Genomic DNA, 72,089 nt, shown 5'->3' with positions numbered 1-72,089 from the left:
TCGTGGGTCGGTGGTTCTTTCCGCGGGTTTTCCAGGTTCTTCCTCCACCATTAATACTGGCTGCCATGTATAGCCTATCGTGTGCTGAAAAATGGCGTTAAACCCTACAACAACAACAACAACAATAACATAAGAAGTGTATAAAAATGGGGGTTCTAGACCAAATTTATCAAATCCATAATAAAATGTGGGTTCTAGACCAAATGCTGGTCATCCTTTCGGTGTTGCTGGTGAGTCCACGCAGGTGGAATTTCCACACAGAGAACTCAAACGGAGACGTAATCTGAATCCAAACTTAAGATTAGACCTCCAGTGTGGTCTACTCGCTAACGCCATTAGAGGGAGTAGTCTGCTTAGCAAAAGCGAAATAGGCTTGCGTAGACCTCGAGTACTCTGAAAAAGCGCTGACGATAAATCCAGTCCTGCTTCCGGTATTGGGCGTCAGTTTGGGTATCACGCCCACTTTATTGTAACTCGGCATGCATCTACGTACAGTTTATTAGTGACGTCAAATCCGTCGAAGGGCGTTGACATCGTGACAATTTTATTGTAATCTATGCTGAGATCTCCCGTCATACATCTACCCGATCTCGCTAGGGCATAGTGACGGCGTTCCCGTGGTGGGCGTTCCCTTCATGGTAAATCCGCCAATGTGATGCTCACGGTCATAATAACAGCAGCAAGTCAAAATTTAGTATTTCCGAGAGATCTTAACTGATCGTCTGCGTGTCATCCGTCATGGTTGGGTAATCGCGTAAGTGCCTGGTTGGACATTGAAATCAGTGTGAATAACGCGATTTCAGGGCTGCCGGTGGAAAAAGCTTCTGTGCCGATTAATTAAGTTTCCAGAAATGGTTCCGCCAGTTTTATCGTACTTGTGAGCCAGGGCCACCTCGAGATCCGCTGCAGACAAAGCCTGCGACGACTCGAGGGACTGCTCAGTGGAAGCAGGTAGACCGTATAGAATCCTTCCTTCCATGTAAATGTTTCCTGTCATCTCTCCTCCATTAAACAACAGTTTTTTCTGTGCCAGGCGAGACACGTGCAGCCATCGCGTGACGTTAGATTCCGGCGGAGGATAATTCACATTGACTAGATTCGTGATGCTGTGCCCGCTCATGTTGAGATCCCCCTGCATGGAGTCATTTGTACAATTGACTTTCTTATCCATCTTCTCCAGGGAGATCTCTGATCCAGAACCGGATCCGACGAACGCACCAATATAAGCGTATGACATCATTAATATCAAATAATGAACATCATTAATTTTGATACCAAGACGAGTGCAAAACGAGCACCAGAACCATTTTTTTGCTGCCGGATTGCCATTAGTTAATCGTGTTTTCCACAGGCCGAATCGGCTGATGAACAAGCTGTTGAACAACAGGCTCAATTACGATCGCGAGGTGATTTACACGTTAAATCCTCGCCAGAACAAATACAGGAACCTATCGGAGTTTAGCGATTCTCTTGAGAAAAATGTTCCCACTCCGCTACCGGTGCCAGTGTTGGCAGCCACTCTATCTTTACCATCGTGGAGCCAGACGAGATACAGCCGGTGGAAGAACTGGGCTCTGACGATTATAAAATTATCGTGTTTGACAATATCAAGATCGACCGCGATAACATAACTAAAATTTGCAAGTATTTATCGCTGTCACTAAACAAGCACTGCAACAGCATTTACCTGACGAAGTCGTACTACGCCGTTCTAAAATGCATCAGACCTAACACGGAATGTTTTGTGTTGTTTTCCGGTTTAGATAACAAGCACATCGACACAAGCGCGCGAGACCATTCAAAGACTCTTATGCCTCCGCTACGTCTGGTTCTAAACATGATTTCATGACGTTTCATCGTGATCCGAAACTATACCAGAGGAATACAGAAAGGGCCTTGACGCATTTTACGATCCAAACTTTCCTGTCCGATGCTCAGAAAACGGGATTTCCAGTTTCAGTGTAGATTTTTTTCTCCGTCGGTATAACAGCATTTCATTTGAGAAAATCAATAACAAACATCATTGCGAACACGTACTCGGAAAATTTATAGATCAGCGAGCAGCGTTATGTCCGAAATTGATTGATGATGAAGGTAAGCAAGGTTTCATCGTGATGGTACTCAGGAACTGCTTAAACCTGTCATAGATGCATAGGCAAACAGCATGAAATTGAGGCTACTAAGCAAATCGCACTCCTCGAAAAACTGACGGATCTCGAAAAGCAGTGAAATGATCGGGACAGAGCCACGTTGACCAAAGTAAGTCAGTCAATTCAAGTTAAAGAAGTAGAGGAGTATCTCAAAACCGGTGATAGGTTACAACGCATATTGAAAGAGAGTAAAAGGATCGAGGCAAACGAATATTTAGCGGAGGAGATTCACAGTCTGCGTAGTTTCCACAACCTGATCAACATACACCGTGATCTTAAGTCGTACAGCAACACTATACTCAAATTTCGCGATGGCATCAATCGCACTCTCAGCGTTCTCGACATTACTACCACATGCAACAAAGTTGCCAAAGAAAAAGTAACTGTACCAGTTACCCCGATTACACGTGAGCCTGATGGTTTTTTCACTCCACCAGCAAAATCCACAGGTAGGCTAATCTCACTCTATGAGAAGGAAAAGACGGATGAGGAGAGGAGACTGGAAAGACAGAAAGAGGAGGAGGCAGAGAGGGAAATGATAATAAAGAAACTGAAAAGACAGATATATAAGAAGGAGGACGAGATTACGATGAAGGGTTTCAGCGTTGATCATCTGAAGATGGTTTTAGCGCGAGTAAATGAGACGTATGCAGCTATATAGGATCGGAAGTATTACTAGGAGCAGCACATACAAAGGCTTCAGGAGATGCAGAATGAGAAGAAGGAATATCAGCAGACTGTAATGGAACTGCTAGACAAAAATGAATAGTCTTTTGTCAGACAAAACCGGATCTTTTATCCACTACTATCTGAACCCATCAGAGATCGTGGAACGGTTAAGATTGCTGATCGGTTCTAAAAAGGAAACCAGGTAATGTCGGTGTGGAAGTAGGTACCGAGATGGTGGAAATTTTAAATCATCTTCTGGACAGTGCTCTGCTCACGAGAGACAAGGACATAATTTTAAACGAGGATATGATTGGTTAACAACTTCGTTGTTTCAAATCCAATTCATCAGCGTCAACAGTAGAAATGCAAAATGGATCGACTGGGTAACAGCTTTGTGTCAGCACACTAAATTACGAAGATGCTTTCGATGATACCACACTGTTATTTGATTCGTGCTCAGAAAGTTCCACTGTGAGATGAAGTCCACGAGGAACAGTGAGTTTTCGTACAGGGCAAATCTGCAGCGACAGACGATCACGATTACCGCGGGTGGGTATAACATTGCTGATATCGCAACGGAAATTTCAAGGCTGATTACGGTCAATGGAATCACCGCTGCAAACATCAAAATAGAGCCAAATTACTCCAAGCTGCGCACTAAAATCACGTTATTGGGTGGTTATCGGGTTAGATTTGATATTCCCAATTCTATCGGTTCTATCATTGGTTTAACGCTGGTATCGTTTTATCAGGAAATGGAGTCTACGAAGGAGATTTACCAGTGAATATCACCGACATGAACAGTTTACTCACCAAATGATCAATTGTCCACGGATAACGTGACTTCTGGAGCGCTTATGCAGATTCGACCTAATCCTTTTACTTATTATTTCATTGTGAACACACACGTACGCGATATCGGAAATCACCATGTGGCTCACGGATCAGTCCATAAATGCCGTAGACAACAACAACGAGAGAATCACATATTACCTGCATGCACGGCGTACAGAGACACAAGACGTCTCCTTCGTAAAATGTCCTCATAGAGACGTAAATCAGTAGCCTGTTAAGGTATAAAACATGAGACAATCACGCAAAGCGGGACGTAAAATTGTTGGTGGATTTTTATCGAAGTTATTTTCATGATTAGCATTGCCTTAACTTCCCTTTAAATCCGCACCTATTGCTCTCATGGCCGCTGAAGCTGGAACTACACGAGTAGCCTATACAGCAGTAACTGCATCAGGTCAAAACATTGCCAGGAAGATCATGCCTTAGACGCCCCTTCCCATACCCACAACTCAGCCAGTACATTCAGCAGTTCCTGATCAGTCAACGCAGTTAACATGCTCTTCAGGAAACTGCAGCCATTTTGAGTTCAAAATTGGAAAAGATTTTACAGGATTTGGAGAGAAAATTTATGATGTAAAGTAACGCCAACGCCTGCTATAGGCAACATGATGTCAGGATATGGATTTAAATGATTATGGAATGGTCGGTGCCTTGCCAGTGTGATAATAATTATCACTGTGCGATTTTTAATCGCCGGTATGATTTTTAATCTCATCACCAGAGTATACGAAACCATGTACTCGAGATTTACACCCGATTACCTCAGGATGAACGATGACATTTGAATCAACGACTCGACGACGCAGTACGGGTATGTCGAGTATCAGTATACTAACATTGCCAATCTCAATGCTATCACTCACTGAAAAACAGAGACGCGCGACGAAGATGTGCATCTGCTTTTGCAAAAGTCTTTCCTTGAAATACGAGGAAATATCCAGACATTAGCACCTGCTGTGGACTATGCTGCCGGTTCCCATATCACGCTGCAGAACAACGGATGCTCGTTGTTTAAGTTAACGCAGTACCAGCTGCACAAACAACCGTGAAGGAAATTAATGGCTTTTAACCACAAGCTAGAACGTTGCTTTATTCAATCATGTTCAGCGATGATTACATGCAATCGTGTGCTTCCAACATGTGGTGGTTTAGGGATATAAACATTGGCGCTGAATATGAGCAGAATTTACAGGCACGGCGAACATGGTTCCGGTGGCTGCTGTCGGTAATGATAAAAATGTCGCCGGAGCTAACCTCAGATCCAACTTTGCCTTTGCACGTAATGGTATGTACAATGTTGGATTTTCCAAACGTCTAGCTCTTGCCAATTTTAGTCGTAAAATTTGCATTTTGCTTCCTCTCAGCAGAATGTTTGGTTTGTGCCAAGATGTACTCACTGTGTTTGGAGGTGTCAAGCATACTCTCATATCAGAAAAATAATAAAATAGAGACAAACAGTCATACGTATAATTAAATTGTTATAAAGGATATACAATATATCAATTTTTTAAAAATTATACAATTTTATATAGTGCATTGGCATTAAGGTCATTAGGATACAAGGTATCTATCTTATGAATCCAGTAAGTTTCTTTCATGAGTCTATTCAAGTCACCATGCACAATAGCTACTGGCATGAAAGAAAAATCGAGTAGAGAGTGATTATTGGTGTTAAAGTATGTTGAAATATGATATGAAAACTGAGGATCTCTATAATTTTTTATATGAAAGCGATGATTATTCATTCTCTTAGAAACTTGTTGAAGTGCTTCTCCAACATATTGCATGCAACATTTCTTTTACAGGTTATCAAATAAATCACATCAGTTGATATCCAGTTAGTGTTATCACGTAGAGAAAATATCTCTTTTGTACTAGCGCTACTGCAGAAATATTTTCTCTTATGTTTACACATTGAGAGCACCGGTGTCTGTTACATTTAGATGACGTAAATAGTCTTTTTCTGTCGGTTTAGTTCTAATTAGAAAATCTTGCAAGTTCTTGGGTCTTCCATAAGCGAGAATGGGTTTATTTTTATAAAATGGTTATATGATGGTTTTATTTGATAAATTTAGGAGAATATAATATTTATTAATTATACGACCTATATTAGGTATTGAAGGATTATATTGTTTAAAGACGTCATTACTCTCGGCGGATCATAATTTGATGCCATTATGTTGTTGAGTTGCACAGGATTTTACGCGTTTTTTTAGTGTTGCTGGGGCTGGACCTCCAGTGGATGGACAGTTTAACATGACGTGGCTCTGGATGCCTAAAATCACACCCTCAGCTGGTAAGATTGTTATGTATATTTAGTTTACATTGTTTGTTAGTTTTTTATATAATTTTGTTTTTATATTTCAGTACATGCTATTGTAATATAACATTGTATTTTGGAATTTACCTTGTCCAAATTGAGTTCATTTCTGCTTGACCTGATTAACTTTTTTTATTTCATTTTGTGTATTAAATAACTAATATATAGCTAAATTATTTTATCTGTGTATGGGATCATTATTAATAAAAATAAATAACTATGTTTACTTGGGTCTAAGTTTTGGAATTTCCTGAGTGTAATCCAGATTATGATTTTTATTTTGTAAACATTAGGATCATTTTAGAAGGTTATTTTCCATTAGATAATGGCTTTTTTAAATAAAAAATGCTAATTGTGAAGTGACGTCAAGTAGAAAATTATCAAATCTTGTAGCTGAGAGGATTATGTTATTCGTGCTTTAAGTCTTAGCACAATCAAGTTGTATTATATGTTGTGACCAGTAATTTTGGGCCGAATGTTATTTCTTCAAATTATTGAATTCAAGTGATTTTTTTTCTCTGGAAATACAAAGGTGCTCTAATAAAATTCTTGGATAGAGACATTGGAAGTTATAGTGAATTCAAGTCTGGAATTATAATACTGTGATTCAACAAAAGACTATTGACACATCAACACTTTATAAGCTACCAGACGCATCATCGCCTTCAGTTTTTGGATTTATTTTGGACTAGCACTGAATTTTATTCAGGACTTTAAAGTATTAGTACATGTGTCTGTAATTCTTATTTTGGGATTTAATTTAAAATACCGTAAGTTCTTTTTTCTCCTTTTCACTCTGTATTCTATGGAAATAAATTAATTAAATTTTACAAGGCTTGTCGTCTTTCACTCTTTTCTGTTACTTATATTAAGAGCATAGACTCATAACAACATGATCGAGTTAGAATCCACTCTAGTTAGATTTACCACCAAAAAAAAATTTACTTTGAGCAAAACAGAATTTACATGCAGCAATTTACCCAGGCGCAGCAGATCATATCGTTGATAGTAGTCACCAGTCCAGGCAGCGAATTGTGGCGTTTCAGTTAGCAACACGAGGTGACAACCAGACTGGTAACAAGCACATTTTCGATAATTTGACCTTATCTCGCATTCACGTGCGAATCAGTTCTAGGCAGTATCCAGAACGAGAACTCGAGTGTAATTTTGTTGTAGTCAAGAGAAATTACTGAAGTGCATATGTGAGGCTGATGGAATCCATGCAAAAATACCGGTATACAGATGCCTGAACTCAGATGTCTCTGGATGATGATATCTTGTCTCCTTTAACAACCTCTTTTTTTGCGCTGAGGCATGCTGTATAAAAGTGGTTTAGACGTTTTATAAAAGCAAGATGCTTGGCACACTAACCCAGGCACGCACCGTTAAGGACTCACGGTACCAATGATATGGTAAAATGGGAACCAGTCTAGAAATGGTTGGCGATAGAGTATATATGGGTTTGGCTGGCCAGGATTGGTTGATAATGAAATGTAGTGTTTAGTAAAAAGAAACTTTTGAGAGCTTTTCCTAGCTGTAAGTTAAAAAATAGAGACAATTTTTATTGATGCAATTTAATTCTATTTTTAGATTTCAGTCTACAAGACTCTTGGCTGAATTCAGCACCTGACAATTTGGTGGGGTGTTGAAAACATGTGGTTGAAACATATCTTCCAGAAAATATCGCAGCTCATATGGTTTTCTCTACACAGAAACTGTCATCAAGTACATTTCTAACTTGATAAAGAAAAGTTTGATTACGAACACACAGACATTTAAAGTTATTGAATTTTCAATATCATGCATAGGTTAACTATAGGAACTGAATTAGTACCATAAATCCCTAAATGGTCGATTCTGCTTGAAAACTTCAAGATGGCCGAAGTGTTATGTATATTTAATTTGTATAGTTTGTTAGTTTTTTGTTTTCTCTCCATGTTTGTATGTTATGTATAATTGTACTTTCAACTTTATTTTGCTCAAAATCAAAGTTCAGTGTTACCTAACCAGCAGCATTAATTTGTTTGTAAACAACAGAAATACATAGCTAACATTTATCCTATGATTGTGACTTAATTAGTCAGATCATTAATTAATGTAAGCATGTTTATTTGGGTCTGCGTCTAGGACATTAGTATTCTGCATGGATAAGCCAGTTGTACCTAATGTTTACCACATTCTTTATTATAATTTTAGCAATAGATTTGATTTTGCTGACAACTTAGAATTTTCTATAAATGAAATTTTGAGCCGCATACTGGTTCCAATTATGTATCTTATAAATTTATATAATCTTGTTTACACTACCCATCCTTGCTGTAACAACTTGATGCAGAAGCAGTCTTATTGTTGTGTTCAATTTTTCATTTGGGTGGAATTATTTGTTCAAATTATTATTCACTGGAACTACAAAGTGCTTAATAATATTCTTGGACAGAGACAATAACTTGGTATTATATTTACTGTGATTGATCAAAAGATTGTTGGTGCATCTCCACGTAACAGGCCACTGCAGGCACATTAAGACATTCATAGTTTAAGCTTTTTAGACACACAAATTATAACTTTACTCATTAGGACTGGTGATAAAACTTTTTGGACCATTTGGGATTTAATTCACAATACTCTAAGTACTTTTTTAAAGTGTCGCTTTGCCTTTTAGGGAAATACATTATTTGTTGCATTTTACGAAACTGTTCAGTTTTCTGTTACTTAAAGACCATAGAGTCGTGATAGAAATGATAGAGAAACACCAAGGCAATAAAGAAATAGCATTAAATCAGTATTTTTTTCTCCATCTGTGTTGTTACCGGCCTATTCGCTGCATTAGCCACAAATATGTCAATTAGAGATGTTTTCGCTTAAAGTGTCGTTGTGCAGTACTGCCATTTTTAGCCATTGTGTATGACTTGAATGGAGTACGGTGTAAGATGGAGTAATTGTGTGCAGAGCATAATAGGAAAATGAAAAATATATGGTCAATAACACAAAACCGAAGCCTCTAGCTAAAAACCGAAAGTTTCTCTAATTGGGTTAGTTTTTGTTTTTGTTACTTCATTTTTGCCTTTCGTGTTTTTCTAAATTTTAATGCGTGTTTTTGTTTACCCGTCGTACACTCATTTTTGGTCGCACCGTCTCTGCTGCTGTAATGTGTGAGTAATTAAATCATTATTATATCAATAATGGAATCTCACACAGCTAGATTAGCTCGAAAGCGACTAGAGGCAATTAAGAAATATATCCCCGCTCGTGATGCTGTCAGACAAAAATTACAAGCGCGTCAGGACTCTCACAATTGCAAAAGGTGCAGAACAATTATTTAAACCAATTGTCGAACCAACAAAGAAAATTGTCACAGCAACTGAGGCGGCTCAAAAAGCACTTGAGACATTACCTGTTGATATTGCTGTCTTCAAGCAGCTCAACCACCACTCCAGCAACCTCCTCAACCACAACCTGAAGGTCAACCACAACCTCTGCCAAGATTCAGAATTAACATTACAGATAAATTCACGCCTGAAGGTATTACCGCTATCAAAGACCCAGACCAAATACTTGATATTGCTGCGTTTGGATATCATAATAGAGATAATGATGTAAAACGCGAATATGTTAAAACTCTAAAATCTGCTGATTGGATTAGGGGTGTATAAGCGAAATCAAGTTGGTTACTTATTCCTTATTCCTTATTCCCGATTCAATAAGGAATAAGTAACCAGTTACTTATTCCCAATTCAAATATTTTCACATACATTTTAATACTTATTCCTTATTCATTCAGTTATTTTTAATTTATTCATTATTTCCAATTCAGTGTGTAATTGGTTACCACTTAGTTAATGCAGATGAAAGCTTTTTAGGGCATGCGGTGGTGTAATTCTAACCTGATTGGAGAGTGCTATATGAACCTAAATATAGACAGATCACGGACTATATGTAGGAATCGTTTAGGATATTGATAGGAATACGTGTTTTGTAATTTGATATAGGATTAATTAGTTGTGTTTGGCATTTGGGTCGTGTCTTGTGTTACATAGCGTTAAGTATTAGTATTCGGTTTCGAAAAGTTTACTAATGACTCAAGTAAAAGGGAAACCACAAAAAACCATACAAGTGTGGACTTGGAGATTTCTCGTGTGTGGTCGTCATGTCCTTAGAGGAGAATTATGTGGAGCATTTACGAGTTTAAGAAGCCTTCAGTTGACTTGGAATATTGTCTTAAGTCCTTGGACTGGGGAACTTAGCATACTTGTAACCGATTTCCAGAAATTGGGGTTATAAAGGGGAGGGGAGGGCAGGTAAAGCACATGACGCAAGAAGATGATATCTTACTTATACAGTTTGGTCGTTAAGTATCATCTTTGAAAAGAGTTGACAAGGACCCTTCTTGAGATATTATCTCTAGAAGATAGTCTTGTAACGAAAGAAGTCCTGATAAATTTCGTTGAGCCGATTTCGAGAAACCAGCTAGATGACGGAGGTCTCGTACGACACATACCGTAAGATTATAACAGACTCTTCTTTGAAATTTTATCTCTAGGGGTAGAGATCCATCCACAAAAAATGTCCTAACGAATTTCATCGAGAGGAAACAGCATAATAAGGGACGCCTTATGGGTATCTGGTATTACCCACCCCCACCCTCGAAAAAACCCAACAAAAACAACAACACGCAAATATTAATATACTGCATCGATAGTTTGTACTAACTGAACACCTGCTGAGAGGATTTTGATTTCAACGTCTCCTGCATATTATCTAACTAGGTACACGTTCTAAAAAAAAAAATTTTATAAAAAAATTCGTCGAGGCGATTTCGAGAAATCTACTGCTAGATGAAAGTCGAGTAAGACATATGCCGTGAGAACATTATATCTTTATACTGTTTTGACATGAACCTTCTTTTATATTTTATCTCTAGGGGATAGAGTCAACTCTCAAAAGAAGTCCTGACGAATTTCGTCGATAGAAAACCGCGATATAAGGTGCGTCCGACGGGTACCAGGTATGAAAAACACGCACAGATTAATAGACTGAATCAATGAGTTTGTACTAACTGAACTTCTGATTAGAGGATTTTGATTTCAACGCCTGTTGAACACTACGAAAGTTGTGATCCGTTCTAACAGTAGGAAAATTAGAAAAAAAAAATTTTCCAGCCTATTTCTAGAATATCGCGGCTAGATAAAGCAATCAGAACTATTCAGATGCTGTAAGATTATATCTTACGTTTCCATTTGAGCCATTACGTCCCCTCTTTATTAGGTTTTTACATGGACCCTTCTTTGATATTTTAATCCTAGGGTATAAAGTCCACTAACCAAGGACGTCCTGACATTTCGTCGGGAGAAAACAGCGAAATAAGGGCGCACCATGGTGTAACAAGATAACCGGGTGGGATTTTCGGATTCACAACAGAACACTTTTGATGATGATATAACTACTAGGTTTAATAATGGATGACTTGCATGAGCAATTAATTATGAATATGTGCGTGTATATATAATCCGAATATTGGATTTAATTAACATAAGAACGCACAGACGATGAAAAATACAAAAAAATTAATTTAGCAAATACAAAGACAAAGGGTGAATGGTTCACAACGATTTGGCAATGAAACGATGGATATAGTTTACTCAGGTAGTAAACGATGTAAACTTTTACTCAAGTAGTAAAATGCATTCACTCCGGTAGCGAAATTATGGTGATAAAAAAGAGGGACAGATATACAACTTATCTTTACAGTCCCGAAAGATACACTGGGTTTTACGAACCCCAAAATTAGCCTACAGCTAACAAATTACATGTACGGAGACACACCCCGTCATCAGTACACTTTATTTCACCTCCACGGCTGCTACAGTTCAGCTTCACAGCTGCTACAGACTCTGGACACTCGGAACACTTCGAAACACTCAAAACACTCCGAACATTAGACCCTCCAAACATTAGACACTCCGGACACCCCGGACATTAGACGCTCCGGACACCCCAGACACAGACACTCTGGTCACAGAGAGAGACACAGACACGCCGGTCACAGACAGAGACACAGATACTCCGGTCACTCCAGACGCAGACACTCTGGTCACTCCAGACACAGACACTCCGGTCACAGAGAGAGACACAGACACTCCGGTCACAGACACAGACACTTCGGTCACAGACGCTCCAGTCACAGAGAGCTGAAAATATATCCAATACCGTATGCTATACATGACACGGGCATAATAACGTAATGACGTTATACACGGTAAGTTATATAGATTACATTATCAGCACAATAATTACAAAATGACAGGTTCAAAAATAAACCTAATCTTGCTCAATAAGAATCCTACTATATTAAACAGTTTTTTGAAAAAATGTAGCTTTTCATTACTAATATAAATCCATTGCTAAGTAGAAAACGAGAATAGAAATATGTGCATTATACTGCGTAAACCAAAGCTACAAAGCAAAGATTAAAAAATAAACGTGGTAATACAGTAGTTATAGCTTATAAACTATAAATTAATAAACTTACACACCTCGACAGCTGAAGATGTGCAAGTTTTTGAAGCAGACTGCCGGCTGACAAGACTATTCCGTATTGCAAAGAAACTTGCGTACGGTGAAGTATTTATACACAAACATAGTCTGTGCATTATATGCATTGGTTCGTCCCATCGAGAGCACTTCGCACGTGTGACATGGGATGAACCGAACTCACTATTTCGAAATACGACACAATATACATAAATCATCCTCGGGTATTGTTGTAACAAAAAACGAAACCCGAGTACATGTATTCAATAAATAAAAGAATTTAATTCCGTGATAATACCTCCCCCTAAAAAAAGTTGTAGCACTTTTAGAAAATTCACGGAATGTGAACATAAACAATTGTTAAAACTTCCAATTTGAATACTGAACAAAAATGATCTGCTAATTACACCTTACTTAAAACATCGGCACCCACATTTTCCGATCCTCGAATCGCCTCGATCTGGAAACTATACGGTTGCAAAGACAGCGCCCAACGCACCAATCTTGCACTGGCGACCTTTGCTTTATTCAAGTATAAGAGCGGCTGATGGTCCGTTTGTAAGGTAAACTTCCTCCCAAAAGGGTACGTATGGAATTTTTCTATCCCCTATACTAAGGCTAGGCACTCCTTCTCAATCACGGAGTAGCTTTGCTCCCTAGGGAGCAATTTCCTACTTGCATAAGCAATGGACAATTTCATCCCCTCTTGCTCCTGTAGTAAAACAGCCCCAAGACCATTATCGGACGCATCAGTCCTCAGCACAAACGTTTTGTTCAATTCTGGCAACTTTAAGATTGGTGCACTTACCAGTTTGTTTTAAAACATTAAATGCTTTTTTCCTGGCACACACCCCGGGGAACTTTATTCGGTTGCCCTTTCCTAGTCAAGTCTGTCAATGGGCTGGCACTAGCCGCAAAATTTGGGGCAATAATTCCTGTAAAACCCAATCAAACCTAGGAAAGATCGTACTTGTTTTTTAGTTTCTGGTCTAGGTGCATCCTTGATTGCTTCTATTTTATCTGGCTGAGGTTTCAACTGACCCAATCCACTCACGATATGTTCCAAACACTCTAGGCTAAAATACTCTATACTACATTTGGTGGGCTTAGCTGTAAGATTTTCAGTGTGAAGTCTATCGAACAGATCCCGTAATACCTTAACATGTTCATCCCATGTATGTGTATAAACAAAGATATCACCTACAAAACTTTCGACGTTTTCCATACCGTTTAACAGTTTACGCATGAGACGAAAGCATGACGCACCGGCGTTGACTAAACCGAAAGGCATAACTTTATATTGATAAAGACCTTTCGAATTCGCGAATGCCGTTAACTCGCGGGCATTACAGCGATTGGTATCTGCCAATATCCCTTGGTAAGGTCTAATTTGGGAATGTATTTATGACCTGCCAAGTTCGAAAATAAACTTTCCATATCTGGCATTGGTTCTGCGTCGAACACGGTGATTTTGTTCTATTGCCGAAAATCAATGCAGAAACGGTTCTTCCCGTCTTTCTTTCTGACTAACACAACAGGGGACGAGTACGGGGAACTGGAAGGTTCGATCACTTCCTTGTTTAACATTTTCCCCACTTCTTCGTTGATGGTCTCCCGCGCATTAAAGAGTATTGGATATCCTTTAATCCTGATCGGCTCAGAGGTATCCAACTTGATCTCGTTTTGAATCAATCCAGTACGGCCCGGTTTGTCCGTAAACACGTCAGGGTATTGGGACAAAACCTCCAATATCTGTGTACGCTAACCCACTGATAAATCCGGGCATACATTGATCTGGTCAATACCTTCTTTCCCTACGTCAATCGGGTATTCAAGGGGCATTTCTGTACTGGAGACGATTCCGATTCGTCACACGACTTATCCTTTATCACCGCTACGCATACTACATTCAAGACCCCTTTATCTATTGGATATCTAGGTCTTTCTAGGTAGAGTTTAAGCATATTTACCTGAACTATCTTGGACTTACCCTCCAATACAATGATATAGTCCATTTCGCCTTTCACCTGTTTGACTTCGTATGTCCCTTTCCATTGGAATAGCAGCTTATTTTTATTCGTTGGGAGAAGCACGAACACTACATCAAACGTTTTACTCCGCTTTCCTCGGTTGTAGTTCTTCGCGTATCTACGACTAGATTTCGCGAGTTTGTCTTGCGTCATTCGACATGTACTCTCTAATCGTTCGCGCAAATCTACTGCGTATTGGTAAGTAGTCTTGACTTCCTCGTCCGCGACTTCGTTTGACCACAGTTCGCGTAAAATGCGCATAGGACCACGAACTGTCCTACCGTACAATAGTTTAAACGCGGAGAAGCCTAAGCTTTCATAAGGAACCTCACGATACGCGAACAGAATTTCATTCAGATACCTATCCCAATCCTTAGGTCTTTCAGCACTCATAATAATAATAATAATGAGGACTTTGTATAGCGCCTAATCTTTACTATGCGCTTTACAACATTAGACAACACCTACAGGATAAAAAACATATATAATGATAAGATTACGAACACAAACACCAAGAAATTAGAAAACATAGAAAAAGAAAAAACATACTGAGTTTATTTAAGGTAGGAAACATTATTAGGTCTTTAAGTTTGTTCCGTCGCAACATTTGCTTCAACGTCCCATTGATTTTCTCGACCAACCCATTGTACATAGGGTGGTAGGGTGTCGTGCGCAACTGTTTAAGGGACAACAACCTTCTAATTTCTGCCATGAGATCTGAGGCGAATTGCGCTCCACAATCCGTAAGAACCTCTTCGGGTACTCAGACCCTGCTTAACATGTCCTTTAGCGCTTCGGATACACGTTCGGTTTCAATCGATGGCAAAGCTATGGCTTCGGGGTATCTGGTAGCGCAATCTACCAGCGTCAAGATGTGTCGGTTTTTCCGATCTGTATGTGCACATATAGGTCCCACAATGTCAACGGCCACTCTTTCAAACGGAGTATCTATCAATGGCATTTGACCTAAACGGTACTCTAGTTACCCTGCCCTTAGAGACAGTTTTCTGGCAAACTTCGCACGAGCGACAGAACCGCATTATTGACACCAAGCCAATAAAATTCTCTTAATACCCTCTCTGTTGTTTTCTTCATGCTTAAATGACCCGTCATACTCGACTCCTGCGCGACCTCGAGTACATGCGACCTGGATTTATGGGGGACCACTAGTTGCAAGAACTTCCTATCAAGTTTAGAGTATTCCCTATACATTAAACCTTTCCGAGTAAGGAATTTAGAGGAAACTCCGTTCTTACACTTCCTCACGGTACCCGATAATGCTTTCTTCGTGTTTGCACGTAAAGACGCATCACATTTATGCTCATTCTGAAATTCTTAGCGGGAGATATCTGTAATGGCTTCCGGTAATTTTAATTTACGTAAAGGTTTGTTATCTTCCTTTACCTGAGCCCTAGATTACAATGCTTGGATGATCGGGAATCGGAAGTCTGACAGGTCGGGAGCCTAGATCCTTGTACATTGCCAATCGTAAGTTCATAGATCGGGTTGGCTATGCACAACGCTTCCACGCTCTCTCTCTCTCTCTCTCTCTCTCTCTCTCTCTCTCTCTCTCTCTCTCATATTGTAACTGCATTTGTTCTTTCTTGTAACTGCATTTGTCTTTCTTTCTCTTTTCCCGTTTGTAATTACGTTTGTTTTTCTCTTTCTTCTTTCTGAAGCTCCAGCTTCCTCAACTCCAATTCCATATTGTACTTTAATTCTAATTCCTTCACTTTTATGTCAGAGCCTGATACAGACTTACTGATCGAAACCAAAGCATTTTCAGCCAAAAAATTAAATTCTGCTAAATGCTGAACCAAAATATTTCTTATTTCTTGTTTCGTTAAGGAAGCCTTTACCTCAGAAATATCGTATTTTCTGGAAAGTTGAATCAATTCATCTTTTTTGAAAAGATCTTATTGTTCCTGGGTAGGATTTTAAAGAAAGATTTCCACTTTTGTTGACGTAGAAAATGTTTGTCAATTCCACTAAGACTTCAAAAACATAGGGAATTCAAATAAAAAAGACAACAAAGTTTTCTAAAATATCTTAGCCAAAATTCAAAATCCCAGAAGAGCCCCCAATTCTTATGTTACATGTTTAGGCTCGAATAAACAGCATCGCAAGAAAGAGTGAAAACAACAAGCTTTGAAAAATTTAACAAATAATTTATTTCTCTGGGAAAATGCTGTAAAAATAAAAGAACTTACGGTTTTAAGAATCAAAGCCAAAAAGCAAACTCCAAGAATAATCTACGAATAAAAGTTTAGAAGTCCTAATAATAAAATGTTCTAACGATTTCAAGTTCGATTCCCGACGAAGAATCCAAGATGGAAGGCGATGACGTATGCTGTATCTTGTTCAATGTTGTTGTCTACAGTTCCTTGAAGAAACACAAGAAATAATCCTCCGGTTTTTGAAATCCCAAAAATATTTTTACGAAATGTCTTATTTCAAGAATTCTGTATGAGCACAACAAATATTTCCAGAGAAACGAATTAATTTTTTAGAATCCAAATAATCTGAAGAAAATTAACATATAATTCAAAAACTGGTTACAACAGAAGGAAACGACTTGACATCAAGCGTTTTTAAGCCCAGACTGTGAGATCGATCTCTAAGCATCACTATTAAATCTAAGTAATGCGCAATTTTGGAAATGTCTAATTGCAAAATAGAGGATCATGTGATCATGTTTATATATAAAATATCACGTAGCCCCTGTATCCTTATTACTTAGAGAATGAAAGTTGTTTATTTAACTAAAAGCTATTTACAAGTTGAGGATCATATATCCAAAACAGCCACGATCTCAACCTTATTATTCCCACAATAAAAATAAACAAAAAATAACTTGTTCCCGTGACTGTTACTGATTTTGAATTAAGGTTGAGAAACAGGTCAGCTTTATGTTTACAAAAATGAAGAGTCAAGGTCAAAATATTTTCTGGAAAAAATACTATTTCCTAGTAAACGAAACTACATTATTTTGACATATAATGACATTAAAAAAAAGATTTTAAAGCTGACAAATAATTAAATAAGATATAAATTAGTCAAATATAAACAACAGTGCTCCAACAGTGGGAAGATGTTAAAGAAAACTAGTCGTGCCGATTCCGAGAAACGTTTGGCTGTTTAACGGATTTGGGTACACTGCCTGCCGCAAGAAAATTATATTTTACGTATACAGTTGGGACATTACGTTCACTCTTCGAAGAGTTTTTAATGGGACCCTTCCTTACGATTTTATCTCTGTTGGATATAGGCGACATAAGAAGGACGTCCTGACGAATTTCGTCAGCAAGAATCAGCAAAATTAGCTTGTTCCTATGGTTATTGGATATGAAAACCCACGCACAATGTGGACAGATTCGTTAAATATTTGTAATATTTAAATCCCTTCTAAAAGGAATTTGATTTCAACGCATCTTCAGCTATATCTAACCCGGAAAAGTTTAAAGAAAATTCGTACAGCCGATTTTGAGATTTTCTCCGCTAGAAAAAGAAGTTTGGTATCACACATGCAGTAAGGATATCATATCTTACATGTAAAGTTTGGATATTACGTACCCTCCTAAAGAATTCTGACATTTACTTTACTCTTCTTTGACATGTTATATATAGGTGGTAGAGGCGATCCACGAAGTAATTTTCGTTTCATTAACGTTTACGTTTACTTTCAAGTGTTAGAGCGCTTTGTTGTACCGTATATATATATATATATATATATATATATATATATATATATATATATACCAACTTATGCTGTAAGAAGATTTTACATTACGTATACAATTGGGAAATTATGTACCCCCATTATAGAGTTTTGACATGGACCCTTCATTGATATTTTATCTCTAGGAAATAGAGTCCACCTATAAAGGAAGTCCTAACGAATTTCGTGGAGACGAAATAGCAAAATAAAGGGCGCCTTAGGGGGTACCGGGTATGAATAACACGCAAATGTGTATAAACTGTATCTATAGTTTGTACTTATGGGACCCTTACTTAGAGGATGTTGATTTCAACGCCTCTTATACTGTTTCGAAATAAGACCCCATTCTAACAGTAGAAAAAGTGTAAAGAAAATTCGTCAAGCAGATTTCGAGAAACTAAAGAAAGGAAGTCGAGCAGATCACATGCCGTAAGATTATATACATGTGGGCCACATTACATCCACTCTTTATACAGTCTTGACATGAACCCTCCATGGATATTTTATCTCTAGGAGATAGAGTCCACCTACGAAGGAAGTCCTGACGAATTTCGTGGAGATGAAACTGCGAATGAAGGGGTGCCTTAGGAGGTACCATCAATGAAAAACACGCAAAATGTGGATCAAACTGAGCTAAAACTTGATCTAATTATAAAATGACTTAGATGACTTTGATTTCATCTAGTTTGGAATCAGTTCCCACAGTAGGAAAAGTTTGTAGAGAATTTGTCGCATACAACACATACCGTTGGAAGATTGTATTCGATGTATACAGTTGAGACATTACGTACCCTATTTAAAATGGAGGAAGTCTACCTACCAAGGAAGTCCTAATAAATTTCGTGAAGAGGATTTAGTGAAATAAGGATCATCTTGCGGGTGCAATTATGAGAAACACGCATGAATTGCATCAATATATGTTTACTAACTGAACTTCTACTTATAAACTATTTATTTCAATGTCTCTTCGGGAATGCCTAGATATATATGTGTTCCAACTGTAGGAAAAGTCTCACGAATATTTATTGAACCGATTTCACGAAATTGTCCGCTAGATCAAGGGGTTGGATACAATGCATGCAGTAAGAAGATTTTTTTTAATAAATGTTTTACATAGACACTTCTTTGACACTTAATCTCTATGGGTCAGCGTCGACCCACGACGAAACTGTTCGAGAGGAATCAGCGAATTAAGGGGCACCCTGTGAGTACCTGGTTTGAAAAACACGCTCAACGTACATCTGACACAGGGATCTTAAACTCTAACCACCCTGATGGCCGCATTAGGGGATTTTTGATGGCCCAAAGGCCGCACCATTTTTGTTATCTCTCATGATACCTTGTGACACCAATCATTTTGCAGGGCACAGGATATGGCCTTGCGGGTCGCGTGTTTGAGAACCATGATCTAATATATCAATAATTTGTAGTAATTTGACTACTTAGGGAATATTGATTTCAACGCCTCTTGGTCAGTATCTAGTTCGGGATCTGTTGCAACAGTAGGGAAACATAAAAATAATTTGTCGAGCCGCTGTCTAGAAATTCTCGGCTAGAGAAATGTGGCCCGTACAGCACATGCTGTTAGAATGTCTTATTTTACGTATCATGTTGGGCCCTTACGTCCCCTCTTTAAGCATCTTTGACATGGGCCCTTGTTTGACACACCTTCTTTGATCTGCTCTACTTCCTTTATTTAGTCGCGAGTTTCTCGAAATCGGCTCGACGAATTTTCTTTAAATTTTTTCTGCTGTTAGAAAAGGGGTCTTATTTCAAAACAGTATAAGCGGCATTGAAATCAAAATTCTCTAAGTAAAGTTTCCATAAGTACAAACTATTGATACCGTTTATTAACATTTGCGTGTTTATCATAGCCGGTAACCCCAAAGACGCCCCTTATTTTGCTGTTTCGTCTGCATGAAATTCGTCAGGACTTTCTTCGTAGGTGGACTCTATATCCTAGAGATAAAATATCCATGGAGGGTCCATGTCAAGACTTATAAAGAGGGGACTAATGGCTAACATGTATATAATCTTACGGCATGTGATCTGCTCTACTTCCTTTATTTAGTCGCGAGTTTCTCAAAATCAGCTCGACGAATTTTCTTTAAATTTTTTCTGCTGTTAGAAAGGGGTCTTACTTCAAAACAGCATATGCGGCATAGAAATCAAAATTCTCTAAGTAAGGTTTCCATGAGTACAAACTATTGATATCGTTTATTAACATCACAGAATGGACCAGGAAAAGTTTTGCGGAGACACAGGCATTGGCACATGATCGAGACAAGTGGAAGGAACTGGCCAGATGTTCAGCAGCACAGTACCTCGACGACCACACTAGGTCATGAGACTGATGATGATGATGATGATGATTTATGGAACTGTAAATAAATAATAAATACCCAGTTGGATGTGAATAAGGAATCAGTAACAAAATGTATGTATAAATAGTTGAATCGGGAATAAGTAACTGGCTACTTATTCCTTATTCAATCGGTAACTGGTTACTTATTCCTTATTCAATAAGGAATAAGTAACCAACTTGACGTCATTGGGTGTATATCGCATCGCTACTGATACTCCACAAATCAGATCTGAGGAAGATGTTACTAGACCGCCCCGGTGACGTAGTGGTTAGAGCGTCCGCCTCGGATGCCGGAGGTCGTGGGTTCGATCCCCGGCCGAGTCATAACAAAGACTTACAAAAATGGTACTAACAGCTGCCTCACTTGGCGCTCAGCATTAAGAGGTTAGTGTTAGGACTGGTCGGCCTGGTGTCAGGATAATATGACTGCGTGGGACATCATGTTACATGTCTGCGGCATGATGCCCCAGTGCTAGACATCACTGTAAACTGCCACACTACAGACGTCGTAGCGATATGACTGAAAAATTGTTAAAGCTACGTTAAAAATCCAAAGTACACACACACACACACACACATGTTAATAATTTTGACATTTTTAACAAGATAGTAGATGGGCATATTAGACAATGAATGCTGGAAAGAAGACAAAACGAAGAAGAAATGAAGTTGCAACTTGAAGAAGCTAAACAATCAAGGAAACAAAGAGAAAATGAAATGAAGTCGAAACTTAAAGAGGTTGAACGAGAAAGGAAACAAAAAGAAGAATAAGATTTGGAATCTGAAAACATTAGACAAAGGAAGGAATTACGTTCACTGAGTAAGAAAAAAAAACAAAATGGAAATCAATCTCAGGAAAATGGGAGAAAGAAGCAGATAAAACAACAAGTGAGGAAGAACAAGAACCTACAGCGGAAGAAATAATTGATGAAGTTTATTATAAGTATTTTGGTCCAAAAACTAGAAGTGGTCTTATTACTCCATGTTCCAATAATGTCCTTGCCGATGTTGAACGACTAGAAATTCTGATTGGCGGAAAACGAGCCGGGAATAATTTCCTAGAAATCATTAATGAAGCAGCTGATATTTGTCACCGATTATTTACAGGCGGTATCCTGGACATTAATATTTATCGGTCTCTTATTGATGAAATTGTCGATGATTACCACAGTGATTGAGGGTATGCAATTAGATCAGTGACAAGAAAATAAGATGATTATACATAATGCTCAACGTGGACCTGTAATTGTCAGGGTGATAAATTCGCGGTTACCAGTATATAAAAATATTACGGAGATGGACTCGGAGATGTTGTTCAGGGTGTATTTAGAAGGATAGCCCCAAAAGCAGTACCGATTGCAAAGCAGCTGGGAATGAAAGCTATGGACGTTGTTCGTGATAAAGGTATTGGTGGTGTTGGTGATGTTACTAGTAAATCATTCTCGGCAATCAAGGACAGACTAGCACGAATAATACGACGAAAAACACGACCAGTAAAATTACCCAGTACCGAAGTGATGCCTGCAAGTGTTAGTAAAATAATAAATCAAGCTGCAAATCAAAAACTAGCAGAGTTGACTGGTGAAGCAGAAAAAAAATATAACTGCTAGTCTGATAGCAGGACGTGGTTTTCGTGTTAGACAATAACAGTTATAATAAAATGTTCAAGCGTTTGCCAGAAACAGCATTTGACATGGATGCGCCAGTTCTCAAGGATGATTCTGTGCGCGATTATCAATATATTATTCTTATGACGCACGGCAACCAAATCAGCGTGGGCGAATCGAGCTGCAAGTTCAGGATACAAGGAGATATTTTTTACCTGCTGAAGCGTTTATTGAAGCAGAAGGTGAAATTCTGAAGACAGCAAATACTGAATATGGAGCTAACGATAGTGTTGGTTTTGTTAATAATGGTATTATAGCGTTGTTCGAAAGCGCTACATACATCATCGATGGAAGAAATATTGAATCAGTTACTAAAGACGTCGATGTAGCAACTATATTGGGTCAAGCACGATATTCAGATGATTATACAAGATCGGCTGGTCCATCAATGACGTTTGCTAAAGACACTTCTTACCACCCTAGCAACATACAGTATAATATAAGACGACCAAGACACATCGCCAACAACAATGCCGCTGATTTGTGGCCGGTGGTTCATTGTGCTAATCCAGAATTCAACTTAGGATTTGCAGCACGTCTATCAACGTTGAAAGATGGAAACAGAAGATTTTCATGGTTTATTTTACTGTCTCACATCTTTGGGTTTTGTAGAGGTGTTAGAAAGGTCATTTTTGGAGCCAAGCATACAGTTGTACTTGTATGAAAGTCTACTGACAACGTTGCATTTTGGTGACCTCCTGCTGCTGTTGGTGCTAGAAAAAGTAATATTAACAAAACATTCGCTGTGGGTGCCAGTAATGACTCCATCACTTGTTGAGGAACAATGGCTGTTCTCTTTTATGAACACAGGTGGTAAATCAACATTATCATGGTTGACAATGACCACAAATAGTGTACAAAGTACTGTTAATGGTTTATGTACATGGCATATTGCATCACAGCAAGGTGTTTCTGCACCATGACATATATGTATTGCTTTTTAAGATGCTGCACCAGTAAATTCACAAACACACAGTATAATGATATTTGACAAACTTGGTGTTACTGAAGTTTCATTAAAGATAAACGGGCATCAAGAACCAGCTGAGGATATAATACTGAACTTTGAGAATAATCATGTTGCACGTGCATATCATCGTTTGATGTCATACTTGGGATGTGATCAAAATGTTGACACTGGTTTGCAAATATCACAACTAGATTTTATAAATTTATATCGGATCTATTACTTTCGCTGGAACATCTGGATTTATTTTGAGAATCTGTCGTTGATTCGACATCGAGCTCGTTTGGCAAGACCAGCTATAGCTAATTACAGAGTAATCGATATTATACTCTCAGACAAAACAATGTTACTTGAAGGTGTTGCTGGATGAATGAGAGTTATTGATGCCCCGTTAGAAAACATGTAATTAAATCGCTTATGATATTTATAATGTCATATCATCATGTTAGTGTCAGTCTGACTCCTGGCCAGAATAAAAAGCTACAATCAGTATCAAAAACGGATTCTGGAACAAAAATAACACTAAAAAAATGATCAGATCAGAGGTGGTCAAATTAAACTTTCACTTACTGAACGTCAACTCAAGCATTTCAGTAACGCCAAACGATCAAATACCGGTGTTAAATATGATCTTTCTGCGGATGCCATTAAAGACGTGGTTAAAACAGGTGGTCTATTTCCACTTCTTGCAGCTATACCAGTTTTACTATCCGCTGGGGCTCCAACTGTTTCAAAAGCAACTGCACTTAGTGCTGTTGAGACTGCTGCTGGGATGGCTTTAAAGAAAGCAACAGGAAAAGGAATAAAGACTTCTAAAAAAGGGAAAGGGTCTAAGGCTGCCAGGAACCCCTCAATGGTAGAAAAAGGGTCTGAGACTTCCAGGAGCACTTCGCTGATTCTTCCCATGTCAAATTTTGATTTAATTGATGCTGCTAACAATTAAATATAAAAAAAAATTCAGAGGTATTTTATGCGTGATCAATTACTAAAACAACCAAACAATATTGAAACAGGCATTATTAATCTCGATAAAAGTTCCGGTCCAGGTACTCATTGGGTGGCATATGCAACTGATCCACGTGGATTTGTTCATTTTGATAAGTATGGATTAGCGCCACCAAAAGAATTTTTAAATTATGTAAGCACAATAAAAACTCCAGTCTGGTATTCAACATTACAAACACAGACAATAACAAATCCGCCAATATGCGGGGGTGAAATAATTTATGTACTCGACGCTCTGTCAAAGTCCCTAATACCACCTCATAAAGTCGTGCACGAATATACAAGCAGACGGTCTAATATTTTAAACAGATCTGAAAGTATAATGGTAGATATTTATGGAAGATCTTTTCAGAGTAAGACTCAGGGCAGACCTCAAGGCGACTTATCTAAATATGCAAGCCTTGACAGGGTCAAGGATGAACTCGCTAATCTTTTGAGTCTTGCAAATATTGACCAAAATGAAGCCGTTGTATTTTACGATAAACAAGGACGATTAAAGACGAAAACTATCCCGCTGACAGATATTATTCTGCGGGTTCCAGATGCAACAGAAGATAACTTAGTGGTGTTTACTAAATACGGTAAAATTAAAAACTCGGAGGAATCAATTATATCAATAATGGGAGAAATTGATGGACGTATCAGAAGAATTGGGGATATTATGTACAGCGATCTCAATATCAGTAAAAATACAATTATTAATGTGAGAGGACCAAAATCGGATGATAATGTGGCAACAACAAAAATTATGTCGGCAGTAAGAACTGCATGGTCAGAACTGAGATCAATGATCATTTATTAACCGCAAGTGATACAATGACTGGTTCTCTCAATATGACTAGTAAAAGAATTACTGGTCTTGGAGAACCAGAATCAAGCGATGACGCTGCAACGAAGAAATATGTCGATGATAGCAACATTCCGACGATGAACTCGTTAATGATAATCGCTGATGGAATGGCCACATTTAGATCTGAATATTCAATCAGGTACAAACGTTTTTAAATTTTTGTAGAAACATAAAAAGAGCCATTAATGAATTTGTTGGAAGTCCACCAGTCATCGACATTAAACTCGTTGACATAAAAACAATTACCGACAGTGTAGTATATACGCTAGCATCTGGATAAACATTATGGTCACCACTTGATAAATCCATTAAACATCGCGCTGAGGTTACCGGGATATACAGATTATCAGTACTTGGTACTACAGCATTTACGATATCCACCACAGTACCATGGCGTTATCCAATCACCGAGTTTTCTGGATGTGTGTTCGTTACATTGGATCAAAAGGATGAGGGAACATTCGTGGTGGAACCAGAAGAAAAAGGAGACCCCGTGTTATATTATTGGCGTCTTGAATTAGTTGCTAAACTGCCACTTACTTAAATTTAATGAGCTCCCCAATCAACGTTCAACATTACAAATACAATCAAGCACGTGAATGGCACACAAAACTAAAGAAATAATGTTGACGAGTATACAGTAAAAGTAAAAAATATCGTTGGAACAGGTGTATTGCTATCAACAATAACAATGACATCACAAGCAGTTGTAACAATTTGTGTTTCAGCTGCAACAACAATTCCTGACCTTCTTAATAGCGTCGCAAAAAAATATGTACATGCACAAACACAAAATTACATGATTATATCATAAAAGTACACACAGCTACGTTAGCATACTCCAAATTATCATCGTTAATATCACCAAGCCTTAGTGATGGAAAAATATCAGATCTAGTGTTTACAGAAATAATAAAAATTCATAGAATATATGTCTGCTTTAGAAAATCGGGATTTATAAAATAATAATAATAATAATAATAATAATAATAATGATAATAATGATAATGATAATAATAATAATGATAATGATAATGTCAACGCCGAACGAGTTACTATAGCAGGTTGTCGTTAATGTAACTTCGTTAAAAACTACGATGATATCAGCAAGCTCAACCAATCCTGAATTTAGCGTTAACTATCCAACTGCAATTCCAGCGAAAGAAATAGCACTAGCACAATTACGAGTATATCTTAGTGTTACCCTTTACCCTCAGTTGCGCGTCAGAGACCCCCACATTTTTAATTTGACCCCCAGTTTTGATACCAAAGTTTGTTTTTTACTCAGTTTTGACACCAAGGAGATTTTTGACTCTCAGTCTTGCACCCCTAGGGGATATACTGATCTTAGTTGTCCAAATATTTGATGAAATTCATTTGGTGGATTACCAGCAAATAATTCTTTGGTATTTTCGTATAAAAATAAACCCGATGGAACTCAAGACTGGCAAGTTGTTGAATTCCCATGGGTAATTATCAAACTGAACAAGCCAACGATGAATTCCAGCGCAGAACTAAATCTATTTTAGGAAGAGAATCTAAAATCGCTATTACGGTTCACGAACCAACATTATCAGCTGCGATAGAAATAAACTCTCTAGACTATGCTGTAGATCTTTATTAATCATCGATTCGAAGTGTTTTAGGATGGCCAGAAATAGGACCAGAATATAAAGGATGACAAGAACCAAAACAAGTTGATTTCCGCACGGATAAGAAAATATTTTTAAAACTACCAGAATATTGAGAGAAATTCCCATAGAAAATTACAGAACTACCAAGAAAATACCCGGGTGATATAATTACTGACGAAAAAAATAATATATTAAATCTGATGGTACAAAACATCCATGGTCTATATTCTTATGATTATTTTATTGAGGATTTTACTGATGTTGTTGGGAAATGGATCGTCAAAGAAGAAGCAATTAAAGAATTTTCCAACCCGATCAAATCCAATCATAAATAATCAATTAATAAACTACAAAATTTATTTTCTAGTATTACACGTTATTACAACGATGATACGCGCCAGCATACTATTGAGTTAATACAACATTTGAACCAGCTTATATTGAAGATGGAATTGCTGTCATCACAAAGAACTCCATGATCAAACGTCTTAACCACACCACAACATTCAATTTCGAAGACACATCGTTTGAACTTGTCCAAACCACACTCACACTCGAGCAAAGGTCAGTCCATTTTTTCTGCCTATACCGCCCTCCTCCTAGTAGAAAAAACAAGCTGACTTAATCTCTCTTTTTGGAACCGTTTCTGAATCTCCTGGAGTATGGAAATTCGACAGGTGGCAACCGGATTATTCTTGGAGATTTCAACTTTCACTTTGACTGTCCCAAACCCATCAAAACTCATAGATTCCATTAATGTTTTCAACCTCAAACAGTCAGTTAACCAACCAACCCATAAACATGATCACATTTTAGACTGGATCATTCATAGACCTGATGATAACATTATACGGTCCTCCCTGGTATCCCATGACCTTGCATCAGATCACCTCTGCATTATATGCCATCTTGACGTATCAGTCCCTAACCCTCCACCTTTATCTGCTACGTAGAGAATCCTAGTATGATAAATAGAACCAAACTAATGCATGACATCCAAGCAAACCTAACAACCTGCTTACCTCCTACAGCAGAACAACTCCATAACTGCCAGCGTTCATTGCCCGAAAAACATGCCCCAGCTACCAAGTGCAGAGTATCAATTCAAAACTTTTCTCCATGGTATAGCAGTGTTAGGGACCAGCTTCGCACTGCTAAAAGAGACCGCCGTACAGCTGAGAGGCTTTGGCTTTCCACCAGACTCACTATTCATAAGCAAATCTATGAAGCCGCTAAGAAAAATGTCACAAATATAGTCCATGCAGCGAAATCAGCCAACTACACTACTAAGATCATGGAAAGTTCCAGCTGCAAAGAGCTCTTCGAGATTACTAACAAGCTAATCTCAAGGAACAAATCTACACCACTTCCAACTACCTTCTCTCCAGTCGACCTTCCAGACATGTTTGCAAATTTCTTCCGTGACAAAGTACAAACCATTAGAGATAAGCCTGACACCACAATTTCAACTGACTCATCGTCACCATACAGTTGGGATACAGAATCTGAGCGGCAACCATTAGCAGCATTTGAACCTGTCTCTATGGATTTCGTATGTACAATCCTGATGAAGAGTGCACCAAAGTCATGTGAACTTGATCCAATTCCAACATCACTGCTGCTCGAGTGCTTAGATCCAGTATTGCCTTCACTAACTTATGTTATTAATACCTCTCTCTCATCCGAGAAATTCCCAGCATTTTTCAAAACTGCCATTGTAAAGCCTCTGCTGAAGAAACCAACACTAGACCATAACGATTTAAAGAACTACCGCCCAGTTTCGAATCTCTCATTCATATCAAAAATCTTAGAAAAGGTTGTTCTATCCCAGCTTGTATCTCATCTAAATTCAAACAGTCTTTTTAGTAATGTACAATCTGCATATCGCCCTTGATACAGTACTGAAACTACTCTTCTAAAAGTAGTTAATGACATTCTCTCTGCGTTGGATAGCGGAAAGAATACAGTCCTCACCCTCCTTGATTTGTCTGCAGCATTTGATACAATGAACCATGATATATTACTTCACCGTCTCCAGCATGTATTTGGCATTCATGATACAGCCTTACTGTGGTTCAAGTCCTACTTGGTCAACAGGACACAAATTGTATCTGCAAATGGAATACACTCCAGCCCAGTTGATCTATGTTGTGGTGTTCCACAGGGGTCTATTCTTGGACCTGTTCTCTTCATTCTGTACACTCAGTCGCTCTCAAGAGTCATAGATCATCATCCAGTGTCTCACCAATTGTATGCTGATGACACCCAAATATACAAATCTAGCCACCCAACTGAAGTTGATGCTACCATCCAAGGTGTAAAGAGGTGCATTTCTGATGTGAAATCATGGATGACTTGTAACAAGCTGCAGATGAATGATGATAAAACTAAGGCCATTCTGATCACAACACAAAGACTTTCTCATTCACATCCTTTACCTCAAACAATAAATATCAGCAACGCCAACATTAAATTCACACAATCAGTACGAAACCAAGGTGTTACTCTGGACAGTACTCTCACATTGCACCAACACGTCATGAACATATACAAGGCTGCATATCTTGAGCTGAGACGCATCAGCTCAATTCGCAAATATAATTCAGTTGATGCCACTAAAACACTTGTGTGTTCATTAGTACTTTCAAGACTGGACTATTGTAACTCAATTATGTCTGGTTCATCTCAATATCTACTCCAGAAACTTCAAAAAGTTCAAAACACAGCTGCTCAGATCATACTTAGAGTACCACGATCAGAGCACACCTCACCGCTGCTCTGTACCCTACACTGGCTATCCATTTGATCCAGAATCAAACACAAAATTTGTTCTCTGTGCTACATTTCACTGTCGGACTCTAGTCCAACATACCTATCTGACCTCACCCATTTGTACACATCAGCAAGATACTTACGCTCCTCTTCTGACAATCGTATTCTCATTAATCCCACTATGAAAACAAAGTCATATGGACAGCGTTCTTTTGCATACCAAGGCCCAGCAACGTGGAATGAATTGCCCACTGAACTTAGACACAAAGACGCAGTGATCACATTCAGGAGGGCTCTCAAAACTCACTTATTTCGACTGCAAGAACAAACTTAAAGACCTAATAATGTTTCCTACCTGAAATATTCTCAGCATGTTTTTTAGTTTTTAATGTTTTTCTAATTTCATGTTGTTTGTTTTTGTAATAATATTATTTTATTTTTTTTTTATCTTATAGGTGTTGTCTAATGTTGTAAAGCGCTTAGAGCTTCTAAAGATTAGGCGCTATACAAACTCCTCATTATTTTTATTATTATTATATATTTTCTGGAAATTACTACGCCGAATATAGTGAGCGGCTAATTATGTAAATATCCAATGTAGTCCGAATGTTTTCTTCAAAACTTGTCTGGTTCCATTAACCCAATTCACTACATTGTTCTTGATAATAATGAATATTATCATTGAGGATAATTGTTAGGGAACCAGATTACTTACTAACTAGAAAAAGACAGAGGATACTCCAATTGAAATTACATTAGCTAAAAATAGGCAACAGTGGGGTTTTCCATTCCGATATCAAAAATAAATATTCAGTCCATCTCATTGCTGATCAAACAAGAGTTCGAAAATTCACCTACAGGTGAAGAAATGTGTCCAAGTCGGAATATTCAGTTTCACAGGTATTTTCGATATTTTCGTCTTTTTTTTGTAGACGCATAGTTCGTGTTTTTTATAGTGCTGTACATAGATGACACCCCCCACCCCTTTGTCAAGTAAGGACAAAAGCGAAGTTGAATGCAGGCATATTGCTTAATGACATAATTTGGTGATTTTGAAAATTGACTGACCATGTTGTACAAGATTGTGAACAACCTAGTGGATATACCAGCGGACAAATACCTTACCCTGGCATATAGCCAAGCTAGGGCAAACCACAGGAAAAAGATCCAATGAAAGTCAGCATCGACAAATTGTTTCAAGTTTAGCTTCTTCCCATGTACAATAGGGACTTGGAACAAATTACCATCAATAATTGCAGAAGCTCCTGACTTAGTACCTCACAAGCAGGAGCTTTCCAAAATCACATTCTAATGAACTAGTCAGCTACAAGTAAGACCTAGTGATTCTCAAGCACAGTAGACCAACAAGTTGGCTTGTATCGTTGCTTACAATTGACCTGATATGAGCCCCTGTGTTCTTAAGGCAATGTCAGTTGGGATTCCTTATCTCATCGCCTCTACGGTAGCCATGTTGGTCTGAGTATGAAGGGACGAAAACGTACACTGACACTCTTTTACTTATTTCTGTCTTTCCTATCATTACTCTTCTGACTCTCCTATCATCTCCATCTTACTTTATCTTTGACCACGCACCACCCATTGCTTAATAGTCAAGTGTGACTGCATCAACGTATTTATAGATTATAGATATAGACTGTTCCCAGTCTTTTCAGGCATGTATTATCAATCAGTCATCATGTAAGAAGAAGACATTTAAGTTGAGAGAACTTGTATCCAATCCAATTGCATATCATATGGCAATGCAGAAAGGTCAGTGGATTATGGGCTAGTTTTACAGGTTTCTTAGAACTATTAGGTCTATACCCCCAGAAGTATATTATCAATATTAAATAAGTTGTCTTGCAAACCATATACAAAAGGAACATCAATTCACCAAAGCAAGAAACTTTATCAAACCAGCCAGTCTATAACCCTGGTATATTTCACCACATACCAAAATTAATTCAGATCTTGCTTAAATATTAATCAGACCACCTCTGTAAAGCTACCAGAAATGTCAAAGTTGGTGGTCCAATCATCTCTAGTTTTAAGATGTGGTGTACATTATTATGACTCTATGGTCTTAAAATAAGTAATTGAAAAAAGTGAGAAGCAACAAGCTTTGTAAAATTTAACAAATAATTTATTTCCCTAGAACACAAAGTGAAAATGTAAAAAGATGAAATGAATTTATGGTATTGCAAATTAAATCCCAAATAGTCCTAGAATTACAGACACAATTGCTAATAAATTTAAAGTTCTGAATAAACTTAAATGAAAATCCAAATTAAATCCAATGCTGAAAGTGTTGATGTGCCTGTGGTGACCTGTATGATGCTGATGTGCCAGCAGTCTCTTGTTAATTCACAATAATACACAGGGTTTTCAATAGACATGTACCCTAGTGTTTTGACACATCAAATTTAAATATTACCCATTTTTAATGCATGGAAATTTTGACTGCATCTTTTTGATGCACGTATATTTGGGCTGGAGCATCAATCTTAGTTATCCTTGATTTGCCACTGGCTTAGTTTCTTACTAGAGTATGCTGTCCATAACAAATTTACTGTAGGAGACACTGATTGACATCTAGTCGACAACAGTTTGGACCTTGACTGCCGATAATATTGTACCAATATATGAACTGGGTGGAGCTAACAGTTCACTGAAGTCAGGCTTAGGTGCAACTGAATTTGGTTGGATTGTTTTGAGATTACATTTGAAGTTAACGATAGAGGAAGATGAAAAAATTATGACATGAATGGACTGCCTTTTGATCAGATATCAGCATTGGCATGTTTGGACATCAAATTATAATCAACTGGTCAGAACTGAAGCATATGGTGTCTTGTGAAGCCGGTTGTTTTATTGACAATTTACTTCATTTGACAGAATGTTTAAAAATTCTGAATCATTTATGACATCACTGGATTTATTTCTGATAAAATATTGGCATTTGTTTGATTGCTCTATAAATTATAATCAGTTAGAAAAAATGGGAATATTTGGCTTCTCTTGATACAAGCTTTCATGATGGGATTGTGTTTTATTGCAATTAATTTGCTTAAATCTGGGAAGCATTTAAAACCTCTCTTTTTAATTAATGGATCATTCAGAAGAAATTGAATGGATATAATACTCAGTGCATACATCTGAACTTTAAGATCACAGTGGCGCAAAGAAGTTTATTTACTTTTCTGTCTCAGTCTCAGAAATAAATAGACAATTAGGTTTCCATTTTTTTTCTCTGACATTACTGGTATGTCAGAAAGAAAGAAAGAAGCAGAGACCTACTTGTTGGTCTAGGAAATGACCTGCCGGTAAAGAATTTTCTGACACTCAGGCTCCAGTCAAACAGAAAGATAGTGTCAGATCTGAGGACAATGAGAAGCAGAGTTAATCTCTCATTTTTTTAGAAAATTTATTGACAAAGTGGAAAAGTAAACTGACATTTCTGTGATGCACATCCTTGATATTTGAATATAACCTTCCTAGTTGTATGGGTATATTTTTGCATATAAAATGATTTGAGCAGTGGATAATAGAATATGTTTAGAAGTTGAAAATATAGTAAAGTATAAAATAATTCTGTCTGTTTTGTATACAAAATATACACACAGTAACACATACTTAGAAACAGAAACACTTAAAAAATCAGATTGTATGTTTCTTACAAAATACTGTACAAGTATTTCTCATTATTCAGCATGAGAAAAGAAATCTTAAACATTTATTTCCACCAAATAAAGAGGAATAAGCTATGGGCTCATGGCTGTCCCAAATAATTGACTCTTGAGATTTCAGTTTTGACTCGAGATTTTCATTTTGACTCTTGAGATTTTGGGGTCATGGGTCAACTGACTCTTCACTTTTGATCAAGTCTCTATTTCTAAGAATGTTATTTTTTGAAGAGCACTCTCACTTTATTTCCAGGGAACAAATAATTTTGATAAATTCTAGCCCAAATGAATTTCTGGACACAACAATAATACAATTGATTCTGCTAAGATCTTAAAGCATGAATGAATAATTTTTCCAATAACAAGATTATAGAGTCCTCTACATGACCTCTGGTCACAAGTAGCATTTTCTAAACAAAAATATTACTTAATGGAAAATAACCTTTTGAATGCTTCTTAATCTTTACAAAATAAAATCTTCATCGTAATAAGAAGGTCTGTTACTAAAATTATAATATTGGATATAGATTATATCAGGTAGGCTAGGTATATTGATATGGGAATTCCAACAACCTAGATCCAGACCCAAATATGTCTACTTCTGTTAATAATGATCCTAATATTAAACCCATCCACATAGAGAATATTTTAGCTATGTATTAGTTGTTTACAGAATAAAAAAATAAATTATTCAGGTCATCAGATCATGTAGAAAATGAACTTTATTTTGGACAAGGTCAAGTCCAACATACAATGTTAAAATATCATATTATAATGGAATTTTTTTCCCTCAAAATAAGAACAAACAATGCCAATTAAATATACATAAAAGCTTTTACTAAGCACAAAATGCAAACATAACTTACACAGTAAGGGTCTTAACAGTCAAGTTTTTTTCTAGAACTGAAAATTTAAGACAGAAACTCCATCCCTTCTCTCACACACCATTTGTAAACTAGAATGTAATCAATTATAATATTGCTCACTTCTACAAAGCCTTCATTAGTCGAAAGAGGCCATTGCAAACATTAATTATCATGCATAAATTAAAATCAAACCAAAGTGATCTTGAGAGAAATATTGGCCTCTTTGCTAACTAAATATTTTTCTTTGATTTTTTTTCCTCTCATTTTTTTAGCTTTTAATTGTCATTATCATTAATAGAACATGAAGGATTCATATTGCTTTTTATTGTTTTTTTAATAATTGATCTTAAAAATCTGCTTCATAAGATATTATCTTTGACACTTAGAAGCTAGAGAATCATAAGACTGAATAATCATTGAGTGACAGCCAATATTACAAGCATTAGTAATAACCTTAAGTAGCAGCTATCATAAAGAAGTCCATTCTTAACTTCTTGAGGATGATATGATATTATACCATGTACAGTTATTAATATATAAAATTTACATATTTATTAAAACTTCCAGCTGCACTGGTCAGAGGGGATCTTTTCTGTTAACTAGGATGTATATAGCATAATAAAAATCTAGGTAGAAATGCATTAAATACAAATACCTAACTTCTTATGTTTGTTGTGAAAACAATATAGGTCACAGTGATCATTGGCTTTAAGAGTGCATTACCAAGTTACAGATGCATAACTTTCCAAGTTATGATTTGGGGCACTATCAGGGTTTAAAATATATGAACAGAGTAGCAAATAAAAGATTGGCAGATGCTGCCTCCAAATTTTTGTCTTTGGCTACTTTGTAAAATATCAGTTACCTTAGACATTGAGAAAAGGAATCAGTTGTAGAAAATAACAAAAGTTTTGGCTAATGCAAACGAAACAATTATAAAGCACATAAAAGGTATTTTTAACATCAGTAATATGTTACCTGTTAATATTGTATAACTTGTCATTCTGGGACAGAATTATCATTGTCCTTAGAGAATTCTGGAAAGAATCTAGAACATAACACAGACCCAGTCTGTTGACCAAGTCAGTTTCACTGAGAATTGTGCATTCAGCTGATGTTGAATTTTCTCATTCATGAAATATTCAGCTGTCTTGTGAGCTTTCCAGACAGTTGTTAGCAATCTCAGCAGTGCCCAGTTACCATTCTATGCTCACCCCACATGGCATGAGGGTGATCTGTAATTTCATGTATGCTTACTAACTTACTACTGTAATTGTTTTGTTCTAGCCCCAGTGTACGTATCTTCTCCATTTATTGCCAGAACATGAGACCTCCTTGTCAGATGTTTTTTCCTACTTAGTGAACATTGGTTTATTGCTTCCCTTGTATGTATACTTGGTCTCACATAAGGGGGTAACACACCAATTATTTATTTAATTCCTTTTCTTGCTTGTTTAATTTTTAGTGTTGCTGTAACATTAGTACATTGTACCTCTCTCATCACTGATTAACACTGCTGTACATTTTTAAATTGCACACGCAAATACTTTTGCCTGCATTTTTCTTTTTCCTATTCATTATTGAGCATACTCTATTGTTGTTTCCAAGGTCACAGGCCATTCCTTCATCTCTTTATTATCCTTCATTGGCAGGTTATGGGGCCATCAGTCAACTTCATTGGCAGAGTTGTGTGGCCATATATGAGTTAGTATTGTGATCTTAAGGTGATCTGGCATCGCAACACTCATTACATAAAATTGAAAGTTCTCGTCTTTTTCATTAGAATTGTAGTCAGAAGGTGGTGTAGCTTAACAGGTCTCACACCTCCAATCAGTAAATGTATACATGCAATATATGGCACATTGTAAATACTCAAACCTTTCGTATTCATTGTATTGTTTATTTCTTTCTTTTCAGACTTTGCAGGAAATGTCTAAACAATGCATCCAAAAATGTGGGCATAAAAATGCCCTAAGCAGGGCTCAAGCTAGTTTTGAATTTTTATGGAGAAGTGACTTCTCCTTTTGAACAGAATAGGGAGAAGTGAGATCATAGTTTATATATATATATATATATATATATATATATATATATATATATATATACATACTGATTGTTCATATTTGAAAGTGTGTTGTGTATGGATAGAGATATTATATAATGTATTTAGGCCATCTGACTTCAAAAGTGCACAGCAGAATTTTTAAAATGTAATTAATTGGAATTGACACTGGTACCAACATTGCCTTGTTGTAATTACAAATAACTATAAATATTTAGTTGACTGCCATTTAAAACAATGTATTTATTTTGAGATTTTTTGTTCTTTCTAAAACTTAACTAAAAAATGGTACTTGAAAACATTTCTGAACCAGTTTGAAACAACCTCTATTACATGTACACAAGAGCACATGTATCTTCCAGCTTTAGTGTTCATCCATTTAAACGACAGTGGTCACTGATGTTATGAATGTGTAGCCTGAACTTTATATCCTTATGTTTTAGGAGATAATTCAAAGTTAAATGTAAGTCTTTTGGACTGTCAGTTTCTAGTCAAGCTCCAAGTATAAAAATTTAATTGCTTGTTTCAATGGCAGTTGATTAAATATTTATACCTATTTTTATTTACAATGATGTAGTCTAGCTACTCATAATTACAATACATTGGTTCTAATGTGATGATATGAAGTCATATGGCCAAAAATACATTATGTAGAATGAGGAACTTACTATTTAATGGCATCAAAACTTGTGACATTAAATTTCATTGTCCCAGATATAAAAAAAGACCTTAACTATTCATAAACAATGAACTGAAGCATTGATATGGTTATGTTTTAACTAGATCTTGCTTTGCAACTGAAATGGCACACAGCTAGGAACAAATATGGCACTACACATGCCATGTGAGTACATGCAACTTTAGAAACGGATTTTATTAATATTACCACTCACACTTTGTAGACAACATTCAATACATAGGATTGCAGACTTATGCTTTTATGTTTGTATACCTACTTGACTTGTAATACTGTTGTTCATTTGTTCATTTGCTTCTCTGCATATGTCTTGTATTTTTTTTTAAATGGGTGTAAGAAAAAAATCCATGGCCTTACATTACATTTAGAATTCAATACTATAGCATTGTTTGATAAATTTTTGATCTAAAAGAAATGTTATTTTTAGGCAAAATCTTGTATCACCTAATATTTAGACTTTTCTTTCTATGGATTTTATATTTTCATTAATCTGAGTGCCCAATGAATTATGAAAACTGGCAGTTTAACGCAGAGGTAACTCCATGACAGAGTAATGTCTGCCATTATTATCTCTTGATATATTCATTTATGGTTTCAGATTGATTTTTGCTTCAAAATACAATCTCAGCAGTTAAAATATATATTTTAATAAGCACTTTCACTGATTCTATTCTTAAACACAGATTGTTGTTTACATATTGGTGTTTCAAGTTTTGAAATACAAGTTGGTATGTTTTCATTGTCAAATGATTACTTGTAGAAGTCAGACAGTTACTAACAAATGATTAATTGCAAGGGAAAGGGTTAATGTTCAGTCCACTATTAAAACACATGCTTGTGAATGTGCCAATGTTTGTTTTCTTGGCACAGTTGATATCAGCTCCTAAGGCTTACCTCAATGAGTTACCTGGGTGAGTAGAGGGAGCATTTAAAAAGCCATGAACTGTTGTTATTCAATTTACATTTAAAAAGTCAAAGGACAAAGTCACTTTCTCTTTCCTAACAAAAGATTGTGATATTTACATTTTTGGTGACATAGTCACCCACTTCTCCAGGTAGTGATACCTCTGCCTGTGGGATTTCCACACCACCTGCTTTTTATGCACAGATTGCAGATGAACAGATGGGTGTCCACTCTGTTGCCTTTGACCTGTTGAGGTATGGGACCTTGCAGAGAGCCATCATATTACAAGGGGAGGAAGAAAACACCTTCATCATCTCAGTCCTCATGATTTCTGTCTGAGTCCCTTGGTACTCTGAAGGGAAAATCTAGCTACTCTTATGGGATCACTCTTCAGAGATGTGTAAGGTCGGAGGACTCATGGGTCCAGGCTTTTTTCCAAGGAAGGAATTACCATGGCAGAGATTGAAGTATCCGCCCCCCCATGATGGGCAAGCAGTGCCATCCCCCAATTATCCACCTTCCTAGCTTTGTGTCCTCATTTTTATGAGGTCATCCCATTTTGGGAGTGACTGTCATAGACGTTAGGAAGGAGAGTGAGACATGCCTCCCCCATGAGGGAGGAGCTATCCCATCCAAGTTTTGTGGCTGTAGAGAGTAATCCACACACACTTCCCCTACCCTCCAGTGTGGGAGAGTAGCAGTACTCTCTCAGTTCTGGTAGCCTGGAGGCAACTGGGAGATCAAGCCTTCCTGGTATGGGAAAGCTTCTATCATGCTCAGTTTTTTCTTAGGGGGGATCCCCTTAAAGATCATAGTCACTTGATCAGTCATTGACCAGTGACTGGCTCCCAAACATGACAGGTGTTTAAAGGAAGAGGTGCACTCACTTCTACATAAGAGTGCAGTAGAGAGGGTATTGAATGTCCAGCCTTTGGTCTTCTGCTCTTGTGTCTTCCTGGTTTGTATAAAAGTAGGAAAGTTTCAGCAAAGCATAGACCATTCCATCTTGAAGACAGTTTCAACAGGAGAACCTTTCATGATGGAGATCTTCCCTCAGTGTCTTGCCATAGGACCCAGCAACTAGACTGACTCCACTGACCTCCAGGATGCATATATTCAAAACCCATTTGTCCTCCTTATAGAAAATACCAGTTCTGCTTGTACAGGGAGGTTAATATCCAATTTCACCCTCTGGCATTCAGCCTAGTCTGCCTGCCCAAAGCATTTACCAGGACAAGAGGTGTAGTCATTGTCCACCAAAGATCACTTGGGATTCCTATCCTACAGTATTTTGATGACTAGATTGTCCACATTGGCCATTTAAAAGTTACTAAGTCATGATCTGTCCCTCTTCTGGTCCTTAGTGACCTGGCTGAACCTATTACCCAACCTTGAGAAATCAGAGCTTGTTCCATCTCAGGATTTCTTATATATGGGGATGAATTTCCTCACGATAAGGGAATCAGTCCATGGCCTACAGGTTAGACTGAGCAGCATTTTGGCTCTGTTGGAAGTGCTTAGAGCCATGAACTGGTTGTCATCTCACATGTTCCTTTCTATTCTGGAGACCTTGAATGCTGCAATGGACCTGATTCTGCTAGGAAGACTTAATTTGTACCCTCTCCATTTTCTCCCCATGATTATCAAGTACATGTAACTGCACAAGGAGCTGCTAACAGTTCTAATTCCTCTATGAACAGACTTGAGTTGCTGGGAAATTTGGGATCTGTTCTGGACTGGAGTTCACAATGCATGCCCTTAAGCTCCACTCCCATCTATCCACAGACACATCAGATTTGGGTCAGGCACCCACTTGAAGAAAGAAGGAATACTTCTTCAGGGTTTATGGTCCCCAGAAGAATCTATCCTCCAACTAAACCATCTAACAATGAGAGTAATATTCCTAGCCCAACAGGCATCTTTAATGTGATGGTCTCCTCCGACAAAATGTCAGTTGTAGCATACCTCAGGCAACAATATGGTACACTTGCCCCTCCTCTTTTCATTGACATTTCAGTGTGCAATATTGGAGAAGATTACTATCCTGGTTCATGACATTATTGACAAGAAGAATGTTATATTTGACAGTCTGTCCAAAAAAGGCAAGGTTGTCATCACAAAGTGGTTGCACCACTTCATAACTGACACATGCTCAAGTGTTAGGACTTCTCAAGTTCAAAATAATGTTTATACCAAAATTACAGTCAATAACATAAATGCAGTGTAATGCAAATGTCCTTGTTAGACAGTTCATGGCTTGCTAACAACAATGGAACATTCTCATTTTCTTCTAGGTGGTTTGGTTTCTCATAAATCAACTCTCCTTACATAACTCAGTTAAATTTGAAACATTTTCACAAAACATGTTATGACTGTCTGTATTATATACTGAGTTATAATATAGTTCTATTTAAGTTGTTAGTGTTAATGGCATTTAATTTGTTCATTCTTTAATTCTGTGGCTGGCCAGTAATAAAAAGTGTACATGTGAGTACTTTCCCCAAAGGTTGATTGTTAAGGTTAAGTCAACAACTATTTCAGTCAGTATGCCATGCTTTTGTTTGAATGGAGATCACAAAAACATCACATGAAACTAGGAGTGCATTTGTCCTGTAGAGATATTGTGCATGCCCTTGTTTGGCTAAATAATTTGAGAAGGTCAGAAGATGATTGTTAAATTATTTCACAGTCTAATAATCTAAATGTTCAAGAATCCTTTTAGTGATTCAGATTTTGTTGATTTGTTGCACACATAGAAACTATATAAGGGAATTAAATACACACCGTTTCATTCTTCAGTTCATATGCCATTTTTGTAAGAGTGATGAGAGGAAATTGTGACTTATTTATAACTGTTCATGGACTGGCAGAGTGAAAACATTTATCCTAAAACACTACCTTGAGGATTATGTGAAATTATTCAAGGGCTTGAACATTTAAATAATTTAGTCAGATTATGTGAAACTTTCAAGGATTTAGTGATATTGTACTACTTTCATGGGATTACTTTGAAGCAAACACATTTGGATTTAGATCTTTGATTCTTTAGTGATGCTAACATGTTAGCACATACACACATTAGAACCTTAATTCAGAATACCTTTGGATAGTTTCCAGAATGATGTGAAATTGATGGCACAATTTAAGATGATGTTCTAGATATTCATAGACTATAAGTTATTTTTATTTATTTCACTTTGTTTGATTTTATATTTTAAGGAAATAAATTTATAATTTGGATTTATAATTTGGAAACTTGAATGCTTGTTGTGTGTTTTTCTTTGTCTTGTTACTTAGTTTAAGCCCCTAGATGTAACAGTTGATAATATAGGATTTTAGGGAGGATTAAAACAGTTAAACAGTTGTTTTATTGTCAGATAATTGACAGAAATCTATAACTCAATCACCAATATCATTTCTCAACCTATTGCCAGGCATCAAAATTAACAATCAAGGTCTTAACCCCTCCTTTTCTTCTTTTGATAGTTTATATTAATAAGCCTCAGCTATATCTGAATTTATGATTATTTTTCATTGGTATAATTTATGTAAGTGTGATGTTGACTCAATATTCCTTATGCTAGTATTTCTCCATGTCTTCTGGATCAGTACTATGAACCGAGCTTGATTTACTTGCAAACTGAGTGTGCAGATTGAATTAGCATAGTGAATTTGCAGATGTCAATATGGTGGAAAAGACAAAAAAACTCTGCCCCTCGAATTTTATTTTAAATGAAACACTGCTTAATAGATGCAAATCAAATTGGTAAGAAAGTGTCTTTGCTTGAAGACCTTTCAGATTTATGCAAATAACATGTTCTGCAATCAAATATGACTTAAGTTATTAAAAACAGAAATGACATAAAACTGGAAAACGTTTACTCAACTTTATCAAAACAGTCTGCAGAATGGAAGTTGATAAAACACAGTTAGTGTAGGAAAAATGACGTTGATGTGCCATCAGATATGGACAAAGATACAAGCACTAGAGAACTGTGAAAGACCTGTTTTCATAACATATGCATTCAACAGTATTGGAAGTTATTTCAACAGATAGCATGTCCTACCGATCTAGGGATCTTTCCTAAATGCTTTGCATATGGGTATTAGAGGATGTCAGTCATGTGAATGATCTGAAGCCCACTTAGGCTTCTGGTTACAATTGTTAAGAGAATCTGTAAGAAGTATTGGGAACACTCGATATCTATATATATATACATATATATATATATATATATATATATATATATATATATATATATATATATATATATATATATATATATATATATATATATATCCATTATTTATTCATTTGTAACTTCTACAGGTAATTAGCACCTAAAAAGACAACCCTCAATTATGTACCTGATTGTGTTTCACTTAGGTAGATTTGGCAGACGTATACAAATCCCATCTATGTGTAACCATGGATATGCATTATCTTTTTCAGGATTTTGTGACAAATTGTGTGGACCATGACAACAATAGAAGCCATGGATACAGAGCAATTCATTTGCTCTGTATTTTTCTTGCCAACAAAGTGCTACCCACGATTCAGCAAACTCCACAAACAGCTGATCAGTATTGGCCAAAGATTTCAAATGACAGTGGAGAAGTTTCATAGGTTGACCCAGACAGAAGGTTATTGTCATTTAATGATCAATACCAATACTTCATGTATGCATTAATTTAAAAAGTTAGACAATTATAACCTCAAATTATCCTTTGTGAATTTGATTTATTTTAGTTCTAAAATTTTTAAGAAAAAACCAGCATTTCTACCACTGACCTATCCATTCACATAAGATGCCTTTCTTGAGGTTAACAGGCAGTTGATTTTAAGACCACAACAGGTAGTTGATTTTAAGACCACAACAGGCAGTTGATTTTAAGACCACAACAGGTAGTTGATTTTAAGACCACAACAGGTAGTTGATTTTAAGACCACAACAGGCAGTTGATTTTAAGACCACAACAGGCAGTTGATTTTAAGACCACAACAGGTAACTAAGGCTGTGACATTTATAGAATTGGTGAAAATGTAAATGAGTATATACATGGCTGCCAGTGACACAGGAACTACCCATTTCAACTAAATTATGTATCCACAGCAATATTTATAGAGGATTTTTCTATTTAACCCTTTACTGCATGGTGATGCCTTTTGAGACCTTCCACGACAAATCTGATTTTAAAATAGCCAGTACTACCAAAATGAAGTCTCTGTAAGCTTAACTATCACTTATATGGCTAAGAGAATGAATTTAGAAAATGAATCTGAATCAAATCATTAGTTTATTAGCAGGATTAAAGCAAATATGCACTAAGCAGTTGTAAAGATTTTTTATAATATACACTGGCATGTGCCATTCTTTGAACTAGTCTAGTTTATTGCTATCAAGGTTTCACCAAGAAAGATGAATATTAGAGCAGACTTTGGTATGAGGGTTTATCCTAAAAATATGTTCCTGCTGTGTGTTCACTGCTTAAGTTTATATCTGTCATATCAGAGCTGTTCCATTTAAACATACATGGTACCCAGGGAAGGCAGTTTTTTAAAAATATATGCTTGGGTACTTTGATTTCACAGAGTTCATATTAAAATGATATGAAAATTCTAAATTGCATCTATGGGTGAGTACACCACTTTAAAAGTGACTTCCCTGGGTCCCATGTATGTTTTAATGGAACAGCCCTCAGCAAAAAGATATGCCAAGAATCATCAATTTCTCAAAAATATGGATTTTCGATATTTAAATATTATTTACACACTAACTGCAATACTTATCAGCACACTGTCACCAAATAAACAAATGAAGTCCTCAAATGTTTGTCTAATTTTAGAAAACAGGAAAAACCATTGGTCACATGGCACTGTAAATTCTGATAACTCCACTAATTGTTAGTACTTGAATATTGTGGTAAAATTTAGTATTTGCCCTAAGAGAAATGTGTTTCATTACTTTTCAATCATTATTTAATGTTACATATTATTTTTTAAATTATTGTAGTTCATAATCTTTTTTAATTGCACAAGAAAGTTGATACACAATAGCGAGTTCCTCATAGAGTGAATCACGCATGTCAGATTTTTAAAAAATCATTAAAAACATTAAATGTACTAAATATTGCACATCAAGACTGAGTTTCTGCTCATCACCGCAACTTCTAAATCCACCCAGGGTTTCAGAGATCTAATAGAACCTGTTTTTAATCAAAAGCAATTTAATTACTGCTCCCAAGAACACATTTATTGTTGATTCTACATTTTTAATTAGAGGGTGGTATGGTGGGTTTAAGGTTTCTGAAAATTTGACAAACTTTTTCAGCATAGAAAATTCACAGAAGGATAAACTAAGCTAACATAATACTTTCTCTTTAATAATGGATAAAGACAAGGGATATATAATTTTATACTGGTCTCCAAATAACCTGCTCAGCAACAAAGGTGTATATATATATATATATATATATATATATATATATATATATATATATATACCTAGTACTGTATATTGAAACTATTATTCAATTTTGAAATGCAAACATTTATTTCAGTAACTGATACAAAGAGTACATGATTAATGTTTTTTCCAATTATACTGACACATCACATCAGTATTAATATAATGTGCTTCCAATCAAACTACAGAAACATATTTCCTATGCTATTATGATATTCTTCACACTGGCTAGAATATTATTAATATCTAATTCAAGCTCATTGCCAAAAGTACTGTATTTTTGCCAAGATAATTTATACCTAAAATATATTTTATTTAGATCTTTTAATCCACATTACTTTAAATCTGCCAATTTATACACCTCTAGGCTCTGTTAATCACTAGTGTTGATGATAGCATTTAAAACTTGGGTTTTACTGTTTTCTGACGTCTTGAGTACACATACATTTACATGGTTTACACAAAAAAATTTGTAGCAAGACAGCAAGCTTGTCTGATATTGCATAAAGAATGGAATGGCATACTTTATGCATATTTAAGTAGCAGATTTCTTTTGTCGAGTTATTACAAATAAATAAAGTAGCATTTAAAAAAGGAACACACTTGCATTTTTAGGATTGTTCATTAAATTTAAGTTTGTGTGTAAACTTAATGCATTCTCCATAAAATCTGCTTGTTTCCATGATGCACAACAATAAATCCATGATTATATACAGTAATTCACACTAACTTAAAGACTGCATAAAAAGGAAAACCTTGTATGCATAAACAGGAAAACCTTGTATCACATTTAAATCTGATTTCTTTGGTTTTTCTTCATAAAATTCTGATCTGAGGATATAAGAGCCTGGTTCATCTTACAAGTTCTTTTGAACACAAGCATTCATATTTGGGAGATATGGTATAAAGTCAGTTTAATAGCTTAATAGTATTGCTGCATTTTGGTTATTGTTACCATAGTAACCAAGCTATTTGGTATAAATTTCATGAAATTTAATGTTAAACCATGTTATTTTTTATCTTTGAAATATGTAAGACCATGTGAGTACATTCTAGAAAAATATAAGCCCTGAATTTACAGCCAAAACTTTGCTGACTTTATTTGTTCAATCTTAACATTTCACTGAAAACAAAACACCTGTTGTGCCTTTATTTGGTGGAATTTGGGCAATCCAAGCTAAATATTAAAAAATCCCACTTTTCGCAATCAATCAATCATATATTAAAATAATTCAAACCATGACTGATTTGGCAAGAAAGTCATAAACTTCATTTAATTGAATGCTAAAACTTTGTGATTTTATAATGATTTTTACACATTCTAGGTTGGATTTGGTTGCCATGGCAACCAACCATTTCATTCCCTGCATGTTGAAGTAAAGTATACCCAATCCATCCAGTGTCCAAAACAAATTTCCCACTATAAAGAAAATTATTATTGTACAATAAGTAAACTCAAAAGGGATGTCAAATTATTGAATGAATGGACAAATCCTGTGCAAATCAGTGTCCAGACTGATGTGCGTTAAAGGGTTAATGCTTGTCTTGAAGTATTATGATTTTCACATCAAATGTGGCATCTCAGTGAAAAGACCAAAGTTGACTAGAATAGGTTAAAGCACACATTACACAATCTTACACTTACCTGATTTACTGAAAATGCTGATCAAAATTTTATTTAGACTGTTTCATTTATCTTTGAAAAACATGTTTTAAGCAAAAACTCTGATAACTGACATTTATATTTTTTTTAGAAGAAAACATTGTTTCACATTTTTAAACCATCGTACAGTTTCTTAGTGATTATAGATGTTGTCTTTAGCTCAATTGACAAAAAAGAGGCAATAATTTTAATGGAAAGGGACAACTGAGACAGTGTTCTATCAGTATCACCAAAACATTTACCAAAATATCTAAATGTGCATATGGTTTACAATGATGCCATTTAATTCAAATGATTAGAAACCCCACCTTCCTCTCTGTATATCCATTAGGCTTACTGAACAGCTGACAGCTATTATATGAATATCATAACTTTCTCAGTTTGTGAATGTTTGATTTGCAATAAGTCATGTACTGCTTATTATGACAGAATTCAGTATGTAAGATGTTTTTGCTGAATATATCTGACAATTAGGTAAAATATCCCTATGATTGTTGTGACAATGTTTTCCACTGCTAAAAACATTTAAATGATGATATAAATAGCCAATACAACCTGACATACTGTGTGGACATGTGCATGGGATGCTTTTATAACATCTATAATCACTAAGAAACTCTATGTATGCTTCTGAATTATTAACTAACATAATGAATACTACCTTAACACTAAGTACTGCATATTTTTATTATCTTCAGTCAACAAGCCTTCTTCAGTTTTCACACCTATCAAATAAGAACCTGAACAAGGAAAAACTTTAGGCATGATGCAGTAATGTGACAGGCATGATGATGGACTTGCCTCTCCCTAGAAAACTGATAACTTACAACTTTAGTAAATATAAGACTACATGCAAGTATTCCTGCATCAGATGCACCTAGTTTGCATCTAGAGCAGCCCTCAAGCCTTATAATGCCTTTGGTATTTTGTAAAGTGTTCAGTTTCATATTAATAGCAGCTATGTAATTTGTATAAACTTGTAATGTCTTTCTGTCCTTTGCATCTATTAAATTTGTTCTTTTATGATCAAACAAATTTGGAGGTAATTTTAAAGTTGCTGTTGTTCAAGTTATATTTGATTGTAAATTAGGATAAATTATACAAAGTTTTAAACTCTTTCCCATTTTACTAAATTCTATTGATGGGCATTTGAGGAGAATTCATCAATGGTTATTATGTTTTTTCTTCACAATGGTTACATTTAAATGCACAGTATTTGTAAAAACTTAAGAGGCCAAAAGGCACTCTGAAATGTTTCAATTTCTGTTCATAGTTATTCAAGAAAAAAATCATTTAAAATTTCTTTAGTATTTATAGTAAAAGCAGGCATATCAGATGGCAGATAATCATCATTTCAATAATTTTGATAACCCTAAATGCCAAGATGGTCTTCTTGAATGAAGTTTAAATTACTGCCATTGGTTTTTAAATCTGACAAATGGCACATAATATACACAGAGTCAGAGGCTATTGACAAACAAAAACCATAATTAATCATTTCATCCTTGCATTATTCTCAATAAACTTACCACCTTTCACTGAATTCAATCCAGTCTCCTAAAATAAATTAAGGAATGACAGTTACATTTGTATCTTGAAGGGCTTAATGCACACTCAGTCTGTTTTTTTCTTTCATAAAAAATGTGCGAGATGTTTGACATGGCAAAATCTACTCCCTAGATGACTTGTGTGTGTTTTATAAACTTGTGTGGATGATTTGGATTCAGTGTGTGTGTGTGAGAGAGAGAGAGAGAGAGATCATGCTGCAGTCTTCTGCATTAATATATGTGACTTCTTTGGAAAGTTCACTATCAATCTCGATGTCTTTAATTGCTGTAATTATTTCATAATGAATCTTTTAGAATTTATTACCATTATAGGAAATGTGTTTTAGGTAAACCAGTATTGCAGGAGTGTCCAAACTTTTTGCAAAGAGGGCCAGATTTGATAAAGTGATGATGCCCAGGGGCCAATAGTTCCTTCTGATGTTTTTTAACCACAAAAGTTATATGCAAATATACACTGTTACAGAACAATAAATAAATAAAAAAAACAAATAAACAATAAATAAAAAAAAACAATTTTCACTGTCACAATTATCTTTATTTTTCAAATGGCAATGTAACTAAATATAAGCCACTCAGACAGACATGAACAACTCTAAAAACACAATTCTGCCTTTCATTCATATCTGGGCCATAAATAATACATTTTATGACCGAAGCTGCGGGCCGTATGAAATCTTACAGTGGGCCGTGATTGGCTCGCGGGCCGGACTTTGGACACCCCTGCAGTATTGTATTACTGTTTAGTAGTTGTTCTTTCATTGTTTCCTTTTTTGACGATTCTATTTTGTATAACTCTACAGAGACAGGAGATCTTCACCACATAAGACAAACTGTGAAGAAAATGGCAAACACCACTGCAGTACAGGTTGCCATCTTTGGAAAATTTCATGACGAAATATCATCCCGAAACTTAGTTACTGCAAATGATAGCAAATATCTTACCCCTGACTGTGTTCCATCAAGGCTTAGAAGAAATGAGTGGATGGCTAATTCTGTGCAGTATAGTGTTGCTGAAGGGAAGCCTGTTGCTCATGTCTACATGGTGTATGTGCATAAAAGTGACAATTTGCAGGCAAGTTTTTAATGTTTTACAGTTAATACCATTCTCTAACTAATTCCTGACAAGAATTCATATTTGTAAAGATTTATATTCTATCTTTCAGTGTAACTTTGTTCAGCTATAAATAGTAACAAATACATTGTGAAAGACAATTTATATCACAAATAAAAATAGCAGACTTAATAAATATTGGGTCTTTCCATATGCAACAGATTTGCCTAATATTTGAGACAAACTGCATTGCCTTTGTTATAATTTGTTTGATACAAGGAAACATCAGAAAATAGTTTTCATTGCTGTGAATAGAAGATACAGATGTTAAAAACTTTGAGGCTTTCACCTTTACAAAAGTTTGGTCTGTTTGAGACAAATTGCATCTTCCTTACTATAATTAGTTTGGAAACTTAGAAAAATCAGATAAAAAATGGAATTTACTGTTTTCATGGAGTACCATTTTTTGTGGACTTCTGGAGTGCAAATTTTGAAAACCTAACAAACCATGATCCTCTTACAGAAACATATGGACCACTTCCCCCATTCACAAATTTAAGTACAAACAGAAATTTCATCATTTGCAAAAACATGAAAACATATCCAGGAAAAAAATTTGAGTACAAACTTTTCGTGCATCTATATTGATTCCAAATAAATAGTTTTCTTTCATTATTAAATAGAAGGAGGCAACTTGTTGCAGTGAATATTATCCTGAAACAGATAGCATTGGATTGAGTTCAGCATATTTCTACAGAGATTATTTGGAAGATTGTTGTTGTTGTTGTTGTAGGGTTTAATGCCATTTTTCAGCACACGATAGGCTATACATGGCGGCCAGTATTAAAGGTGGAGGAAGAACCTGGGAAAAACCCAGAAAGAACTACCAACCCACGAGAAGCTACTGGCAAGCTTTCTCACATACCCACATTGGCTGAATCTGAGACTCGAACCCATGCAGACAGAGGTGAGATGGCAGTGATCCGTAACAGAGAGCGCTTTACACCACTCGGCCACTCGGGGCCCCCTATTTGGAAGAAGTTCATAATTAGTCTTCAGAGTGCATATTATAATATTCATGTTTTACTCATAAAGTTGAAAGACTGAGCATTAAGGAAAACTGCTTTCAAGATGGAATATCTGCATTAATATAGCAAGGTTAAAATATGCTCCTGTACAAGTATTCATCAGTGTCAATATAGCAGTATTCATCAATGTTAACTTAATATACCAGCATTCATTAGTATATTGATGTTCAACAAGATGCCTTTTTTATGATGAGAAAAGATTGCTTGGCAAATATTATTTACATATATAAGTGAATTAACATGTTCAAATTAATTCATAACAAAACAGTGCAACTTAAATGGCATGCCATTTTATACCATTACTAGCAGGATGTTCTTATTGTTACCTTAATCACAAGAATATGAACCTATATTCTAGGATTGATGGAATTTGAGCATTTGATCCCTGTCTTGGGGGCTTTTTTAAACTGAACTAAAGAATAAAGTCAATCATCTTCATCATCATAAGGGCACTATTGAAAGAATGCTTACTTATAGTCTAGTACACATTTAGTGATAAATGTTAGCAGTACTAATGATGGGTAGAAAGAAAGTTAAATGTACAGTAATGATGGGTAGAAAGAAACTTAAATGTACAGTAATGATGGGTAACTTAAATGTACTGTAATGATGGGTAGAAAGAAAGTTAAATGTACAGTAATGATGGGTAGAAAGAAACTTAAATGTACTGTAATGATGGGTAGAAAGAAAGTTAAATGTACAGTAATGATGGGTAGAAAGAAACTTAAATGTACAGTAATGATGGGTAGAAAGAAACTTAAATGTACAGTAATGATGGGTAGAAAGAAACTTAAATGTACAGTAATGATGGGTAACTTAAATGTACTGTAATGATGGGTAGAAAGAAACTTAAATGTACAGTAATGATGGGTAGAAAGAAACTTAAATGTACAGTAATGATGGGTAGAAAGAAACTTAAATGTACTGTAATGATGGGTAGAAAGAAACTTAAATGTACTATAATGATGGGTAGAAAGAAACTTAAATGTACAGTAATGATGGGTAGAAAGAAACTTAAATGTACAGTAATGATGGGTAGAAAGAAAGTTAATTGCACAGTAGTGGTTGGTAGAAAGAAATTTAAATGCACAGTCATGATGGGTAGAAAGAAAGTCAACTATACAGTAATGATTGGTAGAAAGAAGCTTAAATACACAGTAATGAATGATAGAAGGAAAGTTAAATTTACAGTAATGATGGGTAGAAGTAAACTTAAATACACAGTAATGATGGGTAGAAAGAAACTTAAATGTACAGTAATGATGGGTAGAAAGAAAGTTAATTGCACAGTAGTGGTTGGTGGAAAGAAATTTAAATCCACAGTCATGATGGGTAGAAAGAAAGTCAACTATACAGTAATGATTGGTAGAAAGAAGCTTAAATACACAGTAATGAATGATAGAAGGAAGTTAAATTTACAGTAATGATGGGTAGAAGGAAACTTAAATACACAGTAATGATGGGTAGAAAGAAACTTACATACACAGTAATGGGTAGAAAGTTAAATACACAGTAATGATGGGTAGAAAGAACCTTAAATGCACAGTAATGATGAATAGAAAGAAACTTAAATGCACAGTAATGATAGGTAGAAAGTTAAATACACAGTAATCAGGGTTTTCAGTAGACATGTACCCTCAGGTTTTGACGAGTGGAATTTAAAAATAACCCATTTTTGATGCGTGGAAATTTTGACTTGTGCGTCTTTTTGATGCACGTAGATTTCAGCTGGAATATCAGTCTTAATTATCCTTGATTCGCTTCCAGCTTAGTTTCTTACTAAGAGTATGCTGTCCATAACAAATTTACTGTAGGAGTTACTCATTGATAACTGTTCGACAATAGTTTAGACCATAATGGCCAATAATATTGCACCAATGGAAGATATATGAAACTTGGTGGAGCTAACAGTTTACTGAAGTCAGGTTTAGATTCAACTGAATTAGGTTGGATTGTTTTGAGATTATGTTTGAAGTCTATGACAGAGGAAGAGGAAACAATTATGGCATGGATGGGCTGCCTTTTGATCAAATTAATCAACTGGTCAGAATGTGAGCATATCATTATGGTGGCTCACGATGCCAGTTGTCAATGGAAGTGGACCAACTTTAATTGTTTTATTGGCAATTTGCTTCATTTAGCAGGATGTTTAAAAGTCTGGAATCATTTATTACTTCACTGGATTAATTTTTGTTAAAATATTGGCATTTCTTTGATTGCACTTTAAATTGTAATCAGTTAGGCAAAATGGGAATATATGACTTCTCGCTAGGCCAGTCTTCAGTGTAGGATTGTGTTGTTTTGGTGATTAATTAAATGCTTGAACCATCAAAACATTTTAAACCTCTAACGTTTTAATTAATGGATCATTCAGAAAAAAATTGAACAGGCATAACACTCAGTGCTTACATCAGGACTTTAAAATCACCATGGTGCAAAGAAGTATATTTACTTTGATGTCTCTGTCACAGAAACGAGCTGCCAGTGATGAATTTTCTGACCCTGAGACTCCAAAGAAATAGAAAGATAGTGTCAGCTCTGATGAGAAGAAGAGTCAATCTCTGAAATTTGTTAGAAAATTTAAGGACAGTGGAAAAGTAAACTGACATTTCTGTGATGCACATCCTTGATATTTGAATAATATATAACCTTCATAGTTGTATGGGTATATTTTTGCATATAAAATTATTTGAGCAGTGGATAATAGAATATGTTGAAAAGTTGAAAATATAATAAAGTATAAAATTATCCTGTCTGTTTCATATACAAAATATACACACAGTAACATATATTTAGAAAGAGAGATCACTTAAAAAACCAGATTGTATGTTTCTTACAAAACACGGTACAAGTATTTCTCATTATTTAGCACAAGACGAGAAATCTTAACCATCATTTGTTTCCACCAATAATGAAGAATCAAAGCTACGAGCTTATGACTGTCCAAATAAAATTGACTCTCGAGATTTTAGTTTTGACTCTTGAGATTTTCATTTTGACTCTTGAGATTTTGGGGTCAAGGCTCAAATGACTCTTCAGTTTGGAAATCTGTTGAGAACTCTCAGTAATGATGGGTAGAAAGAAACTTAAATACACAGTAATGATGGATAGAAAGAAAAATGCACAGTAATGATGGGTAGAAAGTTAAATACTCAGTAATGGGTTTGAAAGATACTTAAAAACACAGTAATAATGGGTAGAAAGAACTTAAATATACAGTAATGATGGGTAGAAAGAAACTTAAATACTCAGTAATGGGTAGCAAGAAACTTGTGTGCACAGTAATAATGGGTAGAATGAACTTAAATATACAGTAATGATGGGTAGAAAGAAACTTAAATACTAGGTAATGGGTAGCAAGAAAATTGTGTGCACAGTAATAATGGGTAGAATGAACTTAAATATAGTAACAGTAATGATGGATAGAAAGAAACTTAAATGCAGTCATGATGGGTAGAAAGAAACTTAAATACTCAGTAATGGGTAGCAAGAAAGTTAGATGCACAGTAATAATGGGTAGAATGAACTTAAATATACAGTAATGATGGGTAGAAAGAAACTTAAATGCAGTCATGATGGGTAGAAAGAAACTTAAATGCAGTCATGATCGGCAGAAAGAAACTTAAATGCACAGTAATGATGGGTAGTTGGTGGTGTTGTTGTTGTGATGGGGTTTAATGCCATTTTTCAGCTCATGATAGGCCTTACATGGCAGCCAGTATAATGAAGAACAAGGAAAAACCATAGAAAGAACCAGTGACCCTTTCTGTTACTGGGTTTAAGACTATAGGGTCATAACAATAGAAAGAAGCTTAAATTCACAGAAAGGATTGGCAGAAAGAAGCTTAAATACACATCAAAGATGGGTAGAAAGAAGCTTAAATAGACAGTAATGATGGGTTGAAAGAATTTTAAATACACATTAAGGATTGGTAGAAAGAAGCTTAAATACACAGTAAGGATCAGTAAAAAGAAGCTTAAATACAAAGTCATGATGGACAGACAAAAGCTTTCATACACAATAAGGGTGGGTAGAAATGAAGCTTAAATAAACAGTAATGATAAGCAACAATAAACATAAATACACAGAGATGATGTGTAGAAACAAGCTTAAATACAGTGAGGATGGACAGAAAGAAACTTAAATATGAAGTAAAGATGGATAGAAAGAAGTTTAAATTCTAAGTAAGGATGGATAAAAAAAGCTTTTATACATGTACCAAAATCATATTATGAGAGTGTGGGGATTAAAATATTTAATATACTTCCTTTGTAGAAGAGCATGAAGCATTATTTATATTACAGTATCATTACCAAAGCACATTGTAGATTTCTGAAAGTGAAATTAAAAACTGCAAGTATTTAAAATAGAGAGACGAGACCCTTATTCTCTAACCTTTTTAAAAATCAAGCTCAAACTGAAAACCCAAAATTAGATATGATATATGAACTGTGTCTAGGTCAGGGAAAAAGTTAATAGTCTAACCTTCATGCTCAAAAAGTTTCAATAATGCAAGACCATGACTATTTAGATTTTAGAAATTAGGAACTTCACAGGAGAACTCTGCTTAATGCCTCCTTTCTCTCACCTTAGGAGTTGGCCCTGAATATCCAAAAAGATATAGAGTCATTTGGTCTATTGTCCTTCAGTAACTTGCTGTTACTGGTTGGGATGGATCCTTCCATTCAAACAGACGATTCTTCCATAAAAAGCTTTGAGACAGCCTTGACAGATGTCTTCCACCATGAAGAAAAGTTTTGTGCCTTTTTCAAGTCATCTACATTTGAAGATTTTATATCATCTGAGGGAGATGTGCCTAAAATGATTCAGCTTCATCTAGAATGGAAGGTGATTCAGCCCTTGCAGGACATGTTAAAACTTATTGAGTCAAACATACACACATATAGGAAGAAATCTGAGGAAACCTTCAAGGGTCCAGTTGCAATTAAGGAGTCCCTGAAGGATAGATTCTCAGAGACATTCTTAAACAATCAGGGATGTCTTTTGGATGTGCTTCTTAGTAAGTTCTCCAGTCAGCATGGAAGAATGGACCACAATCAGATAGCAGAAGTAATCATGGAAAATCTTGCAAAGGTTCTGCAATGCCTTATGGTTGAGGTCTTGGCAAAAATTTATGGAATCAAAGAATATCATATTCATGAAATGTTACAAGGAATGGTATTTAAAGAAGAGTGCAGAGTCACCATAGATCATTGCATAAGGAAAAACTTGATTTCATCTCTTCCCCAAAGTTGTGCCAATTATGAATGTGCAAACTTGCAAATAGAAAAGGAGAGAACAAAATTTTGTGACCTTTTTTCAAACACTCTTAATGAATCATTTTGGGATGAACTTAAAGAGAATGCAGATGTTGGTTTTCCAAAAATTGCATCCAGAGTTCATGAAGAGTTAGAAAAGAAGGTAATGGCTACCGACAGAAATCTGGCCATACAGCAAAAACTCAAGTTTGAGATAGAGAGCACCCAGAAACAAACTGTTGCCTCAAACTACATATCTCACCACCTGCCTCCAAGATGTAGTCTAGATACAGAACTGAAAGATGAACTGCTGAGGTAAATATTATTAACTTTTGTCTTTGAAAAAATGTTTTCAGTTTTTGGACAGAGGAAGAATGTATACTTTTTACCTCCATTCATTTAAAATAGAGCATCAGTGATATTGTGATGGCCTGTGTATCTGTCCATCTGTCTTTATACCTGCTCTTTAAACTACCAGGCAGAAAGTCATCAAATTTAATATGTAGGCTGCCTTTGTGATAACATCTGTGAGAGGTAGAAGTTTGGGGTACATGGGATGGGTGAAACATCAAATATAACAAAGTGCAATACATTTAGTTGTAACAGGAGGATACATAAATTATGTCATGAGTTTTGGGCTTCAACCCCTGGGTCATATTCTGGAAGAGGGCAGTGTTGGGATTAGGTAGAATATGTAATTATAAGTACAATCTTGTGAAACTGTGCTGCAAAAAATAGTTTATGTTGGCTTGTTTTGAAAACATGCTTTCAGTTAGAAATCAGAATAGGAGACCAGTTGGATTAATTTAAGAGATCTTTTTTCTACAGGTCTTTGACAAGGAGAGCTTATGGGATGGGATGTTGTCTTTTATCTATCTGCATTTGTTGTTTGTCAGCCTATTACCACAAGTTCGTTATCACTACTCGATGTAAACTACTTGGAAGATTGCCATAAAACTTGACACACACATTCATTTCATGGAGTAGTTGGTCCTAAATGAAAATGCTGCTTGGAGATCCAACATGGCCTATTAGATGCCATTTTGAAAATCTTATTATTGCTACTCCATAATCGATGGTTTATATCTTCATTTACTTTCATTGAAAGGCTTTTTATGATTGATTGTTGGTCCAGTATGAAAATGGTGTCAGTCTGATGTACAATATGGCTACTGAAATGGCTATCTTGAAAATATTTTCAATACTCCTCCTGAATGAATGGTGGAATCAACAGGGGTAATTACTAAACATTGTATGATGTTAAGTTAGTCCTAATGGTGCCATTCAGATTTTCAGTAAGCTTTCCTTAATGGTCATCTGGAAAATCTTATTTTTCCTATTTCTCCTGTGTGAATGGGTATATCAGCATGGGGCTTTTCTGAAAGATTTCTTATGATGTACAGTTGGTCATAGCCAAAAATTATCCCAATCTGATTTCTAACATAACTGCCACAATGGCCATCTTTAAAATCTTCTTGGCACAAGATTTCCTTGATGGATGTTTATATCAACATTGTGCTCTTATCATGTCTGGTTGGTATTAAATAGAAACGGTGCCAATCTTAGTAATATGGCCAATGTGGCATCCATCTTGAAAGTCTTGTTATTGTTACTTTTCCAAATGGAAAGTCATATCAACATGGTGTTTCCACCAGAATACTTTTTATGATGCCCTGAAAATGGTGCCAAGCTGACATGCAGTATATCCACCACAGCAGCTAATTGGAAAATTGTGTTATTAGTGAAGAATATCCAAGATGTTTTCAGCAATCAACAGTTCAGATGAAGAAATGGTCTTAGCTTGAATTCTAGGAAATTATTCTCAGCCATTAGAGCGTCAGACCATTAGAGGGACTCTTGTTCTGATTAGATGAGCTTCCTTTAAGTACCATAACACCTTTGCCACTGTTTCAGTAAATGTTTGAAACTTCATACTGGTAATGATTATTTATGAATTCAGTAAAGTTTTATCTGTATTTTACATTTAAAAAAAGTTTGGCATGATAAAGACTTCATTCAGTGCAGCAATTTTGTATGTATAGTTACAATGGAAATTAAGGAATTTGTTTTGTTTCTTTATCAGAACTGAATGTGTTGAGGGAGTGGTGGTGGTTTGTGGAGAGCTTCAGGTCCATGTCACACCTTTTTCATCTATACAGAAGGAGAAAAAAGTTCTAAAGCACATTGATGATGTCATTAAAAAATACAAATATTGGCAAAACTACAGGATTGGTGTCATTGAAAAGAGACCTAAACCATTCTATTCTGTTGGTTCAACCTTACATTGTCCTGCACTTGAAAGACATGGTACCCTTGGCGGTTTTATGGTTGATATGGATGGAAATCTGTATTTTCTTACATGTGCTCATGTTGTTCCTAGCAATACTGATGTTGAGATTAGAGGACAACATACTGGGCCTATAACAATAGGACGATCAGTGTGTGTGCAGATTCCAACAGAGATGCTGCGCATTTCAGTCGACAATGTTGATATCATGGCTGTAAGAGTGAAAGATGACCAAAGGCTCAATTGCTTTCCTTTATTCAAAACAGCTGATGGAGAGTTTGGACCAAGTATTATGGTTCAGCCTTTTGATTGTTCACTCAAAGAACTTCATGATGTTTACAAATGGGGAGCAAATACCAATCTTACACATGGAATTTTACATGAGGGACATTATAACAAAGAACTGTTTGCTGCTTGTAATTTGACTGATCACCAATACATTTATGTTTTGGTTGAGACTCCTCCAGTGGATGATGATAATCGTGGGACCTTTGCATTGCCAGGTGACAGTGGGGCCATCGTTTGTGCTCAAGCAGAAGACAGTTACATACAACCAGTCAGTATGATCCAAGGTGGCAATATGCATGTTAGAACAGGTCCTGTAGTAGATAATTACACCATTGGATTTTATCTGTGGTGTGGTCTTGATAAATTGCTCACGAGGTCTGGTTTAATGTTAGTTACATGTTCAGAATAAGAAGAACAATTCAGGCATGGTCCAAAGTTCTCTGAAGAGAGGCATAGGCATGCTCCGCACTTTTCTAAAGAGAAATTTCCATCAACTTGTGCAGAACAATTTTCCAGACAGACTAATAACCACTTAACTGTCACTTAAAGTTAATATTGTAGCAAGATATGATTTCAACTATTGTCCCACAGTTAATAAAGGTTCTTCCTAAATCCTACTTCCTCAACATCCAGTTACATTAAGCTTCTATAGCTTAGTTCTGAAGGCCAAAAGACGAACCTTCATCCATACATTTTCCAACTGGAAAGAGTGCCACACCAAAAAATGAAAACATGTGGATAATTTTTGTCTGTTACTGATATTTTCTGTTGTGTAATATTTTTGTAAAAGGGGATTGCCATTACAGATATCAGTATTTTGAAGCTTAAAACATTTATTTACACCATGATGAAGTTCATTGGTGTAATGATGTCACATCCTGAATTATCATCTTGATACTGTCATACTTGCATTAATCAAATGGATAACCATTGTCATGGTTTTGTGAAAAATGACATTTCTATAGGTTCCTCAATTCATTGATTTTGGAACAGCTGTATTGTTTCTACCAGAGAATCAGTATTCAGTTGGATTTTATCAGCCACAAAATCCATGAAAATTTGTACCACATGGAAATAAATGAACTCATAGGATTTATTCATTTAAACTCTAACTGGTTGCTGCTTTTTATTTGTAAAAACTTGTCTTCTTGTAAAATATGAAATACTTTTGAAATAATATAAATATTAATTTTTTTCATATTTGCCATTCTGTTATTTTGTAAAATTTAATTTCTCAAATTTATAAGAATAATGAAACCTGTCTTTTTCTGCCATCTATTTAAAATGAACATTTCTTGAGAGGTGATTGCTTAATAAATTCATACAATAATTGATCTCAAATCATCTTAGAAATAGTGTGTACAACAGATGCTTGACAAATATATGTTATCTCTGAGAAGGATTTGATTCTGTATACATGATGGAGTGGTCTAAAGCACTCATCATTACGGATCACTACCATCTCACTTCTGTCATTGTGGGTTTGAGCCTTTGGTTCGGCCAATGTGGTTATGTGAGAAAGCTTGCCAGTAGCTTCTCGTGGGTCAGTGGTTCTTTCCTGGGTTTTCCTGGGTTCTTCCTCCACCATTAAAACTGGCTGCCATATATAGCCTATCTTGTGCTGAAAATGGCGTGAAACCTACAACAACAGTTTGTTTGAAATTATCCTTTGCAGTGTATAATGTGATGCATTTCACTTTTTTGTCTTCATCTTATGTGCCTACAAGTGCCCAATTCGTCTTATGTACCTGCAAGTGCCCAGTTCATCCTTATGTACCTGCAAGTACCCAATACCTGTGTTCAACACATTCATGCCAAATTGCATTTAAATAAAATGCAAATATGATTTGTTATTTTCATTCCTATGAAATTAGCCTTTATTTTGTAATGTTTGAGGTTTGGCACCACATTACACCTCTCCCTCAGTTACTTGCACACAAGAGGCCAAACACAGAGGTCTCCGCATAAGCAAGGGAACAAGTTACAGAAGGACCTTAACAATATTCAGAAGGTAACGCCATCTCAGCTTGACATAAATTTACTGTTTAATGGTTAAATACATGTTGCAAATAATTGTGAATAAAATGCTTTTCTAATGAAGTTGCTTGCTCTTATGTATAAATTACCATTATTTTCAAGATAAAATCATTAGATACATATTTTAAAAGGTTTCAACACATTTGCATGCACTTGTGAAAATGTGCATGACATCACTGCTTTGTGTACATCAGCATTCATATTTTTGAGTGTTGTTGTTCTTTTAGTAAACTATTTATGACACAGTTTTATTGCAAGTTATAGTTCAGTGTCTGCTCATCCTTGAGCATACCTCCAAGTGCCAATTCAGGAATTTAAGTTGACTGCAAACTTTGGAACTTGCTTCTCCATAATGAACCATGTCTGTGAAACAAAGCTTTTCATCCACTGCCAAAACCTTTTCCTTTCTTAAACTTGCTGTCCTTTTTTTAATTACATTTGGTAATTAGAAGGATAAACTAGTGATTATTTACACTTCCTACATACTAATATTTATAACACATTCAATTTGTCAGTTGGAATAAAATTTATAACAGTATTCAATTTGTCAATTAAAATGAGTTGACCTGACACACTACCATCACTGCTAGCTCTTACATGGGTAGGATTTGCATGCCTTTTAACTTTATTTTTGCTTCTACCTCCACCCTGTTTATCTGATTAGACACAAACAACATACTTAACAATAATACAAAGTGGGTCTTCTTTTAATTGACTGTAGCCATAATACAAACACATTCACATGTCAGCAATCAGAACACTGTTGGAACTTAACTATATTATCATAAAAACTCATGGACAGATGTGATGGTAGATTGATATTTTTCATGTTTGAATACAAGAGGGCATATTACATTTGTGATAATTACACATAAACCATATTATAAGATAGAACTAAAACATGAATCTACCAGACAAGGCTAATTTAATTAGTATTTCTTTCTTAAAGTGCTACCAGCAGTAGACATTACTGAAATTTGCATGGATCAAAATATCATTGAATATTGTCCTGAGAATTTTCTTTTGTAAGGAAAATTTTAAAAAATTATTAAAAATAACAAATGTTATTTTGCTGATTCAAATTTCCAGGCACTAACTGCAGTTTTTGACAACAGAATGAGTGATTTATCAAAGTTTCATTTCCCAGTTTTGATCATTATTTTTTTCATGTTCAACAAATAGGGGCCAGTATTTTTTGGTAATTTCTATTAAAAAAATTTGATCCAGGACTGACCCCACTTTATAAGTGTATTTGTGATTTGTCCAGGCATACATTTTTGAGAAGGTGTTGTTTTAATTAAAAAAAAGATACATATAAACACAGTACTTTGAGATAATCGTGTGTTGGGACATAGGTCCTGTTGTGCCCATTTGTACTTATTCTGTGTATGCAAGCCATGATCACTTTTACTAAGCCTCTGCTGCAAGCGGACATCATCATCAGGGCCCCAGATGGCTGAGTGGTCTAAGGTGCTTGCTTTTGCAGATCACCAACATTTCACCTCTGTCCACATGGGTACAAGTCTTGGGCTTGGCCAATCTTCATATGTGAAAAAGCCTGCCATTAATTTCCTGTGGGTCAAATTGATGTGTATAGTAATTTGAAATGATCTGTAACTTTACAGAAAAGATTAAATCACTATTTCACTTAAACATGTCTTGCAGATTTATCTCAGAAGCTAACAAGATTATGATTTTTCAAACATATCCAGGGCTTCTTCTTACTTTAATTAGCTTAGGGGTTATACTGGAAGAACAACAATGTAAAGTCAGTCAAATTTATGACAAAACAAACTTATGACAAAAAGTGTAAAAAGTCATAAATATGATATAAGCAAAAAAACATCAAAACTCCTTTAACTGATTTGTCAATGAATGAACCTACTGGCCAAGACACTGAAGTGAGTAGTGAGGACAGTGACAGGGAAGACAGTAATGAGCGAATTAATTAGATGCTTTCAGCATTATAATATGACAATGGCATACACGTACCTACCTTGAGAAGAGATACAAAGAATTATATAACAAGATAGAAGTAAACGGCTGGTTCAGTGATAAATTTACTAAAGTTGTATTTGAATAAAGAATTCAAGGATTATATGTATAAATGGTATAAAAAGTTTCAGATGTTTGGATATCAACACAAATATAACTTTGTATGTGTTGGTGTATAATTGTTTCATGGATTAGGGTTAATTTAGCCTGATTAAACTTGGAGGACATTTTGTCTTTGGTGGGACCATACCTATTTGGTTTGGATCGGAAAAATGAGCCTGCTTATTTAGTATAGCGATGTCAGATTAAAAGTCACTTTCTTAGATGGAAAAGTACTCTCAAGAAGGATATCCCCGATCAAAGGAGAAACCACCCAAACATGGAAAAGGTCTCGGTGGCGTGCAGGTAAACGGACAATTAAGGTTTCATGACAGCCAAAGGGTTCAAACCCAGTGTTTAAATGCTTTTCTGTGCACCAGCGATAGGTAAATGAACTTAAAGATTATCTGGAGCACTACTGGGATCAGTTTGTGCAGGTAGCAACACACCAGAAGTTATGAGGCCACATCAATTTGTCAGTGGTTGCTCACCAACAATATTTTGGACCTGGGTGAGGATGTTTCGCTTGTTCATGCACATACTTATTGAAGATATTCAAATAATGTTTTGCAAGATATTGATGATGAGTTCTGCAGTATATTCCAATGAAGCATTTCACGATTTACACGAAATCTTGTCACAATGCTGTGTTGTTGTTGTAAATACAACCCCGTGTGGCACCTCATGAACAAAAAAAATTCTGATGTGACTTTCTCTGCACCAAATGTCATGAAGGAATCCCGCATATTTACAATTGGCCTACTGTTTGATCATTACCATTTCAGTGGATAATGGTGTAACACGGCATGTTGTTGAACATCAAAAGTGTAGGTACGACACATAATCAATTAATAATGAGATATAATGGAGGATTTAATTGATGACAGGCAAATACTCCACACTTTTCATATGTGAAAATGACCTCACACTGAGCTTTGTCATCTCCATCAAACCTGCACCGTACACGCTTGACAGCACGGTTGTCAATAAGAACTATTTTCGGTTGGTCTAATGATATTAATTAGATTTCTTAAAGTTAAAAAACTTTGCCAGACATTATCAGGCTTCAGAACAATTTAATTTGAGATGCCAGTGTTACATACTGTTTCAGTTTTCATGAACTGTGGAAGTGGGTGATTAAATATAGATTACTCCTGCGGTGCTTGTTTAGTTTTCAGGCTGCAGTCTCTGTATGATGCATCTTCATTTTCTCTTGTGGACAAGGACAGGCATATGCGAAATCTCTGTGAGGAGACCCTAACAAGACAACTGTACAATAGAGAATGGCTTGACATTGAAATGTAAGGACAGTTGTACATGGACATGTGATACCCATGTTTGTTGTCAGTGTGAGGAAAAACATTTACATGACATATGCAATAGCCTTTTCGATGTTGACCAGGAATAGCAGCGTAATGGGATGGCCAACCCCAAAAAAGTGTAATAGACATTGGCCGCCCCCCAACCAACCAAGGCCTCAATGCTATAATCCGGCCTTAAAAAATTGATGATATTCCATCACAATTATGATACAAATTACCACCATCCAACAAAGCCTCGTTGCTGTAATCTGGCCCAAAAAGATGTTGATTAATTTTTTTACCAAAGGCCAATCTGAACCATGTTTGCAAGAATTTTAGCGACTCATTACAGTGGGGTCCTAGTGTTGTAGTTGGAGGGTATATTAGTATATATGCTGAAATTTTTATATCTGCTGACCTGTGATGTGTAATTAAATCGTTGTTGTAATAATAATAATAATAATGAGTGATTCTGTGATAACTATGGAATTTCACACAGCTAAACTAGCTCAACTATGACTGGAGGCAATTAAAAAATATCTTCCCATCTGAGATTCTGTCCAACAGCAGCTGAAACAATGTCGGGAATCTCATATGGAATTTACAGAAGGTGTTGAGGAATTGTTTAAACTGGTCACCAAAGCAACTACAGGTGTTCTTCTCTTGCTGGAACAAACCACTAAAGCAACTGGGAAAATAGCAGAAAGAACCAAACCAGATTCTTCGAGAACTTCCAGCTGAAATAGCTGCTGCTCAACCACAATTACAGCAGACAATTGAGGGTATTGATCAAGCTTGTGCTGTCAGCATGAAAACTTCCGCCCTGACTTTAACCAGATTCCAAGTGGAATTTTAAAGCAGATTTCACTTAAAACATAGATTCCACATATTATAAATTTTAGGTGGTTTCAGGGCAGATTCAGGGTGGAATATAGCTTGAAATATGCAAATTACTCTTGATACCAGGTGGAATTTTTACTTCTGCCTAAATACCTGCAGAACCCCATCCAATAATGCCAAAATGTTAGTCCACATTACATTGCTGTTACATTTTGGAAAGTTTTACTTACAATTAATGTGTACAGAAAATAAATGGATTATGTTTGTAACCACGTCCATCCCTAAAGTTGTATTTTGTTAAATTAAATTAAGAAGCATGACATGTGTTGCATGTTGAGCACAACCCAAATTTGGATAATTATAGCATTGGTTCAATTAAATACTGACCAAGTGTATATTGAAGCTGAAGTGCAACACCAAAGGATGAATCAGATGGTACTGAAATGAAATGAAACTAAAAAAAAATACTAAAACAATGAGGTTAATTTAAGGTGTGGAGTGACGGAAAGACATTTGGACACACACATGGATGCCAAAATAAGCACTATGGCAACTTTCTCCAAAGAGGATTTGATAAACAGTGCAAGACATTTTTAGCTCTCGATTTATTTATAAATTTTACCAACCTCTGAGTAGTTTGTCTCATTTGGGAAGAAGCTGCTGGCATTCTGTCTTTGATTTCTATAGTGATGAACAAACAACTGTGGATAATTTTGTACATGGGGTTGACAAAGAGCTTCAAACAAGTCCAAAATGGCTGGTGGAGGTGCTGGAATGGTAACCAAACAAGAAGTGTAATGGTTATTTTATAAACAATGGACAAGGCCATACTCGCCTGTGCACGTGAACTTGTGTTCACATGTTAACTACTTTAAAATATATAATATTACCACTATATGAAAAATGACTATGTAGTGTACATGTGAAAGTTGTTAGCAATCCACCATCAGAAATACTGCCTCACCAGTATATAAGCATCCTTACACTGTACTGGTGGAGACATACTTTGATTACGACCAAGTTTAATAACAACTTGTGGGAATTATTAACTGAAGCACAATAATTGAACAGGTGAAAATAAAAGCTTCTTACATCTTCATCAACCTTATTACAGATAATATGCAGTTTGTCAATTATAATTGTTTTCCTTTTTTGTGGTGGCGGTGCATAAATTCAAATCCAGTGCTATGCACACATGTCCAGCATTTGGTAAATTATTACTTAGCTTCAATTTGGCATATTAATTATACTTAGAAATCTGTAATTAGTTAGGATTATTGATGATTAATGATTGATATGTGTCATCCCAAACTGGTTATCTGCAGACTTGGATCATTTATTGCATCCCCGCAAATTTCAATTTAAAATAGTCTAATCTGAGGCTAATTTCTCATTTGTAATGTGCTATTGTGACTATAAATATAAACATGACTAATGCACCCCACAGGAGCTTGATGCTAGATAATGTTTCTCATTTTCACTGGATTGTACCCTTTTGTCTTTATTATATAATGGGTATGACCCAGACTGAAACTATTAAATGTAAAGCTCCTGAAAAGGCACTCTGCCCTTCACAAGATTTGCTTGCTACTGGTTACTTTACAATCCTGAAAGATTTTTACCTGGATGATTGAAGAGATTTCCTGGGTTATCATCTGGTCTATAAGTACTGGTACATAAAGACCAAGTAGCCGTCAGTGGGGTGTACATTGGTGGCTCCTTCTCTTTGCTGTGGATGCACATGCACTTGCAGATAGTGGTACTTGATCACCTACTGGCTTTTCAACAGTTGCAATTTGGACTGGTTCCAATACTTGCAGAGAACACACATCATTTTGCTGTACTGGGGACTTTGTTAATGGGTAGTTCTGCCTCACTGTTGATTCTGCACATTGGTCATATATCAACTTTGAAGATGGGTCATTATGGTGTAATGAGGAATCATTCTCAAACTGGTTGGCAATATCGCTCATCAACAGGTTACATATGGACAAATTTGACTTTTCCATTACCTTTTTTTTTCTGTCTGTTTACAATTGTTGGGTTTGTTGAGTCTACACGATATTGTTTTTCTTTAGTGTTACCTCTAGGCTGCATAGTTACTTTGCTCTTTTTCTTTGGGCTAAAGTCCTTCTCCTGTTGCCGGCTTTCTTTTTTGTTGACTTGTGTTGTCGCTTACAGTCAGTTTTGGCTAAATGATCAAAATCTGTGCACTTGCCTTTGTAGCAAAATCTGTGAGAATCTTCACTTTCTGAAATATAAGGCAGTGAAGAATTAATGTAAAGCTACAAAAACAGTCAACATAATGCAACTGCTTCAGTTTTGCAAAGAATTAAAGCCTAAAAGTCAAATTCATAAAAAGATATTTACGGTTCATTTAATTCTTTTATATATATTTCATATTATGGTTATAAAGTAAAGACACAAAATTATATGTACACCAATAGAATCAACTTTATCTTTTTGTTCTCAATTTAAATTCAAAACTACACTTATTGACAGCAGCAGAATGTGTAACATTTCAATGGAAATTATGATTATTCATTAGTAGAAAATTATAAATGCCTTTATACAAATGATTCCTCAGCTTAAAGAAATTTAGTGTAAATGCCAGCTTCGAGCCCGAGTTCCATGGAGCTGTAGCTGTAAAGAGAGTTGCACCATTCAGGAGTCTGAGAACAAAACTGCTACGAGTACATGTGCTTTGCTGCCATGACGACCATATTTGAGGCCAGATCAGCACTATTTTTATCTAGGACCAACTAGATATGAAAAAGAAATCTTTTAGCGAAAGTCCCATGTTGATATGACCATCCACTTAGCAGCAAGATTTTCAAGATGGCTGCCATGGTGGCATATTGAACTTTAAATCGTCACCAAGTTTTATTTGGAACCGTATATCATAGGAAGTGTTTCAGTGAAAACCTTAACGGAAACCTCATAATATGATCATTTTTGTAGGAGTCATAGTGATCGCAAGATTTTCCAGACGACTGCCATGATTGACAGGTAGAAAAAAGTAAATTCCTACTTTTGGTTTTTACATTACCGGTAGCGGAGACCATCCTTTCGGGGCACAATTTCATAATGAAGCTTTCACCTCCTGCTTATAGGTCGGGAATCGGGGCGCTTTTTCACATCAGGGCATTTTCAGTGCATAGTTACGACCGCCGAGGTAAAAACGACCGACATTGTTCTAGTGTCTTCAGTAACGTGGGGGTGACATTTATACACCATTTTAAGATATGCCTAAGATTTGCAATTATTATTATTATAAATGCAGTGTGGATAAATGTACATAGGTTGAAAAATACACAACTACGCTGATCATATTCAATATATTAGGTTACAAACACCACGAGGTACTGCAGCTGATCCATAGCCAGCTAACCCAGGATACGAAGATAGATCAGCTGGTGCTTTTGATATTATAAAAGGTATTAATGGAAATTACAACTTGGGACTTGCAACACGCCGAACAGTATTGTCAGAAGGTAGAAAACGTTTTTCATGTGCGATTCCACTTTCTCACATCGTCGGATTGTGCAGGGATATTAGAAAAGTTATCTTTGGAGCTAGACACAGTTGTGCTCGTAAGAAAAGGTGATGACAATGATGCGATCTGGCGAGGGGGTGGTGTTGCTGATGGTATGGTAAATATAACAAAACTCTCACTGTGAATGCCGGTATTAACTCCATCATTCACAGAAGAACAAAAATTATTGTCTTTTATGAATCGAGGCGGTAAATCATTGCTATCATGGTTAACAGTAACCACGGATACTGCTCAAAGTTCCATCAAAGGTACATTTACCTGGCATATAGCATCACAACAAGGTGTTTCTGCGCCACGACATATTTTTGTTGCGCTGCAAAATAAAAATCGGTTGAATAGTCAGGAACGTTCACATATGATATTTGACAAATTCGACGTTACCGAGGTTTCCTTGAGAATAAACGGACAACAAGAACCATCCGAAGATATATCATTAAAATTCGAAAATAATCATGTGACACGCGCATATCTTCGTTTGCTGACATTCCTGGCGCGTAATCTAAATATAGATACTGGTTTGCAAATATCACAGTTAGATTTTACAACGCGGTACCCGATTTATTACTTTCCGCTGGAGCATCTTGATTTATCCAAACAATCTGTCGTTGATATACACTCCCGAGCTTGTGTTAATAATCCGCCAGCTGGTAGTCCCGACGACGGATACAGAGCAATCGCGGTCATACTCAGTGACCATGCAATGTTACTTGAAGGTGGTAGTGGTCGATTGAGAGTCGTTGATGCACCAGTGGAAAACATGTAGACAATTAGACCAATCGTGTTATTTTAAAAATGTCATATAGTCACTCTGACTCCCGGTCAGGTGAAAAAATTGCAATAAAAAAACGCGAGCGCAATCGGGACAAAAATAACATTAAAGCGAGATCAAATTGCTAGTGGTGGTCCAAACAAGGTATCGTTGACTAAAACTCAAATAAAACATTTCAATAAAGCGCAGCAAGCAAAAACCGGAGTTCAACTTGATTTCGCTCCAAGTGCCATCAAAGACATGGTTAAAACAGGTGGTATATTTCCACTTCTCGCAGAAATACCAGCGCTGATAGCTGCTGCTGCCCCAGCTGTTGCAAAAGCGGCCGCGTTAGGTGCTGTTGGAACTGCTGCTGAAATGGCATTAAAGAAAGCAACTGGAAAAGGATATAAAAAGGGAGCTGGTCTAAGACTTCCAGGAACTCCGCCTTCATGGTACCCCAAAAGGTTTTGAAAACCAGCGGTTTTACACCGATGTCAAATTTTGATTGACTCGATGCTGCTAAACAATTAAATATAAAAAAATTTAGAGGTGTTTTTATGCGAGATCAGTTACCGAGCCAACCGAGCACCAACGAAACAGGAATTATTAATCTTGATAACAGCGATGGTCCAGGAACTCATTGGGTTGCTTACGCGATACATCCACATGGAATTGTTTATTTCGATTCGTATGGGTTAGCACCGCCAGTTGAATTTCTAAAATACGTACATAAAGTGCAAAGCACTTCAACGAAAATTCCAGTTTGGTACTCAACGCTACCAGCACAAACATTAACTGATCCACCAATATGTGGTCGTAATGTACTTGACGCGTTATCAAAATCAACCAAACCACCTCACAAAGTTGTGCACGAGTATACCGCAAACAGGTTTGTTAACTCGTCGTCATTTTAAACTGCTCTTAAGGATAATAATGGTTGATATTTAAGGAAGATCTCTCGAAAGTAAAGGCAAAAAACGCGACGACGTAGATTTATCAAAATATGCAACAAAAGATGATCTTAATGATCTCATGAACTTGTCCGGGGGTTGGCCCAGATGAGGTTGTTATTTTTCAGGACCCGCATGGCAAGCTAAAAACAAGCGATATCAAATGGAATGAAATAGTTCGACGAGTACTCTGTGCGGTCACGGATAACTTCCCTGTGTTTACTGACAACGGAAAATTCAGGGATTCAAGTATATCAATTACAACCATCAGAGAGGAAATTGCAAAAAGTGTTGCCAATAGTTCAAAAAATACCGGTGACACAATGACAGGTGAACTCAGCATGAACGGAAATAAAAAAAGTGGTGTTAAGAGATCCAACGTCCGACGAAGACGCGGCAACAAAAAAGAAAAACAACAACAAAAAAAATAAAATCGGCAGATGTAAAAAAAAAAAAACGAAGCCTGTGAAATCAATAAATTTAGATACTGGAGGAACAAAAGAATTTATGTATATTAATGCCGCGAGAAAATATTTCGATATTATCCAAAAATCAGTACAGTATGTCGCTGATGGTGTACAAAACTCAGCTACACCAAAATGCTATAATAAGAAAATAAAATTTAACTATATTAATCAGTAAACATCTTTGTTACACTTTTTCATAGAAGCCTCTGATTGCAATTTTGTAATAAGAAAATCAACATTTTTTGGGCCGGATTACAGCAACGGGGCTTTTTTGACTGGTGGTAATTAATATAATTTTTGTCATGGACTATCTTCGATACTTTTGGCTGGATTACAGCATCAAGTCCTTGATATGCAGGGCGGGGGGGAATGTCGACGCCATTTTTGGGGGTTGGCCACCCCCTATCCTGCTGGAATTATTTACAAAGACGATCAAATGTACATTCAGCTATTCAGATCATGTATATCATAAAATTTCAAACATCAGAAATGTGGCACGAAGCGCCGAAAAGCCCAAATGTAACTGTCATAAAGCCGAATTTCAATGCTGGAATTGCGCAGCGTTAAGCACAATATAACTGAAACTCAAAGTGTGTGTGTGTGTGTGTGTGTGTGTGTGTCCTCTTAGTTATATATTCGAGTTTTGTAGTGATCTTCACAAGGCTATTTTTAGTAGTCAAACAGTTGTTTTAAATCAAACAGGCCACACCAGCCAGCGATTTGGAGTTATGTAGATACCGTTGGCAAAGTACATTTATCGAAACTGATAATGTGCATATGTGTGATAATCCCGTTAGTGGCTGCAGAAGCATGTTTGATGTCATTTATGTAATCAAGAAGCATGCCAACGTTATGGTAATTTAAGCTCGCCACTGACATGATATAAAAACCGACAGCAGTTACCTTAGCAAATAACTTCCTAAAAAGGTATCAGCGCACCAATACGTGTTTGGGGCATTTTAATCTATAGCTCGGGTGATAGGAGGACAGCCACTAGTACGATGATATTTGACAACTTAGGAGCATCTAAAGCTTCTCTGTGGTTCGACGGACATCAGCAATTCTTCAAATAAATTTTGCTTGATTTCAAAAACATTCAAATTGCACGTGAATATCACAAACTATTGTCGTTCATGGGTCCAGACCAAAACGTTGACACGGATCTACAGAATTCCCAAAATGGTTTTACTCATTTTCACCAGATTTATTACTTTTCGTTTGGAACACCTGAAGTTGTTCAAGCAGTCCCTGGTCGACATGGAATTTAATTCACTCTTTACTGCTGTTCCCACCGGTGGTTTAGGTGCATCACTTTGATTCTATTGGACAAGGCTCTGTTTGCTGAAGGGCGCAGGTGGCCCCAAATGAGGGTAACTAAAGTGGAAATCATTGGGTCGCATACATGATGACGCCTCAACATCTTTTGTGGTTTTATTTCCACGGGCATGAACCACCTGGTGAAGATGTTGATTATCTACGCAGATGTTTTCATGGTGCCTGCACTGGAAACAGAAAACTTCGCAACCGCTGTTTTACTCAACGCTGCCGTCGCGTACTCAAATGGACAGCCCAAATTTGTGGACATATTGTCTTTGGGGCGTTGCGTGCACTTGAACATTCACCGACATCACATAGGCTTGTCGACACTGCGTTGTTACTTAAAAACGAGGCTTGATATTTAAGGGTGCACAAGCACTGCAACCTGATGTGGCGTTGATGTGGATCTGACCATGTTTGCCACGAAATCCAATTTGGTTGAATTGAACGACCAGATTGATGTTGCTGGTACTAAAATTTCTTCAATCTATGCATCAACAAATTTATTGCCATATTTTAATACATTCAGTATGAGAACTTGCCTTTCATTAAAAAGATTGATATATCTTAAAGTTTGTATTTTTTGAAATTTTATTAATTTAAGGCTTTATTTCTATAGTTTAGGATTCTCCTTGGGATATAAATCTACAATGTATCCCATGCTCCAAGCCTTTGAATTCCAGATTGTGGAACAAAAGTTGAAGAAGTAGGAGTACTCACTGTCATATATGAATCTACATTATGTTCAAGCCAGCATCCATTGTTTCTTTCAGTGGAAAAAGGCTGAGATAGATGTTAATACAGTGTTCAGCTAGGTAACATTGAGTAATTTTGTTTATCACATCACCACTATATTATTTACCCATACATATATCCATTTCCTTATTTAATACGTCACAAAACCATGCAAAGGTAAGGCAGAACAACCGAGGCCATGTGTTATTTCAAAGTTATATCAATGCACAATTTTGCAATTTGAAAAGAATCTTACAATTGTGCTAATTTTGCCATGGCTCAGAAAAGATACAAATTATAAATTATTCAACTCTTTTAATAAATTTCATGTCAAATTAGTAATCTTGTGACTCTCTCTCTCTCTCTCTCTCTCTCTCTCTCTCTCTCTCTATATATATATATATATATATATATATATATATATATATATATATATATATATATATATATATACTCCTCTGACCTTAGCACTTCACTGAGTTTAGAGCCATACGTATCTACAGCCCTGACCTTAGCACCGGCCATATTTACCAGGTGTATTTGCTTTGCTGATCTTAGCACCAGGCATATCTACTTTCATGACCTTTGCACTAGATATGCTTACTTTCGACACCTTAGTACCAGG

The 72,089-nt window shown here is 36.1% G+C and overlaps 1 protein-coding gene across 1 annotated transcript; it reads left to right on the top strand.

Annotated features, from left to right (window-relative positions):
* Positions 1–30,287: 30,287 nt before the first annotated feature.
* On the top strand, positions 30,288–59,516 carry LOC149775904 (uncharacterized). Its single transcript, XM_089943401.1, has 5 exons — positions 30,288–30,433; positions 42,199–42,389; positions 48,244–48,515; positions 54,177–55,156; positions 56,925–59,516. Exons 2-5 carry the CDS (start codon positions 42,224–42,226, stop codon positions 57,823–57,825), a joined length of 2,319 nt encoding a protein of 772 aa, XP_089799527.1. The 5' UTR covers positions 30,288–30,433; positions 42,199–42,223; the 3' UTR covers positions 57,826–59,516.
* Positions 59,517–72,089: the final 12,573 nt, after the last annotated feature.

This window comes from Sinohyriopsis cumingii, chromosome 19, assembly GCF_028554795.1.
Source record: "Sinohyriopsis cumingii isolate HCF-2022 chromosome 19, ASM2855479v2, whole genome shotgun sequence".
Taxonomy (NCBI): domain Eukaryota; kingdom Metazoa; phylum Mollusca; class Bivalvia; order Unionida; family Unionidae; genus Sinohyriopsis; species Sinohyriopsis cumingii.
The sequence above is the reverse complement of the archived record's forward strand: the minus strand, read 5'-3'. Positions and strand labels throughout refer to the sequence as shown.

Excerpts from the sequence above, each read along its gene's own strand:
- LOC149775904 (XM_089943401.1), top strand. The coding sequence starts at position 42,224 with ATGACAACAATAGAAGCCATGGATACAGAGCAATTCATTTGCTCTGTA. Across the intron at positions 42,390-48,243 it reads TAGGTTGACCCAGACAGAAG|AGACAGGAGATCTTCACCAC; the intron begins GTTATTGTCATT and ends ATAACTCTACAG. Across the intron at positions 55,157-56,924 it reads CTGAAAGATGAACTGCTGAG|AACTGAATGTGTTGAGGGAG; the intron begins GTAAATATTATT and ends TTTCTTTATCAG.